The sequence below is a fragment of the Phaseolus vulgaris genome, chromosome 2 (genome assembly GCF_051622355.1).
Source record: "Phaseolus vulgaris cultivar YP4 chromosome 2, ASM5162235v1, whole genome shotgun sequence".
Classification (NCBI taxonomy): Eukaryota; Viridiplantae; Streptophyta; class Magnoliopsida; order Fabales; family Fabaceae; genus Phaseolus; species Phaseolus vulgaris.
The window spans coordinates 25,828,939-25,901,027 of NC_143499.1; the positions used below are offsets into that span (position 1 = coordinate 25,828,939).

Here is a 72,089-nt window from a genome sequence, read left to right on the forward strand (position 1 = left end):
TTGGATAGTAAATTTTCATCTTTTATATTATGATTTCTTTCATCTACTTATTTATACATCTATATGCTTCATAACTTTTTGTTATTTGTCCCCTTTTTTCTGCATATGAAGTTGAAGGACGATAGGATAATTCTTGACAAAACATTAGCTGATCAAGTGGAATCATGGAAAAGCAGCAGGGGCCTAAGTAATACAGTGGTGACTGATCATACTTGTACTGGGGAAACATGCTCTTACTACCAAATTGGAGATGTATTTATTTGTGAGAAGACTGGACAAGTTCATGGTGGGAGCATTATCTATGTCTGCCAATGCTTCTAAGTGCTTTAATTGACGTTTTTTTACATTAAACTTTGGTCTGAGTGGAACTTATAATTTGCGTTTATTTTCTTTTGTAGTTTGTGATGATACATGTAGAGAAGTAATTATGGATCCCACAAACGAGCTTTTGGTATGTACAATATCAGGGCACTGTTTTGATAGATTATTGTCACCTTCCGAAATGGAGCCTGATACTGTAAGTCTGAGTGTTCTTTAACATGGTATTTTATACTGTTTTACTGCATCTATAATATTTTATATTGATCTTTTAAAGCGCCCAGTATCTATAATAAATTTATACTGTTAACAGAGTTAATCATATTTATAATAAGTAAGTTGATGGTTACTTTTGTGAAACCTCCTATTGGTTTCTATTCTTTTAAAATTTCAGGAGCAGCTGCAAGGTGCTGCGACTGATGAGGCAGAACCGTTTATGGGATCTGGCCGTTTTGGTAAACTTATCTCTTTGGCTTCGTTCCTTTTATCTGGAGTTGTTAAAATCAGCCCTTGCGCATCATCGCATGCATCTTCATTATTCTGACGCATCTTTCCATTTTAACAGCACGAGCTTATTTGCTGGGGTACAATTGTGCTGATGAAAAGGAGCTTGAAGCTACTTTGAGGTTTTGCTGATCCCCATTTTGAGCTCTATATTGGATGATCCTAGGTTTCATCATTTACGTATTTGGCGTTTACATTAAATATGATGTAGTTTCTATTGGCAGAAGAATACTTGCTTAGGTTAAGATTAAAACTCTGCTTTTGTCTTGTCTTATATATTACTAGTTTCATCCTTTTAATGTATGTATAGTTGAACTTAAGTAGAAAAATTCCTTTTCTCTCGTTACTGCAATAGTTGGTTCGTTATGTTACAAAATTAATATTTAGTGACATTTTAAAGTTGTTATTTTCCAAAGTTATTGCCAAAATTAATTGCGTTCTATACCTATATTACATGGCTGATTTTTGTGCCTTTTGTTTTTTTGCTTAAATTAAGTTCTTGTTGTACTGTTTAAATTAATAAAATCTAATTAAATAATTAACACTCCATCTAATCTATTCTTATAAATTATAAAATACAATATGAAAATTGAAATCTTGCTCTGTTCGTTGTTCTTAACTAGACATTCTTGATACTTTCCTCTGTTTTTTTTTTAATCTTTTTTATTTATTTCTAAATTGAAAGAAAATTGACAATAGTTAAAACTAGTTTTATATTACAATTTAAATTGTGAATTTAAAATTCAAAATTATATATTAAAATTTTATTATTGTTAATTTTTTTTATCCAATTTATTATAAAGTGATTACTTACCTTTGTCTTCATTCTTCTCGTATGAATGTGGAGAGAACATAATGCAATTGAGAATTAATTTACTTTTGGTTCAGACTAGCTCTCTTTATTGTATTTTCCTTTTTCAGTCAGGTTGTCTTTTGATATTGCAGGTGTTTAGGGTTATTGGCTTCTTTTGGAACTTCTTTGATTTTCTTTAGACTCTTCCATAAACTAAATAAACACATGCATACCAAAAACTGTCGTGTACTGTACTTATATATCATCTTAAGAGAATGACTCATTCTCTATTTGCTAGTAGATATGTCTAGTCTTTTTAAGTATACACTTTATTTCTTTTATTTGTTTAAATCAAAACACGAGGATGCCATAAAACATTTTTTAACCTTACAACTATTATTGAATTTATCTTTAAAATGATTGAATTAGAGCGTATACGAAAACAATTCATATTTTTATTATGAAATTAATCAAATATTTTGTTTTTTGAATTAAAATTGCAATTAAGATTTTGTTTGATTTTAAAAATAAATTTAATTATTTGGATAAAATCATATCCCCCCTCCACACTTTCTCATAAGTTGACTTAAAAATCCCTTGTACCAATGTCTTTTATAGTATTTCCTTAAATTATTTCCTCTTAATTTTACTTTCTATTCCAGGCAAGTGAAATTGGCTTCTACCTTGTCCTAGGTTTTAAAAACTAAACTATCTATTAATTGTTGTTAAAGTATTATTGATTTGAAAATTATAAAGATCTTATTTAAGCAATTGAAAACTCCAAAAACAAAAATACTGATTTCCGAAAGTTAAATAACTAAAATATATGATCACTAATAAAAAAAACAAACCACTTATTTCTCACTTTAAACCAATTTAAGTATGCATATTTTCATCAATAACCCTGCATCTTAACCAAAGGAGGAAACAGTACACTTGTGGCCAATGAGATAGTTAAGTAGAAAACAAAAACAAAAAACTATGCAAAACATCAAATACGCAGAATAAAACGGCGAATAATAAAACTCGAAAGTTAAAAAACTATGTAAATATTGTGAGCCCCTCGTATATTATATGAATGAATCAGATCCTCTTTTTTTTTTTTTTTTAAGAATAGAATAGGATGCGTTAAATCAACCAAAATTTGTGAATATAAAAAGGTCATGACATTTTTTTTTTATTTCCTTTACAATGGTAGTGATGAAATTAGAATCTACAACCTCACTAGAATGACCTAGTGGATTGAGTACAATTCCTTTTAAATAGAAGAAAAAATAACTTCCTTTATAGTTAGTGACATATATTTTAGTATTATTGTTTTGGGCATAAGCTTTATATTTTTATATTAAGTCAAATATATTTTCCCTTTTAGTACTAAAACTATAAATATTCCCATTTTTTTCTTGTTAACTTACTCATTTATGTTAAACAACTAACTCAATTGGGATAACAGATAAAATAGTAATATGTCTTAAACGTTTTCAAAATAAATAAATAAATCATAGAACAACAAATTACATATTTTAATACTAAAAATAATGAATTATTTAAAGCACAAACAAAATTCACGGTCAAAGAATGTATCTTTAGTCATTGTTGAAAGAATGATTTGTAAATTAATATAGTAACTTTTTATATGTTCAAAGGAAAAGTTTAATTTTTTATTTTTATGTATTGATATATATTAATGATAATTTATCATATTCCCAAATTTATTTGTTGTTTTGTACATAAATGGAAACTTTGGAATGGTCCCTACCAAAAAAGAAAGGTTTAAGCAAAAGCAGAAGCGTGACATTTATGCGCATACGATAGTTAAAGAAAGTGGGAAATTCCACGTGTCTCTCTGCTAGGGGCTTGATTGCATGCTACGCGTCCCTGACGCGTTATCCACCCTTCTTTTGACCATCTATAAGATACATTCTCTTCTTTCTATTCACAATAATAATAATACTTATTATTATAAATACCTATTTCTCACCCTCTTTCTTCCTTTCCAATTTCTCAATTTCTTTCTCGCCTTTCTGCAAAATCTAAATCTGTGAGTTCTTTCTTTCTCTTTATGCTTTCCCAATTATTAGTAACTCTCCACTACCAATTTTCATTGAATTCTGTGTTTTTACCTTCTTCATCTGCATAATAATCTTCCCTTTTTCTTTGTATTTCTGATGCTATATTTCTTTCAATTCATGATGTATACATGGCTGCTGCTTCAATGTTGTTGTGCTAGTTCATAATTCAGTGATGCTTAGGCTAATGTTATTTTATAATGGTTTCTCCTAAAATACCGCACCTTCTCATGTTCTTGTGTTCACAATGGTTTAATCAATATCGAAAATGAAAGTTCTGATTTGCATGCAAGATCTGTACGGCTTGATTCATTTTTGTGTTGGGTTGGATTGGAGAATGCCCATTTTATTTAATTTGTAAAGCTGTGTGTTTTCTTGTTTTCTTTATAGCTATGTAACTAATGTGTTATTTTTTTGAATTTATAGATTCCTGATAGTGAATCATCAGCTTTTTCCCTTGAAAGATGGGAGGTGGTAAGGACAAACATGGTGAAGAAGAAAAAGGAATGTTCTCAAATCTGGCTCATGGGGTAGCTAGTGCTTATGGTCACGGTGGCTACCCTCCACAAGGGGGATATCCTCCTGGCTCCTACCCTCCTCCAGGGGGATACCCATCTGGTCATGGCTACCCTCCACAAGGTGGTTATCCTCCACAAGGCGGTTATCCTCCACAAGGTGGTTATCCTCCACAAGGTTATCCTCCTGCTGGTTATCCCCCTGCTGGTTATCCCCCTGCTGGGGGTTACCCTCCCGCAGGTTACTCTTCACAAGGCTATCATGCTCCACATGGTATTATTCTTTCATTTTTATTTATCTTTATTAAATCTTTTAATCAACAAAATGATTGTAACATGGGGCTCATGGTTTAAAATGATCTTTTTGACATACTGGTGTCTTTTAAACCAATCTATATGCTGTATGATTTACATTACAAGTTCCATCAACATAAACTTGTTTAGCTAATAAACAGTTCATAAAGGAGATATGTTAACTTGGACCCGTGGTAATGGTTGTTAATGCTTTATGGCCACATTCTTGCTCTCAATTGTAGATTAATACTGTCTACACTGATGTTTTCATAATTTCAGTATGTATCATGACTGTCCTCTACTATGTTTGAAATTCGCTATCTGTTTTGTTGTGTTTGTTTAAACTCAGTTGACTTATGCATTGCGCATTTAAAAGGATTTTCCCCGCAGTTGGAAATTTTAATAATATACTTGAAGGAATCTAACTTCCATGCTTTGTCATTAGGATCTCATGGGTCTAGTGGACACAGCGGTATGGGGGCAGGGGCAGGGGCATTGCTCGCAGGTGGTGCTGCTGCAGCAGCTGCTGCCTATGGGGCTCATCATTTGTCCCACAGTCACCATGGACATGGTGGATATGGTGGTGGATATGGTGGTGGATATGGACACATGCCCCACGGCAAATTCAAAAATCATGGCAAGTTCAAACATGGGAAGTTCGGCAAGCATGGGAAATTTAAGCACGGGGGGAAGTTTGGCAAGGGTATGTTCAAGAAGTGGAAATGATGATAGTTTGTGTATATGCAACCGCAATTCTAGATGCTGGTGCGGATTGCTTTTATAAATAAACTCTACTTTGTTTGATGTCCATCTATACTTTGGTGGAACTCTAGTGTTTTTTATTTCTTTGACATAGACAAAGATGCATCATCAATTCCTTATGAACTGCAAATAGATCCCTGGATAATATCTGCGAGCTTGCAGTTCCTTTAGCAAAGGATTGATTCATGTAGCCTGGGTTTATTTTACTGAAATGAGAATGGATTCATCAATCTTTATATGAAGAATCTTAAACAGAATATCTTGTATGTATAGTGTATATGTTGTATTGTGTACTGGTGAAAATACTTCAAGGTTGGTTCATATATAACATATAGTATTCTGGTGACTGCTGTCTGAATGGGACAAAGTCAAAAGGGTTGTATTGACACTATCTTTTCATCACCATTGTGTTCTCCTTTTCTCCATGTAGAGGTTTAGGCTTGACCCATGACGGGTTTCATCTGCGCATCCAATTTTCTATTTATTTTTAAAATAATATGACATTTATGGTTAATGTTCATTTTAAAGTTAAATTTTTTTATATATTGAGTTTTGTTTATACTTTTATTATTTGCTTATTGTTACATATGATCTACTTTATTCTATTTCTATTTACTGTAGAGTAAGAAATGCTATCTTTTAGTATGAATGACAACTTTTATATATTATGTTCTCCTTTTTTCATGCTTTTGTTTCAAATTACTTTCAATCAACTTTGCATCAAAGCCTCAATATACCTCAAATCAACGAAAAGCTCAAATTAATATTCCCACACTTACATTTTTTATCAATTTCCAAAACAAGTTCAAAGCTACTTTAATCCCTAAGGTTGGACATATCATTGGATTTCCACTTTCAAAACTTGTAATGAGCTGCAAAATCATCAAGAAAAATGTTAATAAGGCTCAAAATAATATACTCAAAACACTTTCAAAACTTGTAATGAGCTACAATATCATCAAGAATTTTTTTAATAAAGCTCAAAATAATATACTATAAACACTTTCAAAGCTTGTAAAATCATCAAGAAAAATGTTATAAGGCTCAAAACAATATACAAGTGGAATTAGTGCAAAATATGTTAATTAGGCTAAATAGTACAAATGAAAGAAGGTTTAAATAATATCAAAATCAATAATTCATGTCTGAACAAGTAGTATAAAAAAAAGAATCAATTCAATTTCACCACGGTATGTTCTACTAGAAAAATCTATAGCCTAATTATCATGTAAAATTTATTACACTGGGAGTGTAAGAAACAAATTATATTTTAAACCTCTAATTAAAAATGGAGAAAAGTAGATTGTTCATCAAAGTTTTAAAACTTAGTGTTCATTGATAACTATGTGAAACTATGCGAAACTAAACTAGTAATACACTCCATCAAATCAAACATTGTCTTCAATGCGAGAATATACTGCAGAAAGAATATCAAAACCAAACAAATAAAACAAGAAAAAATCAAAACAATGCACAATTTTTTTGTTAATACTTAAAACCTGCAACATGTTCAATGAAAGTTATTAAAGGAAAGAAAATAAAAAGAAAAAAGCATGGCAAGTAACCCAATATGACAACTTGTCAAAGTATATTTTCTTTAAATTTATGCAATATTGTTTACCTTTTAAACTATTCACAATTATATTATATATACAATTTTGAATTTTACTAACAAAAATATATATTTTGAAAAATACATTAAAATTCTAGTCTATTATTACCAAATTGTTTTGGAAGTAAATATGGAAACACATTCATTGGATATGGAATTAGGGAGCTTGTAATTTGTATACAAAGTACACCACTTCAAATATAAAGAAGGTGGTTGTTGAATGTGTGATAATGAAAGTGTTCTAACATAATTAATCGCATCGTGTGAAAAAAAAAATTGACACCTATAAGTATAATAGAAACTAGATGTATGACATAATTAATCTCATCACATGTAATATATATGTCATACACATATCAGAATCATAAGTACAACTTGTATGAGTTTTTAAAAATTGTGATAAATTAAAATCTAAGTGATGGCAGAGGCTCAAGCCCAAGTTCAAATACAAGTTCAAGCTTAAGCTCAAGTCCAACACATAGAAGATATGGGTCAACTACAAGAGCTATGGCTAGAAGAATTCAAGAGGATTGGAATACTGCTACTGATGGCAGAGAAACGTTCCTCTATATATTCAAAATGCCATAAGCTTAGTGTAGAGTATTATTTATTTTCTGTCAAAATTAGAATAGGAAATTACTGTAACTTTTCTTAGAATTTAATTTTGGCACATAAAATCAACCTAGGTTAATTTAGAGTTTCTAAAACCTCTAAATTTACCTAGACCAGTTTAAGCAAGGTAAAAGAGTACACAATTAACACATGCTCCATGTGTAAAATGTGCTGCAAGGCTACCTCCACATGATCCATATGAAACATGTGCTAAAAAGCTTTTCAACACATGTGCTAAAAAAGCTTTTCAACACATGTTAAATATGCTTCATGAGCTCCATGTGCCAAGATGCATTAGGCAGACATTCCAAAACTATTTCACTTGCATTTGAATTTCATTTGACCAGTTCTCCATTGCTATAAAAAGAGGAGTCTACCTCATGTAAAAAGGGAGATTAATCATAGAGTGAAATTGCTGCCAACTTTTTGTGCCAATTCTTCACTCTTGTCTACTTCCTCTCTAGGATAGGCAAGTTTAGTCTTCAACCTTCATCTTCCAAGTGAGTTGGTTGAACCACTCACCTTCATACTTTACCTACACCTCCAAGGCAACCATGATCTCCATGTGAGAGCCTTGTTCGTGAGCAATCCATGAAAGCTTCCGCAACTCCACCAAAGTTAATCAATCGGATGAAAGCATGCACCTATCAAGTGGTATTTAGAGTCATGGTCTTCAAGAGATAAATGCTTTCATCTTGTTTCTCTTTTTAATTTTGTTCTTCATATTGTTCCATGTTGTTCTTCCATTGTTCTTGCTTGTCTTGTTGTATTGAACCTTGTTTTTTATTTTGATTGTTGTTTGGATCAATCCAATCGGTGCAAACATGTTCAAATTGATCTTGAGCTTCTATATTGCAATTTTATGTAGGATTCTTTTGTATTTTGGTATACTGTTTTGATTTTGTTAGATTTTGAGTATTTCTTGATGATTCAATCGGTGCAAACTGTTTAGTTTCCGAGTCTTTTGATTTAATGAATCTATACATGTTATGTCAAAGTCATGTGCTTCCAAGAATTGTCATCAGATCTTAGTAGTACTTTTCTTGATTTGATCTTGAGTCCAGTTTATAATATGAATTGTTTGATCCTTTGGTGCATTTTTCTTTTAGATTTCAGATCATATTTGTGTGATAGGTCCATACAAATTCTTATACAATCCTTTTATCGTGTCTTTGCAAGTTCTCAAAACTATTTTAATTCCATATTAGGATTTCTGGAAAAAGTTTGCAGACTGTTTTTTATCTAAGAATTTGATACTGATGTTAAAAAATTGTGAAATTCTGGATTTGGAAAGGTTAAAAAAAAGAGAAAGAAAGAAGTGACTCAAAATTCGTAGTAGAAAAAAATGATAAATCAAATGCTATTAGTGTTCAAAACTAACACTGGAAAAACAGTGTTTTGGCAATAGATTTGGAAATTTTATTGCAATTAATTGGAAAATGTTTTTAATATGATTTCAGTGCCAAAATTCAGTTAATATATTGAAATGACTGTGGTTAAAATTTCAAAGTCAGATTTAGGTAATTTACCCCTCCTATAATTCCGGAAACAGCTCTACGACCCAGAGGTTAGCGACTGCAACTAGCGTTGGTACGAGGGGAGAGGGAATACTACTGGAACTGCTGCTGAGAGCGATATACTTTCCAACTGAGATGGAGAGGATGCGCTCCTACTCTCTTTCAATCGCCGATGCTAAAACAAAGAGGGCGTAGACCCTATGAAGAGGGGAGGTTGAGTCAGCAGCTAGTTTTGCCGGAAGGAATAGGAATAAACGATGCAATTCAATCTGTTGGAGGAAGGTAGAGCAATAGACGGAACAGTTCAACATAATTGTTTTAAGTCATATCTTTTGACACTTAAAATTTTGTAGTTCAATTTTGGTTTTTCTAATCCAATTCTAGTACCTTTCCCTAGGTTCACTTTGTGTGCTAGCCTTGTTGATTACCTTAGTTTTCTTGCTTGTCAATTTGTTCAATTACTCTTTCAAGTTGTCACATAATTATTCCCTTTGTTGTAGTCCAATTCCAAATTGAAATCTTTTTGTTGCTTTGAAATTTGTTGACCTTTATCTTTGGTGGAAGTTTTCAAAAGTGGTGCTTGGTTAAGTTTGGAGCTAACCTCTATGGTGAGTCCATTATTACTTAGTAGGTGTTGTTTTGAAGACTTAACTTGAATACACTTGGGAGGTTGAACAAGAGTGCAACAACTAGTGAGTTTACAAAATACACAAAGAGTGGGTGCCAATAGCAAGAGTAACAACAAGAAGTACCAACAAGCAAAAGAAGTGCATAGAATAGGATTTCTAAATTTTCTTTTGTAATCCAATTTCCATTGTATTTCTTTTGAGTTGTAAGTTGTTAAACATTCAATAATTAGTGGAATTAATCATGCCAATTAGACGGTCAATGTGTCTTTGAGGTTCTAAGTGCTAAAAAGCCTCACCATTAGGAATTCGACTAGTTTAAAGCTTTCTAGTTATAGTTAATCTTCAATTTTTGATTAATTGCGCATTAGACAGTGATTGTGTCTTCAAGGTTCAAAGTGCCAAGAAGCCTTACCTTAGGAAACGCCTAGTTTACAAGCTTTCTTAGATAGCAATTTTCTAGTAAGTATTTTATAGTTTTGCATTGTTTTTCTTGCATAAAATTGGGTATTCATTCTTGATTGTGCTCTAAGTGAATTACTTAGAAAAAAGTTTGTGAAAGTCTTGAACGATAGAATCTGGCTAGGAAAGGTTTGGTACTTAAGTGATCCAAGTGATTCACCTCCCTTTCCTGGGAATCTACCTACATTACTACATTTATCTTTCTTGTGGTAAATTACTTTTAACACAACTTTAATCATGTCAGCTCATTCTTCCAATTCAAGTGAAAGTGATAGAAAGTCAATTAAAGCTCTTTTAAAACAACTATCAAGAGGCTTTCAATCACTCTCATATAGACAACTAGAACATAAGGCCCAACTCAAAGAGAGGGATGCTATCAACCACGCCCTAGGAGAACTAGAAGAGAAAGAAAAGAAAACGAAAGTGTTAAGGAGGTTAGGGTAGATCTACCTTATTTCCATGGGAAAAATAATGTATAAGCTTATCTAAATTGGGAAATGAAGGTAGAACAATTGTTTGCTTGCCATAGGGTAAGTGAGGAAAGAAAGGTACCCTTAGCCACCCTAAGCTTTCAAGGAAATGCTATGTATTGGTGGACTGCCTTTGAAAGAGACAGGCGCCTTCATAAGGATCCTCCCATAGAATATTGGAATGACCTTAGGGGAGCCTTAAGACGCCGACATATACATTCATATTATAATAGGGAGTTAATGGACAAGCTCCAAAGACTCCAACAGAAATCTATGAGTGTGGAGGAGTATAGGCAAACTATGAGTGTGGAGGAGTATAGGCAGAAGATGGAATTATATAAGATGGGAGCTTTCATTAGGGAATATGAAACCACCACCATAGCTAGATTCTTGAGTGGACTCTTTCTTGAGATTAGAGATAGGGTTTTTACTGTATACTAATATATCCACCCCCACGTGCTTCCCTCCCAACTTGCCTCCATTCCCTCACCTTTGTCAATAGCCTTTGCAACATCTTCGTCTTTTCCCTTTCCCACCTTAGGAACCTCACCCTCTTCAACTTCACCATCAAAGCCTTTGCTCCCTACGTTCTCCTCTCTCACATCTCCAACCTTCAAACTCTCACCATTTCACATGCCCACCTTGTCGGCTTTTTCCCTAAACACATCCACTCTCCCAACCTCACCTACATCGATCTTTCTTCCATCAATCTCTGAGTAAACGTACCCTCCTCCATCACCATGTTGGACGTCTTCTAAGTTTTTATCCTTTCTTATAATGAACTCAAGGGTGAGATACCCTTTTCCATTGGGGACCACATTTTTCTGAAAAACTTCTCCTTAAATTCTAACTCCTTCTCAGGCTTTGTTCCTGACTCCTTGTTTTTCATACCCGGTTTGGTTCACTATGATAAGTTTGAAAGATTTGTGTCTCCTCCATTGTCCAAGCATTCTTCTGCGGATGACAACAACAATGATGGAAATTATGATGAGGGTGATTATGATGATGGTGGTGCCATTGCACTTTCTGCCATGTGTACAACAAATCAGAGTCCACATTTACAGTTGTATATGACACATCAGAAACACTTAATGTTGTCAATCCAAAGTTAATAGGAAGGACCAACTTAAAGTATATTTTAAAAAATGATAAGACCAAATTGATTTTTTTAATAACCATAATAGTAAATTGAATACTGACCTCTAAATGTTAGGACAAAAAAGATAATTATACTTATATATATATTTATATTTTTGATACGTTCCATATAATCTTACATCGCTTAAAAATTAAGATTAAAAATAAGATTGTGATGAAATTCCGATCTCTATAATATCTCAAATACAATAATATTCACTTTATGATAACATCTCAATAAACTTGAAATTGATATATATATATAATGAGTTTACATATGTATGTTATTCAATGAATCTAACAAGATAAACTAGTATAATTTCAATTTATTTATTTAACAAATTCAATTTTGACTAATGTTTGAAGTATTAACTATTAAATCAATCTCAAAATTAATCATTGAATCGAATATCAAATTAGTTTGGAGTCAATGTGGTCAATATTAAGTTTAACAGTGATATATAAAAAAATCAAGGAGATAATATAATATAATTTATACCATTAAATAAAAATAAACATTTGATAGTTTTTGTAGAGTTATCTTTAGTTAAATATTATCTTTTATTAAATGTACTAGTACGACCGGACGACTCACTGAGTTGGCCAACACTCGGATCGAATCACCGCCTAAGCCATCGCGAGAAGGTCACGTGATGACACGTGACCGACCGACCCTTAACGTTGAGTCAGGGGTTGGTCAAGTCAGCAAAGTTAATCTGTGGTTAATGGTTGTTTACCGCAACCCTAAACACGAATCAATTCCCTAATCCGACCCACCAATGAAGGCCCATTAAGGTAATATAAATAGCACGCATTCCAAGGATAAATGTACGTCATTATCTATAGTACTCTGACATTTGAGTGTTAACACCCCGACTGACTTGAGCGTTGGAGTGCCTTCTGCAAGTACCATCCCCGCCTGTGGAGCCAGACGACCGAGAGGAGGAAGGTGTACCATAACTTGGAGTATTGTAGACCAACCGAAAGTGGAAGTTGAGAACCCGTTCAAGAACAATTGGCGCCCACCGTGGGGCCGAGAGAAGAGTGTGAAGAAACAACAGTAGATGGTATCGACCCACAGTATGGCAAGTGAGAGGATGTCCGAAGCAAATCAAGCAGCAATGATGTTGGCTCTTCAGAGGGAATTGAAAGAGATGAAGAAGGCCCATGAAGAGGCAACCAGGAAGAATGAAGAAGGGATCTAGAACCTCTGAGAGGAGAACAAAGAGATGAAGAAGTTGGTGGATGGGGGACCGTCCCTTGTTCCAACCAACCAAGTTGGCAGGTCCTTTGCCACAGCTGTCGGCCTCCAGACCGAGAGGGAGTCGAAGAACAAGAACCTCACCTTGGAGATGGATGGTGAGTCCCACCCTAATAAAACAGTGAACACAACCTGTACTGTCGCGACTGACCGTCGTCACCCTTTCACTATTTTTGCACGAACACTTCCCTACCGGACAAGTAGAAGGGATTTAACAGAGATCGGTACGATGGGACGACCGATCCCGATGAGCACATGGACGCATACACCACTCACATGAGTCTATATACGACCGATGATGCGGTCCTATGCCGAGTCTTCCCAACTTCCTTGAAGGGAGGAGCTTTAAGCTGGTTCACAAAGCTCCCCCCGAACTCAGTGGATTGTTTTGAAACGCTGGTGGCTAAGTTCGATGTCCAGTTTGCAACGAGTCAACCCCACCACCTAACGTCCACTGCCCTGGTCAGCATTCGCCAGGAAAAAGGAGAGTCTCTGAGAAAGTTCATCGATTAGTTCGGGAAAGTCGCTATGAGCATTCGAAACCTCAGTCCTGAGGTGGCAATGCATCATATGCTGATTGCCCTCCGACCGGGCCCTTTCGCAGACAACTTATGTATACAGCCCGCGACGAGCTTAGACGAACTTAGGCGCCAAGCTCGGGCAGAGGCGAGTGGCGAGAAAAAAGATGAGAAAGAACGACAGGGAAGGTCCGGGTCTGGACGAGGTGATCCCAAATGAGACAATTGTGGGCCTCGGTTCTCATGGTACACACCCCTCAACGCCGACAAAGGGAAAATATTATAGGAAGCCCTTAGCGCGGAGTTGATCCTACCACCCCAAAGGGCTCTTACTCCCGACAACGCTGACCGTAGCAAGAAGTGTCGATATCATAAAAATACTGGTCATTCGATCGAAGAATGTCAGGCCTTGAAAGACAAAATAGAGGAGTTGATTCAAGTAGGGCACTTGTGTCGCTTCGTGCAAGGCGGTCGCACCACCAGACGCTCCCCCTATAGGGAGGAAGCACCAAGGAAGAGATATTGCACCCTTCTAGGGCCCAAGGACAACGACCGTCGTCAAGAACACCATCGAAGGAGGGACGATCCTTCCAAGGATGACCGCAGAAGAGGCCGCGAGGTCATAAATACCATCGTCGGAGGGTTCGCCAAAGGAGGGAGTTCTAACAGCGCGAGGAAGAAGCACCTGCGTGTTATCCATCAGGCAAACTCCGTGGCCATCCAGCTGAGGATGCCACCCATAATGTTCACAGACGATGACTATAAAGGGGTAGACCCCTCCCAAGATGACCCAATGGTGATATCGATCGACATCGATAACTTCACCATCATGAAGACCCTGATAGATTAGGGAAGTTTGGTCGACATCCTTTACTGGATGACCTTCAAAGCAATGAGGATCCCAATAGAGGAGATGATGCTCTACGATGACCATGTGGTCGGTTTCTCTGGAGAGCGAGTTGGGACGAAGGGGTACATCGAGTTGTACACCACCTTTGGCCTTTACAAGGCCAGCAAAACCCTAAAGATAAGGTACTTGGTTATCGATGCCAACACCTCATACAATATCCTTCTTGGACGATCATCCCTCAACAAGCTCGGGGCAATCGTCTCCACCCCTCACCTCACAATGAAGTTCCCCTCCCTGTCGGGCGACATATTGACCATTCACGTGGATTAGATGATAGCAAGAGAATGCTACACAGAAAGCCTGCGAGTGGAACCCACTCGATAGAAGGTCACAAATAGTTACTCACCCAGGCGCAAAATGCCTGGACGAGGGAGGTCCCCTTGAAGGAATGCACTACCGGCTGAACACGTGGTCGCCATGGTCGATCTCGACCCAAGAGAAGTTAAACTGAGACTCAAAGCGAAGGATGAGCTATGCTGCGTCCCCCTCATCGATGAGGAACGGTACACGAGCATCAGAACGTCAATGGCAGCCGCTGACTTCGAGCTCATCCATCGGACCCTAAAAAGAAACGTAGATCTCTTCGCATGGACGACAACTAACGTCCCAGGCGTAAATCCTGAGATCATTACTCACCGTCTCTCGGTGTACAAGGAAGCGCACTCGGTCCCGCAAAAGAAAAGAAACCACGGCGAAGATAAGAGACTTGCAGCCAGAGCTGATGCCGAGAAGTTCCTCAAGGTCGGGTTCATCCGAGAAGCCCGATACTCTACCTGGTTAGCCAATGTGGTGATGGTGACCAACTCAAACGACAAATGGTGAATGTACGTTGACTACAAAGAATTAAATAAGGCATGTCCCAAAGACTCATACCCTTTGCCTAACATCGACCGAATCGTTGATAGAGCAGCAGGGCACAAGGTGTTGAGCTTCCTGGACTCCTACTCTACGATAAGCATGCACCCCAAAGATAAAGAGAAAATAGCATTCACAACCGACGGTGCAAACTACTTCTACGAGGTAATGTCGTTCGGCCTAAAGAACGCAAGGGCGACATACCAGAGGTTGATGGACAAGATCTTCAAGGGAATGATCGGCAAAAGCGTGGAGGTCTACGTGGACGATATCGTTGTCAAGTCCGACTCGTGCGACCAACACATCAAGGACTTACAGGAAGTCTTTGATGCCCTTTGGAAGACCAACATGCGCCTCAATCCCGAGAAGTGTGTGTTCGGGGTTGAGGGGGGCAAATTTTTGGGATTTATGCTGACTCACAGAGGGATCGAAGCCAACCCTGACAAATGCAAGGCAATAACTGAGATGAGGAGCCCGAAGAATTTGAAGGAAATCCAACAACTGCTCGACCGGTTAACGACGTTGTCTAGGTTCGTCCCTCGCCTAGCCGAACGCATGAGACCCATGGCGCAAATGCTTCACAAAACCGCAAAGTTTAGTTGGAATGAAGAATGTGAAAACATCTTCACCCAGCTCAAAGAATTCATGTCATCACCGACCATCATTCTAAAGCCACGACCCGATCTACCTGGCCATGTCAGAGGAGGCGGTCAGTGTCGCCCTCGTACAAGACATCAACAATGAAGAGCATCAAGTGTACTTTTTCAGTCGCAGGCTCCACACGACCGAAACAAGGTACCAAATGATAGAGAATGTGGCATTAGCATTGGTTCTGACAACGAGGAGGATGCGACCATACTTTCAAAATCACGCCATGACGGTTAGGACTAACTATCCCATATCTAAAATACTGTCTAAACCTGATCTTGCAGACCGAATAATAGGATGGTCGGTCGAACTCTAAAAATTTGACATTCGTTACGAACTAAGAGGTGCCATCAAATCCCAGTGTTTGACGGACTTCTCAACAGAGCTGCCACCACAACCTGACACCTCCACGACATGGACACTATATGTCGATGGGTCGTCCAACAAACCTCGTGCAGTGCAAGTGTCGTCCTCGAAGGACCAGGCGACCTACTGATTGAACAAGCGCTACAGTTTGCCTTTAAAGCAACAAATAACCAGGTCGAATACGAAAACATCCTGGCTGGCCTCAGTTTAGCCCACGACCTCGGGGCACACGTGGTGACATGCAAAAGCGACTCCCAATTGGTAGTCGGTTAAATGAATAACGAATTTGAGGTGAGAGAGCCCCTCCTCCAACGATACTACCACATGGTCAACAACTCCATAGCCAAATTCGATAAAGTCATTATCGAGCATATACCTCGGCAAGATAACGAACAAGCAGACACACTGTCCCGCCTCGCATCCACCAAAAAGCAAAGCCACCATCGATCAATCATTCAGGTCCACTTGAAGCAATCGAGCGTTGGAGAGGCTGAATGCTTGGCCATCAACGAAGTCGATACTTGGATGAGCCAAATCATCCAATATCTGGAACACGACACCTGCAAACCAGACACTGAAAAAGCAACTAGACTACAATGCGCCCGATACACCATGATCGGCCAAGATCTGTACCGAAGGGGGTATTCGACGTTACTCCTAAAGTGTCTCACCAAGGAGCAAACAGGCTATGTATTGCAAGAAATTCATGATGGAGCGTGCGGTAACCACTCTAGGGCATGAACAATAGCAGCCAAGGTTATCCAAGCAGGATACTATTGGCCGACCGTCTAAGAAGATTGTGCGGAGTATGTCAAGAAATGCCTGAAGTGCCAAGAGTTCGGCCCGCTTCATCACTCGAAACCAGATGAACTCCACAGCATGACGTCACCGTGGTCATTCGCCATATGGGGAATAAACATCATTGGTCCTTTCTCACCTAGCAAAGGCCAAACAAAACACCTGTTGGTCGTTGTGGACTACTTCACAAAATGGATAGAGGCCGAGCCCCTCGTCGCCATATCTGCCAAGAATGTCCAGAACTTCGTATGGAAAAACATTGTGTGTCGGTTCAGAGTGCCGAATACAATCGTATTCAACAGTGGCCGACAATTCATCGACCAAGGCCTCCAGAGCTTCTACGATGACCTCAACATCAAATCCGTAACTAGCTCGGTCGAACACCCGTAGACAAACGATCAAGCAGAAGCGGCCAACAAGGTCCTTCTAAAATGAGTTGAGAAAGAGGCTCGACACGGGGAAAGGGAGGTGGACCGAGGAATTATTCGAAGTCTTGTGGGCATACTGGTGCACCCCCCAAACCACGACACAAGAAACGCCATACATCCTCACGTGCGGCACCCAGGCGAGAACTATTCAATTTATCTCTCAACAAGGAAAGTTTGTCGGTCGGGCTCGACCTCATCAACGAACTCCGTGACAAGAGTAAAATCTGGGAGGCAGCGTGCAAGCTTCGAGCAGCAAGAAGAAACAACACGAAGGTTCATACAAGAAACTTCCACAAGGGTGACCTCGTATGGAGGATGCGAAGCAACGCCAGGAAGGCGGACGACAAGTTCTCGTCAAACTGGGAAGGACCATTCCGCACTCGAGAAGTAGGAGAAGAAGGAGCGTATCATCTTGAATGGCTATCGGGAAAAGTTGTACCGAGGACGTGGAATGTCACACACCTGAAGTTTTATTTCAGCTAAACAATGAATAAAAGTTATGCACTCTTTCCTCGCTCGATGGAACCAGCAGTCCGAGAGGTTTTAAAGAAACATTTTCATCAAACAACGTGCCAATCATAAAATCAACTTAAGAGACGCGGCTCGGTCAGGACGAAGCCTTAACCGGCATACCCTCCTAACGCTTCACACATGATTAATTTTTGTGGCAAGTGCACCGCGTTTGTCAGAAGTAATAATTGTCCCTAAGGACGGATATCGATCCCACAAGGAACAATAAATTATCAAGTACAATATTCGCTAAATATAACAACATAACAATAAAAAAAGTTTAGAAATGATTGTGTTGGCACTGATCAATAAGAAAACAAACAAAGAATTAGTTGCTTCAATTAGAAAAATAGGGATTAGGTTTCATCTCTCTCACTCTCATGTATTTTGATTAGCATGTTAATACTGAGTTCTTTGATTGAAATTGATGCACGTAGAAAATTCATTTATATCGATCTCTCGCATATAAATCCTTAAGAATGTTTCCTAAATATCGATCCCTCGCATATTTATAAAAACAACTTCACACTCAAACGTTAATGGCAATTAACATTTCAAGTCTATCCCTAGCACTCAAATATGCTAAGTATTGATGTTTAGGTCCAAACCCTAAAAATACCTCTCGGTCAGATTTAAGATTCTCAATTTGTCACGGAAAGTTAAAAGTAAAATAACAATACCAATAATCAATCAAGAACTGAATATTAATGTATAAGATATCACCTCAATACATAAGAGTTTGAGCAGATTACTCCCAATCCCAAAGGGTAGAATTAACTACGCATATTTCTAGCACCTTCCATTCTCCCAATTGGTTACAATTCACTCTATGGTGTTTTCCTCTCAATCTGGAACACTAGGGTTAAGCCTCTAGCCCTCTATTTATCCTAGTTTTCTAGGGTTAGGTAGCGTTGACAAACACCTTGTCACCTTTAGCCTCTGGCCAAGACGAAGCATCAATCGGCATTCCCTCCCAACACCTTGTCACCATAGTTCGGCTAGGACAAAGCCCTTACTGGCATACCCTCCCGAAACTTAAGTCCAGGTGTCGATCAGGACGAAGCCCTAACCGACATTCTCTCTCGACACTCATTTAAGCGTATCGGTCCATCTTGATATCGCTAACCATACCGACCATATATTTCAACTTGTCTAAATAAGACGTTCTTTAAACCTCTACATTTTAATGGTCGACCACCCTTAATTTGACAAACAATTCACTTGCAAACGACCGATCATTTCAACTTACACCAATTGAATTCATTTAGTTGGTTATTATTAACTCACGCTCACACCGACCGAAAGATAAGACTTGTACAAAAAGCCTGAATTTTAAGATGACCGATTATATTCAACAGGAAAAAGGTGGAGGCCACACCCCGACCTCAAGGGAACAAAACGAACAAAGAAAACCTAAAAGCCTAAGCTCCAGTGTCTTCGTTTGGGGCAGACTGATCGACGCCATGTGCAGTCTGAACCTTGAGAGCGGGGACCAGCTGGCCATCAGAGACCTCCATATCCATGCCAAATTGATCGGACGAACGAGGTCTGCCGTACAGCACCCCAGCTTGCCGAACGGCCAAGTCAAAGCTCGAGGCGATCAAAACCATGGTGTCTTCCATGGTCTTCAAAACCTCGGCCTCCGCCGCCTCCTTCCCTTGGCGCAAAGACACGACCTCCTCTTCCAGGGACGCACGTAGCTCGAGCTCGGCCGTCTAAGCACACAACTTCCTTTCATAAACTGTGTTGGCCTTGAAGACTTGATTCAGATTGTTGGATGCCTCTTCAAGTTGGTGTTCGAGGCGCGACATCTCCTCGATGTGCCGCCTACGAGCCCCGACCCCTCGCGGGTTAGTATCAGGTCCCGACATATCATCTCGACGCCACCGTCAAGAATGTCGTCCTTGTGAACGAACCCGATAAGCTTTACAAGGCGGGGGGAAAGTTGAAATTCATTGCCTGAGTGAAGCACTTGCCACCCCCAGCAAAGTCAGGGATGACTCTTCGGCGGCCACCACAGGCACGGTGACTACTATTTGTACGTCTTCGACGACACGAGCCACCTCGACCTCTACGGGCGCTCGCCTAGGAGTGGGAGTTGGCATTTCACCGACTGCCCGGTAGGTCCAGGCTATATTACTACCCTCCCTTGACCTTTTCTTGGGGTTCTTCGACGAAGAACCCACCCGAGCAATCTCAGTCAAAGGGGGTCTGGCCCCAGTGACCGCCCTTTTCTCCTCAAGCTTTTCTTTGAATGAAGATAACATTCTAACCGCTTGTTGGACTTCTTGCTTGGCTATAACTGCAAACAAAAGCAAAGCGTTAAACGCAAACATAAGACGAAAGATCCAAACACTATAAACATTATGCATACCCTCGAAGGCCGTCACGCGATCGATCTCTATGTACAACGACATCAGTGGCCGAGCGGGGAGCTTCTTCGAAAGGTTATCAAACAAAGCAAAAACCTTTCGCTCGCCTTCGTTTGGATTGACCGGACGTGGACAATCCTTTATCTTTGTTGGACTCCTCGTTCAAAATAAGGGAAACCTTGACTGGTCGGCCTCGTCGAAAAAATAGTGCGTACCTGCTAGCTTCACGAACATCTTTAAGAACTTTTCCTTGAAGTTCTTATAGGAGGTCGAGAAGGGCTTGAATAACATGCTACCTTCCCAACTGACCAACGAATGCCAGCCGAGCAGTTCGGAGGGATGGGAAGCATAAAAATGCAAAAAACGAGTAGAAAGGGGGCACACCCCAAACGTTCGGCACACAATGCGAAAAGCCTGCATGCATGCCCACGTATTAGGGTGCAATTGGCTCGGCGCCACGTTGAGCGACCGAAGGACACTCACCATGAACATGTCAAACGGAAGCGACACATGCAAATTTGCGAAAAGACAACTATACATGAAAAAGAAAGGGGGTTCGATAAAAGACTGTTCCCTATATACACGATCATCCAATGAATAAGGGCCGAATGATAACAGAGAATCCTCGGCCAAAGCCTTCAGGACCGCGACCTTGTTCAAAAACTCAGTCACTGAAGCGTCAGTGTGAAACATAGACACAATCTCACACACCTTGGGATCAACCCAAGCAGGGCCCACATGAGGGTGCGGTCACTCAGAGGAGCTCGACTGGTCTGACACATTTCTAGCATCATCACCCCTTACTACCTCCACTTGTGGGGCAATAGTTTGAATTGCCCCGACCAAAATCACTTGGTTGAAGGAGGAAGTAGAAGAAGAGGATGAAGATGAAGAGGACGAAGACGACGAGCAAGAGGGGGGATCCACATGGAGGAGACCGAGCGAGAGAAGAATGAGACGTAGGACGCGAACGGGAAGACATGACTAACCTTAGGACGAACAAGGAATGCAACAAGGATCGCTCGGAATTGTTCAGGTATCGGAACTCTAAGAAGTATCAGAACGCGTGAGAAACCACTGTTCCCAACCCCTATTTATAGCCCGAAAATATCAACCGTTGGATCTGTTGAATCCAACGATCCATACCTCTTGGCGCCCAAAAAACCACTCATAAATGCACGTCACGTCATCTGCTCAGGTTCCGTTTCCAGTTACTTCACCCATCATTACACCACCGACCGGATCCCAACTCTCAAACTCTTTGGCTCTACCAGCTCTCGAGCCTAGGGGGCAACTGTACTGATACGACTGGACGACTCACTGGGTCGGCTAGCAATCAAATTGAATCACTGCCTAAGCCATCTCGAGAAGGTCACGTGATGACACGTGGCCGACCGACCCTTAACGTTGAGTCAAGTCAGCAGGGTTAATCCGTGGTTAAGGGTTGTTTAGCGCAACCCTAAACACAAACCAATTCCCTAATCCAGCCCACCAATGAAGGCTCATTAAGGTAATATAAATAACACGCATTCTAAGGATAAAGGTACGTCATTATCTACAATACTCTGACACCTGAGTGCTAAAATCTCGACTGGCTTGAGCGTTGGAGTGCCTTCTGCAGGAACCATCCCCGCTTGTGGAGCTAGAAGACCGAGGGGAGGAAGTGTACCAAAACTTGGAGTATTGTAGACCGACTGAAAGTGGAAGTTGAGGTCGTTCTCTAGGCCCCAAACCCGTTTGAGAACATTAAACTTATAATATTATATAAAAAATATAATTTTATAATTAATTTTGATATATTTAAATTTATTCTTTTATCAAATTTAAATAATTTTATTATTTAATAAATACACAATTGTATAATATTGTAATAAAAAATAACTGTATAATCCACTAATCAAAAAATAAAATTATAATCTCATAATTTTTATTCTTACCCTCGAGGGAAGGCAACTTCATCTTCATGTGTCTCGTAGAGGCCACCGCTCCAATCATGTTCAGAGCAGGTCTACCCTAAAGTATATTGTAGGCTGATAGAGCGTTAACAACGAGGTACCTGATGTTTACAGTGCGTGAAGTTGTGCCATCTATGAAGGTCGTCCTCAGCTCTATGTGTCCACACACCTCCACCTGATCTCTAGCGAAACCATACAAGCAACCGATATAAGGTCTCAACTGGTCTGGAGACAACTGTAACTTGTTGAAGGTCGACCAAAACATCACATCGACTGAACTTCCCTGGTCCACGAGGACGCGATGCACCCTCCTTCCTGCTGTCACCACCAGAATCACCACCGGGTCATTGTCATGTGGAACAACGTCCTAGTGGTCGGCCTTGGTGAAGACGAGGTCGACATAGGGAGTCTGATCTGCCTCATGTACCTCTACTGCCATCACCTCTCGTGCATACTTCTTCCGCTGGGAGGCGGTTCTTGAGAACCCTCCAGAGATGGTATTGATCTCACCATGAATGGGCACCTCGCTCCCCTGATCTACTTCCATGGCTGCTAACACCTGATCCCCCTGCGGCTCTAGGAGGTACTCCTTCAAGAAGTCGTTTTTCACTAGCTTGTCCAACTGGTATCCCAGTGATAAGCAGTTGTGTATGGCGTGGTCATATGCTTGGTGGAATTCGCACCAAGCGTTCTTGCTGGGCCCCAACTTTTTTTCGGTCTTTGGGGGCGTATTCAGCCTTGTCGCTATGTTAGGAATAGCGATCAGGTCCTTGAGCTCTACACAAAAATTGTGCTTGGGGGGCGAGTCTTCCCGTGTGTGTGCCCTAGTATGGGGCTTCCCGATCTCGTAGGGTTGTTGCTTTCCCGAGTTTTTCTTCTTTGTTGTCGCCTCGTGCACCCTCATGGGTTGAGGTCGACCTGCTGCTCGAGGTCAGACAGAATCGACGCTGTCGCGTTTTTTTGTGACTCGATCTTTCGCGGTGATGTGCACCATAGCCCGACGCCTGATCTCGCAAAACGTCTTCGGGCAATATCTAAGTAGTGAGTCACTAAAGGGCCCTGGTAGCATTCTTTTGGTGAAGGCATGCACCATTATGGCTTCATCCTTGGGGTTTAGCCTCACCACTTGGATCCCAAACTTGTTCAATAACTCTTTCAAGGACTCTCCACTTGTGAAGGTGACTTTTGGGCCCATGGCCTGAGAGAACGGCATGGGGCGTGCCCTAGGTGGTATGGGTGGGTGATGCGGACATCCTCCAAGGTCTTTCTCAAGACGGAGGGAATGATGCGGACATCCAAGCCCAAGGGCCATGCACAACAAGATTGGAATATTAAAATAAAATAATATTATTATTTTATTAGGAGTTAGGATTTGAACTTAGGACCAAGTACAGAGTATCAACCTAACCACTGGACAAATGATCATTCTTGAAATATAAGGATTGTAGTATCGTCTTATTTTTTTACAAACAAGAAAAGACCTTTGTAATTTACACACTGGTTAAACTCAGAAGAGGGACGAATATTTTGACAATTTTTTAGAGTGTTTCTCTGCTAAGGTTTTTCCCTGTATCTTGCGATCTTATCAAGAATCCACCAATTCTTGTGGCGATCATCCTTAGGCTTATCAAACTTTGTTTGTGGCGCCTTCCTTTATCCAGGTTTTTTATTGTTACTATTTTGAATTTATTCTGTTCCGTAACCCTAAATTCCCAATTTTATTGTCATTCCTATTTGGATTCATATCAGTTGGTATTCAGAGCAAAGGTTTGAGTCATAATATAATTGTGCATCTTGTATTTTTTTCCCCTCGTTACTGTTCACGTACTGTTCATGACATTAGTCACGTTACTGTTCACGGGATACTGTTCATTTTTTTTTAATTTTTTTTTATAAAAAAAAGCAGAAACAGAAAAAAAAATAGAAAAAAGAAAAGAAAAGAAAAAAATAGGAAGAAGAAGAGGAAAACAGAAATAGAAAAAAAAAAGAACAAGAGGAATACAGAAAAAAAAATAGTTCTTATTCAGTGCATATGTGGTGTTTGTTAAAAGTTCTAAAAGTGTCCTGTCTACATATTTTATTTTCTCTATATATTGTTTTTGCTTGTTGTTTTTTTTAATTGTCTTGCTTGTTTGTTGATATTGAAATTGTTCTTCACTATTTTGTTCTTTACTATTATTTTTAATTGATTCTGATTGCTACTTTTGAAAGTGATTCTGGATTATTGATTGCTTGATTCTTGTAAGAACCTTAAGTAGAGAAAGAGTGGTAAAAGGCAGTGTGATCATTAGAAAAAAAGCCTTATTGTGTGAAACACGAGTGTTGAGTGTAAACACGTGAGAGAGTGGTGTGAGGCCCAAACTTATTGTTATTTGTAATCTGTTTACTTGAGCATGGCAGGGGAACCGTCAGATAGTGGACTGTCTCAACTACAGATGCAAGCCTTAACATAACACTTGGAAAGGATAATGAAACAACAAAGTGATGGACTCCATGAGAGGTTGGATCAAATGGAGCAAGCACAACAAGTAAATCCAGAAAATAGAGGGGGAGATAGGAGGAGGAGAAGAGAAAATGATGGAGAACAAAGAACTCTGAGAGTTGATGGAATAAAATTAAATATTCCCACATTCAATGGGAAAAGTGATCATGATGCTTACTTGGAGCGGGAAATTAAAGTGGAGCATGTGTTTGCTTGAAATGAGTACAATGAGGAGCAGAAGATGAAGTTGGCAGCAGCTGAATTTTCAGCTTATGCTTTAACTTGGTGGAATAAATACCAAAGGGACAGAACTAGATATGAAGAACCCATGGTAGAATCTTGGACAAAAATGAAAAGGATTACGAGGAAGAGATATATTCCAGCAAGGTACAATAGGGATTTGCAACTCAAACTCCAGAGAATGACTCAAGGAAATAAAAGTGTGGAAGTATTTTAAAGAGATGGAGGTAACCATGATTAGAGCTGGAATGAATAAAGAAAATGAAGCAATCATGGCTAGGTTTTTGAATGGACTGAACTACAATATTAGGGATGTTGTGGAGCTGCAAGAGTATGTTGACATTGAGGACTTGTTGCACAAGGCTAACCAAGTAGAACAACAACTCAGGAGGAAAGGAATCATGAGGAGGAGTTCTAACAATAATAATAATTCCAACTGGAAGGATAAGATGATGAAGGATAAAGGAGTTCCCTCAAGTTCAGCCATGTCTTCAAGTGGGAAGTCATCTAATAGATATAATAATTCACCACCTAAAAGGAAGACAAGTGATGTCAAATGTTTCAAATGCTTAGGAAGGGGACATTATGCTGCAGAATGTCCAACAAAAAAAACTATGTACATGTTATCAAATGGACAAATAGACAGTGAACCTTCAAGTGAAGAAGAGAAGGAGGATGTAGAGGTGGAGTTGGATGCATTGGAGGGTGATTTGTTGATGATTCGAAGGCTTTTAGGAAGCAAAATGCAAGCTTTGGACCAAACCCAAAGGGAAAATATTTTCCATACTAGATGTTCCATTCAAGGGAAAATATGTTCACTCATAGTTGATGGAGGAAGTTGCACCAATGTAGCTAGCTCAAGACTAGTTACCAAATTGAATTTGGAGACAAAACCGCACCCAAGGCCATACAAGCTTCAATGGCTTAGTGAAGATGGAGAGATGAGAGTAAGCAAGTGGAGGTGAACCTATCCATAGGACAATATAATGACAATGTCTTGTGTGATGTGGTTCCAATGGAGGCAACTCACATTTTGTTAGGGAGACCATGGCAGTTTGACACCAAGGCTATTCATGATGGTTTCACCAATAAAATCTCTTTCATGCAGAATAATAAGAAGATCATTCTCAAACCCTTATCTCCTAGAGAGGTGTGTGAGGATCAAATCAAATTGAGAGAAAAGAGAGTCCAAGAGAAAAGAGAGATGAGTGAAACACCTAAACAGAGCAAGAGTGAAACACTTAAAAAGAGAGAAACACATGAGAGAAAAATGAGTGGATTACTGAAAGTGAATGAAGTGAAGAAGTTGCTACTTTCTAACAAACCTCTTTATTTACCTTATTGCAAAAACAACACTTTGGTTGCTGACCATTCTAACCAAATTAATTTTCTTCCTAGTGTTGATTCTATTTTGCAGGAAATCCAAACTCAAGTTGAAGAATTGATGAACAAAGGATGGGTACAAGAGACCATGAGCCCATGTGTTGTTCCAGTAATTTTGGTGCCTAAAAATGATGGTTATTGGAGGATGTGCATAGATTGTAGAGCACTCAATAACATTACCATCAAGTACAGACACCCTATTCCCAGGTTAGATGATTTATTGGATGAACTGTACGGTGCTTGTATATTTTCAAAAATTGACTTAAGAAGTGGTTACCATCAACTTAGGATTAGGGAGGGGGATGAATGGAAAACTGCCTTTAAAATAAAATATGGATTGTATGAGTGGCGTGTGATGCCATTTGGGCTAACAAATGCCCCAAACACTTTTATAAGATTAATGAACCATGTTTTGAGAGAATTTTTGGGCAAATTTTTTGTGGTGTATTTTGATGACATCTTGATCTATAGCACTAGTTTGGAATTACATGAGGAACATTTGTGTGTTGTTTTAAATGTTCTTAGAACAAAAAAGTTGTATGCTAATTTTGAGAAATGCACATTTTGTACTGAACAAATTGCATTCTTGTGTTTGTTTACAATATGGTTGTTGACAGGTTATTCTAAACAAGTTAACAAGGAAGAAAGAAAGTAATCTTTGATCCAAGCCCAAGGGCCATGCACAACAAGATTGGAATATTAAAATAAAATAATATTATTATTTTATTTGGAGTTAGGATTTGAACTCAGGACCAAGTACAAAGTATCAACCTAACCATTAGGACAAATGATCATTCTTGAAATATAAGGATTGTAGTATCACTTTATTTTCTTACAAACAAGAAAATACCTTTGTAATTTATACACTGTTGAAACTCAGAAGAGGGACGAATATTTTGACAATTTTTTAGAGTGTTTCTCTGCTAGGGTTTTTCCCTGTATCTTGCGATCTTATAAAAAATCCACCAATTCTTGTGGCGATCATCCTTAGGCTTATTAAACTTTGTTTGTGGCGCCTTCCTTTATCCATGTTTTTTATTGTTACTGTTTTGAATTTATTCTGTTTCGTAACCCTAAATTCCCAATTTTATTGTCATTCCTATTTGGATTCATATAAGTGGGGCATGCTCATCCACTGCGCGCTCCCCTGCTTGTTGCAAACTTTTGCGCAGTTCCTCGTTGGTTCTGCGCAGCTCTTCGTTGTTTGCCTGTGACGCGACTATGTCAACCCTAGACGTCGCTACTGCCTCTTGGAGGGTGCGCATGGTCTCCATGATTTGTTGTATGGTGACGTTGTCCCCTCCAGAGGGCGCAACAAATCCTTGCCTCATACTCCTCATATTGCTGGTAAACTCTTAACATGATTGTGAGTGTGACCTTGTTTTATCGGACCCCACAGTGGACGCCAAAAGTTCTCGCCGGTTGAATCGTTTGTCGGTTGACTCGAACGTCAGTCTTTGACCCGCCTCTCTCCGCCTCAGAATCGAACTTCCTTGGTTGAAGAATCTCTCACCTGCAAAGACAAAGGGCGCCTTGGCGGCCGTTTGCACTCCGACGCTCAAGTCAATATTGGGCAAAGAAACAGTAAGTGTATAAAGTAGTTTCAGTCTTAGAAACGGTGTACCTTGTTAGGGTTCTTAGCACCCTTTATATAGGTTGTAACTAGGGTTTACTTCTGTTCTGTTACCCATGTTTAGGGTTCTTGGGGGAATGTCCTTGCGTCGCTATTACACAATCCTAGCGTAATCTGACACATAAACTTCTTCTTTTTGGAGTGCAACGACTAATAGAATGGTCGTCAAGGTACCAACTCATGCAGTAATGCTACAGGACCATCTGTTCTATGGGTGCCCTGAGTATTCACATGCCATGCATGCAATCTTCCCTTGGAAACCCTAACCCTAACGGGCCTTAGTGCCTCCAAGGGTTGTTTATTTGTGTCGCGCCCGAATTTGCTATACACACCACATGCAGGGATCCCTCGTGACTCAGATATTTTCTTAGTTTCTAGAAGTTGACTTCATGTTAACTCATATTGTTTGTGGGACCCAGTTTACGTGACCCATCTTTACTATCTGACACCGATGTCCAATGCCTGAGGTCTTCTCTAAAGTCGATGACCGAGGACTGGTCGGTACAAGTTTCACATTGATATATAAAAAAATCAAGGAGATAATATAATATAATTTATACCATTAAATAAAAAAATAAACATTTGATAGTTTTTGTAGTGTTATTTTAGTTAAATATTATCTTTTATTAAATTTATAATATTATATAAAAAATATAATTTTATAATTAATTTTGATATATTTAAACTTATTCTTTTATCGAATTTAAACAATTTTATTATTTAATAAATTCACAATTGTATAATATTGTAATAAAAAATAACTGTATAATCCACTAATAAAAAAATAAAATTATAATCTCATAATTTTTATTCTTATAAAATTATTTATATTTTAACATTTTAAAATTATAACTTTTATATATGAAACTATGATCATACGCGCACAAAAATCAATGAAATGAAATGAATTAATGTTAATTAAATTGTTTCCCAAACCACTAAGAAAGGTAATAGAATGATGACTATTATTATAACAACATATGACAACCCACATTACACTCTTAGTGTTATCATTTTATACCATACCAAAATAAATTACTATAAATTACAAAACTTATAAAATGACAGCTACAAACATTAAAAGTAAGATAATAAAAAAAATATGTAAATTTTTTTATTTATTAATTGTCATAACTATATATACAAATAAATAAATAGTTATTAAGATATTAAATGTAGAATTATAAGAAAGTAGGTGAAAAAAACAACTTAAAAATATATGACTGTAATCTATCATCTTGAATTCAAACTAACAAGGTGAAAAAATAAAAATAGAAGAGTGATAATCCCTGCAAGCAGAAGAATGATGTTATTGAAAAACACCTAAAAAAATAACTTATAATCATGAATTAAAATATATATTTGTCAGAGGTTATTTTTTACACACCGTGACTGTATTTTTTTTTAATTCTACCACAGAAATTTTGTTAGATATTTACACACTGTCATTATATTGTTACAAAATAAATTAATTGATTTTTAAAGTTTTAATATTACATTATTTCATATAATTTTGTTATGAAAGGAGTTCCTAATATTGAAAAAAAGAAAAACTTTTACCAATAATGCACTATATTTCATTTAGATTATTAAATATTATTATATGCTTTTATTTGGAAATATTTCATTTATTTTAATATTATTATATTGTTTAATGTAATTTATATTAATTTAATTTATTGTGACAAAAAAAATAACTAATCTGATTTTATTTGGAAAAAGTTATATACTTATATAATATGTTACCAAAATAGTGAGAAAAAAAGTAGAAGTGCAAAGACAAAATAAAAAATAATATAAAAATAAAAATATTTTTAAATATTAAATACTTTTTTCATATAATAAATATATAAAAATTAATGACTTAATTTCTCATATAACACTATTTACTCTTTTATTTTCTCCATCTAACATCTTTTTGTTTTTATTTCCCTATCTAGCACTATTTTATTTTTATTTTCCTATCTACCACCTTTTCAAAAGTAAAAAAAAAATTAAAAAAATTAATAATTTTAATTTTAAATGCATTAAAAAAATAAATATTTGTAATGTTAAAATAGTTATTATTGAATAAAGAAATGAGTTTTTATAAAATAAAAATAAAAGAAGTAATAAATTAAAAATGTGTAGTTTAATAAATGAAGAAAATAAAAAATTAAACCTTACAATAACATAAAAGTTGAATTTATAAACATAAATTAGTATTTATTTTTATTATTATTGATGATGTAATTATGTTATTTCAAGTAAAAGATATATTATATAATTATAAAAAAATCAAAATCAAATAGTGATAATATTAAAGGGTCTACCTTAAATGTAAAATTATGTGTGTCCATTATTAATTAATAATAATTAAATATATTTTTTTTTATAATTATATAATGTATTTTTTACTAAAAATTAAGATAATTACATCAATAATAATAATAAATAAAACAAAAGATGATAGATAGAAAATAAAAAGTGAAAAATGAGAATAAAACCGGATAAAATCCGTATAAAGCCGACCCGATATCCATAGACCCAGTTTGAGTTGCAGGGTGAAGCAAGTAACCCTAATGCTATATGCTTTTCTGAAACGTTCTCACCACACGCCTTTCTCTTCGAACCGCTTTGCTCTCTTCCTTCTGTCAGGGGAAAACGAATCTCATCCTTTTCAACTCTTCGAACCGCCATGGCCGATCGCTTGACGCGTATTGCCATAGTGAGCAACGACAGGTGCAAGCCCAAGAAGTGCCGCCAGGAGTGCAAAAAGAGTTGTCCAGTGGTCAGAACCGGTAAGATCTGATTCCTCCCCCTTTCGATTCCAAACCCTAATTTTCCTCACTCTCTCAATTCTAACGGCTTTATGGGAACTCGATGTCATTACAGGTAGATTATGTATTGAGGTTACTTCAGCCTCGAAGATTGCTTACATTTCTGAGGAATTGTGCATTGGATGCGGTATATGTGTTAAGGTATTGTTGGAGATGCTGTTACTGTGTTTCCAGGTGGATTTCTGTGTGTAATCAGATTGTTGTTTGTGTAGAAATGTCCTTTTGAAGCTATTCAGATTATCAACTTGCCAAAGGACTTGGATAAGGATACTACTCATAGATACGGTCCCAATACTTTTAAGCTGCATAGGTGAGTTCACTCTGTTGTTTTGTAGTAGAAATTTGAGGCTGTGGGTTTTGTTGTTTGTGATGAACTGTGTTGTGTTGTGGTGGCAGGTTGCCCGTGCCAAGGCCCGGCCAGGTGCTTGGGTTGGTTGGGACGAATGGGATTGGGAAGTCCACTGCCCTTAAAGTTTTGGCTGGGAAGTTGAAGCCGAATTTGGGTCGATTCACTGTAAGAACTGGGAATTTGCCCGTCTTCACTGCTTAATTGTTTGGGTTTTATGTTGACCCTGTTTGATTTTTGTTTTTGGTTGCAGAACCCCCCTGATTGGCAGGAAATTTTGACCTACTTTCGAGGATCTGAATTACAGAATTACTTTACTCGGATTCTCGAGGATGATTTGAAGGTGAAGTCCACTTTGTTGTTTAATATGTATGCAAGCGAGGATGTCTTAATGGCTTAGACTGGCAGTCTAATACTGATTAGATAAAATATTCTCATTGATTGCCGTGTGATTTTCTGATTTGGATATTTTTTCTTCTTAATATTCTACTTATTCTTGATAGTGTACTTACTGGACCAATTCCCAATCATGTGATGTTAGAGTCCATGGAACTAGTCTGTTATAATTGTTTCCAGTGAGAAGGGATACACTAATTTTGGGATTGGCAACCGAGTTGGGATATTGATAGCATTGTTTAGGAATGAAGTTAGGAGAGCTTATTATTATACTGCAACTTCATTTATGGTGGAGTGCAGCTCATAGTGGGAAGGCAACTATCCATCACAAAATTATGACCGATGGTGAAGCCTTACGGTGGGAGAACGGAGAAGCATGATACACACTCACACACAAAGTGCACTAAAAAACTGCAGGTACAATGAAAGAGAAGTTATAAGTTTATATATGAAGATCAATAAACTACAAACATATAAAATTAATATATAGCTATCCAAATTCTCAAACTCGAGGGGTAATATGATAAATCTCATATGAAAATGAAAACCTGAATTATTAGAGAACAAGTTGATTACTGTCAGCTCTGATTAATAATATTTGGTGCTTCAGTAATCCGTATCATTATTGATATGCTATAATTATTACTCTATTTCATTTGTTTTAAATAGTAATTCACCAATTTTCCATGAATGAGGCTGTGTCATACATTGATTGATACATTAAAATGGTGTATTTTCATAAATAAATTGTCTCACTAAATACCACAATGCATATTTTAAGGTAGAGCACATATATATGTTCGTTTATCAAATGTCACTAATTGATAGGGATATGGGCCCATTGTTAATCCAAGTTGATGTGACTAGTCATTGACTAGTATGTAGTAGGAGGAAAAAGGGGAGACATCGAGGGGAGAAGCTTAATAAGAGAATGTTATAAGCAAGTCAATTATTTGGGGACTAGAGATAGGAGGTGGCAGGAGGCAACTAGGAATGGATTCAGCCACTATGGCAGGTGTCTCAGTTCTTTTAGTGTTTCCTTCTTTTAATTTCCATGCATGTTCTTTCCAGAAATTCATTCATTGTTACTATTCTTTGAGAATTCACTTCCTGAAATTAAAGAAGTAATGTCCAGGAATGGGATGATGTGTGTTTTGTCCTACATAATTATTATGGTGATACAAAATTTAAAGGCCTTGTAATATATAAAGATCTGTACTTCAACTGAAGGCATTGTAATCCTTTGGTAGTTATCCTACATAATTTTTAATCTTTATGGAAATTTTGGTTTATCCTTACATGATGGCTTGCATTTGCCGTGCATACATTTTTTTTGAATATTCATTCATTAACATCAGTTACTTGAATTTTTGTCTTGATCATATTAAAATAGTATTCTGATTAAAAGATAGCTTTCTTCTTTCTAGTAATTTTATATATATGGTATCATCAATCTTGGTTTGTTGACCATATTTGCACAGCTATTTTTATTTTAATATATCTGTATATGATTTATGTAGGCTATCATCAAGCCTCAGTATGTTGACCATATTCCAAAGGCTGTGCAAGGAAATGTGGGGCAGGTGCTAGACCAGAAAGATGAGAGAGATATGAAGGCGGAGCTTTGTGCTGATCTTGAGCTTAATCAAGTTATAGATCGTAATGTTGGGGATCTGTCAGGTGGTGAGCTCCAAAGATTTGCCATTGCGGTTGTTGCAATCCAGAATGCTGAGATATACATGTTTGATGAACCGTCTAGTTATCTTGATGTGAAACAGAGGCTGAAAGCTGCACAAGTTGTTCGATCATTGCTTAGGCCTAATAGGTTTTTTGCCCTTTTCTCCATTACTATATGTTTAAAAATGTTGTCTGCATCATATGTTCTTCACCAAATTACTTCCAATATAAATACTGAATCTGTTTGCTTCTCCCTTTTTCCAGTTATGTAATTGTTGTAGAGCATGATCTCAGTGTCTTGGACTACTTATCAGACTTTATTTGCTGTCTATATGGCAAACCTGGTGCATATGGAGTTGTGACACTTCCTTTCTCGGTCAGAGAAGGAATTAACATTTTCTTGGCTGGCTTTGTACCAACAGAAAATCTTAGGTTTCGGGATGATTCACTTACCTTCAAGGTATATTATGCTTCATGCATCCCCTTCATCTCATGTGCTGATTCTAAACCATTCTGAGGAAAATGAAAAGATTTGGTACTTGAATTTAGTGGTGATGGTTTCAACAGGCAAAAAATAAATGATTGAAGAACTGAAAATATTCTGTATGTGGGAGTTCACTGAATATATTCAGCAAAAATTATTTCATGTAGTGTTTTATCATTTATATTATTAGAGGCTCATATTTTCTGCACCTTAAAGCGAAATATTTTTTTGAACATTATTAATCAGTGCTTATTTTTTCATTACTGTATATTTTAGTGCTGAGTTTTAAAATCCAAAATTTTCCAGTTTTATCAAACACACCCTGCTCTCTTTTGCTTTGTCTAGGTTGCTGAGACTCCACAGGAAAGTGCCGAGGAAGCTCAGACATATGCTCGATATAAATACCCAACCATGACCAAAACTCAAGGCAATTTTAAACTTCGTGTAGTTGAAGGAGAATTTACTGATTCTCAGATTATTGTGATGTTGGGTGAGAATGGGACAGGAAAGACAACATTTATTCGTATGCTGGTATTCTTTTAGTCATACTTGTTTCTTAATGAAACTGAGTAATTCTTCAACATATCTGTTCACCTTGTTCTGGTAATTATTCAGGCTGGTTTATTGAAACCTGACAGCATAGAAGGGGGATCTGAAGCGGAGATGCCTGAATTTAATGTTTCATACAAGCCTCAGAAGATTAGCCCGAAGTTCCAGTCAACTGTTAGGCACTTGCTACATCAAAAAATACGTGATGCATATACTCATCCCCAGTTTGTTTCAGATGTGATGAAGCCACTTCTTATCGAACAGTTAATGGACCAAGAAGTTGTGAATCTTTCTGGAGGAGAGTTGCAGAGAGTTGCTCTATGTCTCTGTCTTGGCAAGGTATCATAAGCTTCGTTCACGATAACTGTTTGAGATTATTTATTCCCCATAATCCTCAAGGCTCTTCCCCTATTTCTTTCCTCTTTACATTCATGAATGCTTCCTGTTTTCTATAGGCAACTAATGTCAAGTGTGGTGTCATTCCATGTAGTGAAAATGAGTTTGGTGCTAATCTGTTGTCAATTTTTGTGGGATTGCTTGGATTTGTTACATGCCTCCTGTCTCTTAAATCTAGATAGCAATAATGTTCCTGATGCCTTACTGTTCTGCTTTAGTGGCCTGTTGACATCTATCCATGCCAATTCTTTGGCCAGATTTTTTGAACTGTATCACTTGGTTTTGTTTTGTGCTTTGATCTCCCATAAGATGCATGCATGCCCCTTTTTTCTGATCTGTTGCAATCCTACCATAACAGCCTGCAGATATCTATCTGATAGACGAGCCAAGTGCATATCTAGATTCTGAACAGCGAATTCATGCTGCCAAAGTGATCAAGAGGTTTATTCTTCATGCAAAGAAAACGGCTTTTGTTGTTGAGCATGATTTCATCATGGCAACTTATCTTGCAGACAGAGTTATTGTATATGCGGGTCAACCATCAATTGATTGTATTGCAAATTCTCCACAATCATTGTTGTCTGGGATGAACCTTTTCTTATCGGTGAGTTTCATACCTTTCCACTACTTTTTTCCTTTCGATCTATTGGGCCTTTTGCTTATAAATGCATAATATATATTAATGTATTCCTTCATTTATGCAGCATCTTGATATCACATTTAGAAGGGACCCAACTAATTTTCGTCCAAGGATCAACAAACTCGATTCAACCAAGGACAGAGAACAAAAGTCTGCTGGGTCTTATTATTACCTTGATGACTGATTCCATACTCATACTCAGGTTGGTTCGTCCTTGTGCACTTTTTTTCCTTAGAATGCTTTACGTGGCAAATGGAAACTGACTATATTGTGGTGTTGCAGTTGTTCTTTCATCAATACAACATTGCATCAGTTTGAGCTTTCATGGGATCGCAGATTTAGTTAATTTGATGCCTTGAAATATAAGATTGCCGTTTTTACCGATGAAAGCATCTTTTTTCAATGAATAGAAGAGCCTGCATACATTCTTATGTTGGTTGGTGCATTTGTATATTTACCCTTAAGTTAATGCAGTTACTCATCACCAGTTTTGCTACGACTTGGGTGGGTGAATCTGAATATTACATGAGTTTAATTGGTCAAGGTTTTCATTGAATTTCCCAAATCCATTGGAACATGATGACGTCAGACTGGGTTTATCGCCACTTTTGGCACATAATTTAAGTTGAGTATGTAACGAAGTTTACTTTCATTTCCATGCTACTTGATTTAGTTAGATATGTCCTGTTTGGAATATATTGCGGTTGAGAAAGTTGTCAATCTCAATAAATATTGTTTTCCTTTTATTTGAAGGGTTATTAGAATTTGGAGAGTATTGTCGATTTAATTGTTCAACTGTTAGCTAGACAAAATACAAGAGAAGTATATTCATTTTGTGATTTTGTTCGAGATTTTAAAATAATGGGACAAAGCAGAAATTTTGAAATGGGCACACACTTACAATAAGAAATTAGCATCGATCTGTAACTATTTTAAATTAGTTTATTTTAAGATTATTTTAAGAGTTTTTAACTAGTAAGTTATAGTTAATTTATTAATTTTTAATTACTTGTTATATTTCAATGAATTTCTTTATAGTTCTTAAATTTCGTACAATATAATTCAATATTGTATTGTTTTTAGTAGTTGCTTGTTCTTTTCTATCTAGTTCAAATTTAAAATTTTAGTATTGTAAATTTAAATAATTAATGTTTCATTATACAAATAAGAAAAATAAAAATTAAATTTGATTAAATTGACTTGTCCAAATAAAAAGTAAATTATACTATTAAATTTGATATAAGAATTTAAATTTTTTAAAAACATAACATTGCAATATAATTATAGAATGATATAATTTTATTTAAAATGCATAAATTTCATTTATACAAAATTAATTTTATATAATTATATTTTTTTATGTAATTTTACATTTATCAACTAATTTATTAATAAGTTTTTAATCAAATAAATGGTCTTTTTAATTCAAAATTTGTTTAATTTAGCAGCTATTAATCTATCAACTATCATTTACTTTATTAAGATCTGCAAATTCAATATTATCAACAGAAAAAAATAAATTGTGAAAGTGATGGTATCATGAGTTTAAAATTTATACTCTGAAAATGTAATACATTTTTACTCAGTCTATCAAAACTGAGCATATTGTAAAATTAGTTGGGTAAACTGATTTGTCAATATGGTTTTGTATTTTTGTTTTTAAAATCTCTTCAGTTAAATCAATTGTTAGGTAATCTCGATTTCTCATTTAAAAAAGCTGTTTCTGTTTTAACTTTTCAAATTTAAAAAGGTTTCTTTTAATTTGTGTTGTAAAATTAAAACAACTTTATAAAATGTATGAAGATATGTTATAATAGTTGTGAATAATCTTAAAAGGTTTAAAATTAATTTAAACACATTAAATAACATTTAAAAAAATTGAGGCGTTGGTAAAAAAAAGATAATGATGTATATTTTAAAAATGATATTACTGTATTATGATTAAAATAAATAATTCCAAATATTTTAATTAATAAATAAATTATCAACATAAATATTAGAAGTTTTTAAAGAATGATAATCAATTTTGATTTTATAATACCAGCAATTTTAATTAATTATAAGAATTTTAAAAGTATATAATCTTATGCCCAAGTAAAAAAGGGCTTGTTCAGGAAAATTATTTGATGTGTTTTGTATTTGACACATTGCATGATATTTCATAAAAACATTTATTGAAGGCAGATAAAAAGAAGGAAATGATAAATAAGAATAATTATATCTTTCTCTCAATTTTTCAATTATTTACTGTGTTACTTATTTTATTCATTTTGCTTTCTCTTATCAGAAATGAACATCGACAAGACTATAACCTGCTGTTTTTCTTAAACCTAAATCCTGGATAGATTGTCTCAATTGGGTAGCATCTTTCCAGCTTCCTGCAGCTACATACATATTTGACAATGATATGTAATATCCAACATTGTGAGGTTCCAATTCAAAGAGACGTTGAGCAACTAGTTTTCCTAACTTGAGTTCTTCATGATAGTTGCATGCACTTAGGAGAGTTCCCCAAACACCTGACCTGTCACACCCTTTTGCAAACTCGTAAGCCTCATCCATTCTACCTGATCTGCCCAACATGTCAACCACATAAACTTGATGCTCAGTCTCAGGTTGTACTCCATATTTCTCCAACATACACTCATAGTACCAAATACCTTGTTTCACAAGACCTGAATGGCTGCATGCAGATAAAAGGCTAACGAAAGTACTTTTGCTCACCCTTTCTCCTGACTCACACATTTCATGGAAGAGTTTGACTGCTTTCTCACCATTTCCATGATATCCATATGCAGAAATCATTGAATTCCAAGTTGATTCTGACTTCTGCTTGGCATGCCTGAATACGTGGAGGGCAGTGTACAATCTTCCACAGTTGCTGTAGAAATCTATAAGAGCTGCTGATATGAAAGAATTATCTCGAATGCCAGCCCTGAACAGATGGGCATGGACTTGTTTTCCATGTCTTAGGACACCAATTTGAGTGCAAGCAGAGAGAACACTAACAATGGTGATCTCATTTGGTTCAAATTGAAGATGGCGAAATAGTTCCAATGCTTCTCTACTTTCTCCATTATGAGATAAAGCTGAGATTATGCAATTCCATGTGCAAAGATTGAGAATAGAACAGAATTTAAACACTACTTTGGCACTGTTGATGTCCATGCACCTGTCATACATAGTAATTAATGAGTTCTGGACCCGAGTATCTGATCCCAAAGGAGTCTTAAGTGCAAGACCTTGCAGAGACTTTCCTAGGCTGGATAGTTCCAGGTTTGCACAGGCAGACAAGATGTTTACAAGGGTTATGGAGTCATAGTTGAAAGGAGGTTCCTGTCTCATCAACTTGAAAATATCTAGAGCCTCTCTGAAATGGTCGCATCGCACACATCCCACAATTAGTGTGTTCCATGAAGCTATATCTGCTAAAGCAGAATTCTCATGCAAAATTGAAAAACTTGCAGCTAAGTCTCCACAATTGATATACATGTGCATGAGAAAATTTATTAAGAGAATGTGGTTCCAAAATCCAGATTTCAACTGCCAGCAGTGGACTGATTTTCCAAAATGGAGACTGTTAAGGGAGTCGCAAGAAGAAAGAATAGCAAAAACGGTTGATGAGCTGCAATTTAGGTCACAACGTAGCATCTCTCTGAACAATTTTTGAGCTTCATCAGAATACCTGTTATGGGAATAGCAAGATATCATTACATTCCATGAGACCGAGTCCTTCTCTGTGGTAGAATTGAACAAGTGCTCAGCTTTCTCTACCAGGTTGCATTTTGAATACATGTCTATCAGGCTGTTCAGTAACATAACATGATGAGATACCATCATCTGTCTTCTCATTGCAAATCCATGGATAGTTCTTCCTTCTCTGTAGAGCATCAGTTCCGCACAAAGTGGAAGTACAGTAGTTAATGTCACAATATCAGGTGGGAAAGACCCTACTATTTGCATTTCAACCAGAAGATCAAATACTTCAGTAATTTTTCCATTTGAAGCAAATCCTTCTATCATTGCATTCCAGGAAACAGTATCCTCGCGAGCTATTTCTCTGAACACTGTTTCAGCAGCTTTGATATCTTCACATTGTGAATACAATGAAATGAGAGAGTTGGCAACTGAAACGTGCGAGCTGTCCTTGTAACCTAGCTTGATTCCCATCCCGTGAATGGACTGGCCAAAAGCCAGCTCTCCCAAACTTGAAGATGCTGAAATGGCACAGGACAGAGTGACAGTGTCTGCTGCTGCTTCCGAAAAACTCACCCTTTTGAAGTAATACAATGCTTTCACTGGATCACCATTGTAAACACTGCCTCTCATTATTGAATTCAACGAAACAATATCTTTACTTTCCATCTCTTCGTATACACACTCGGAAGAGATTAGATCACCACACTTAGCATACATGTCAATAAGAGCATTACCTAAACTGATATCCGTTAGCATCCCAGATTTTATACTCACACAATGAATTACCCGTCCTTGATAAAAGTTTTTTATGAGTAAAGAAGCTGATACCATAAGCAATAGAGTAGTGGAATCAAACCCAGTTTTGGCCTTGATCATTTTCTGTAAGAAGTCCATTGCTGTTCTATAGCAGTTATTTTCAAGTGATGCTGCAACAATAGCATTCCAAGCAATCACGTCTCTATTATGAATCTCATCAAACAAACACTTTGAAGAGGCAAAATCTCCAGCCTTAGAATAAACAGTGAGTAGAGATGTTGAGTTGGGGAGGTGAGCTAGTGCACCTAACTTTAATGCTGCACAATGGGCAGCAGTGGCAGTCACAATTTTGGGTTTCCTGAGGGACAGTTTGATATATTCAACAAGCTGAAAATGAATATATCTCACATGTAGAGCTCTGTGTGGCATTTCCTCAAACAGCTGATCGACAGTGAAAAAACAATGACAATAACATGAGAATACGGGGCCCCTGTGTCGCTTAACAATGCTGAAGTTCCCAGTTTGGTACTTACGCGAAGAAATTGAATGCAATGATTGTAATATTCCAGGTCCAAGCAAGGTTAATTTTTCATTAACCCATTTTGTTATAAGACTGCCCATATTCTCATCTTAACTTCATTCTTGATTGCAGGTATTAAAAATCCCGTCTTGCGCTGAAGAACGTGAACTTGAGAGCTTAGCAATTTGGAAGGCTATGTATAGCAATAAATAGCTCCTACGTAGTAACTCTTCTATTCATAGAAAATATTGTAGCAGTGTTTTTACGTTGCCAAACTCTATTTTTTGTATTAATAAAATATTTTTCAACTAGGGAGTTCTAGGAATTTTACTCCCAAGGGCTAATGCCAATCAGTGAGCAAAATTTAAAAAGGCTACATCCACTTGCCTGATTTAATTTAAATAAGAGGGGTGGTACATTCAGATGTCTCCTGTTTTAATAATTACAAGCAATTCAACCTCAACTGAGACATCAGGGTTCAAAAACTGCAATGTTGGAAACTTGGTACGAAACATGCTCTTCCCATTGTTACACAAAAACGACATTTTCTCATCTCTCTAACAACTAGCATCAACAGTGTGGATACAGATTCTGAACTTCTGTGAGTATACATCTTGGTCTTGGCAATGAGTTGGAAACCAAATCACCTTTTAATGAAATCTCTTCCTTGTATCTCCTGTCCGTAGTGTTAAAACAAACATAAACCTGAAGTTGACCTCACCATGGTGGATGATCATCTGCGGAAGTTTGAGGAGGGAGAGGCTTCCATTCAGGTTTCTCATCCCAGTACATATCGTAATAAATGTGGCCAGGAGTGTGATCAAGCACGCAGCACCATATACCCACATACCGTTTAACTCGTTTTCTAAATTTGTCCTCCCTTTCCTGATAAAAATAGCATGGCTCAGGACATGATAAACATGAATTTCTTAGCATTTTTTTGTGATAAATACAAATGTGAAACTTCAAAAGAAATGAGTAAAGTGGTCCTCGCCTTGTCGCTGAAACCTGTGAAAGCGTCTTGCATTGAAGAGAACTGGATGACTTTTATATCCTTGAATGATGAAAATATTTTCATGTACTGCAAATTCAAGGTAAAAACAACCGGGATCAACATATTTATATAGAACCCTGAAAATTGTGCATAGCCAATTTGTACTTTTGTCAACACCTCATCCATCTCAACCAAGAATATATTTATAAAGCACCATGAAATTATATGACCAGAAAATGAGAAAAAATAACTGAAATTATGAATTATTTGATAAACCAAAGGGATCAATTTTGATGGCATGAGGCTGCGGTGAGGGTGGTCACTACCTACATGAAAAGACCCTCCAATTATGCAATTCTTAGAACAATGTCCTTCATCTTCCAGGCAAAAGAGGGTAGAAAGCCGCCTACAGAAGAGACCAGTGATCTTGGTAACTGGAGTAGAAAGTCTTCACTTGAAGATATTTTGGAGGAATTACTTTTGAAGGAAGAAAATTGAGTTTTATGTTTTGGGTGATTGGTAAGGATTCCAGCATAATTTCTTCTGGGACCCAGAATTAGCTTTCACGTTGGCAGTCATACATTACAAGTTGGAAACCAAAATTACTTCTTTTGAGATTCAGATTTAATTTTCATACTCCAAACATATCTAACTAAAACTTCTCACACCATACTCTAAGTAAGCTTTCCGAATCAGCTGCTTATACTTAATGCAAATTCATATGCTTGGTATACCAAAAAAAGAGCTGGCACACAAAAATGTACTTTAATTTATAGGGTTGACTTGGAAGTACATAAAACAACCCTTAAATGGATCAAAATTTTATGTACCGTTTCTTCATTGCTATGCCTTGGAAATTTGAGTACTCCCCCAATAGAGGTATTATTTGATGCAACACAATCTTGGGTTCCTTCCTTACAGAGATGAACATCAAGCCATGACTTCTTCACCTGAATTTGAGAAACCCGGAATAAGTTTCCAGAGTAAGATACAAGAAGAAAGGAAAAATCACAATTTAAAATGGAAATGGCATTTAATTCACCTCTGAGGGGAGGGAGGGATTATCAAGTAACGAGTACTCTCTAATATCTATTCCGGGGCCAAACTCTTCCTCTGGAAGTTCTTTCAACATGGCATTTACCTGCAATAGAGTACATTTCCACAGCAGTGCATAGACAGTGAGAGAAAATGTTTGATTGTGCAAAGAGAAGAGAGGCAAGAGGTTATATTAAATGTTGAAAACTCATGCGTGCAGGTAATTAAAAAGGGTTTATATTCTGCAGTATTAATTTGCAGAGCTCTTCTCTCTGTATCCTACTTAAAGACTACATCTAATTCATGAAAACATAAGATCTAAATTCGTGAAAGTCAAAAAATTTTAAACCATTCAAAAAATTAATTAAATAAAATAAAGCATAGAATTTCCCTGTTAGTTTTATGCATCGCAGGGACAACATATTTAACCTGAATCGAGTGCCCAAAATAATTAGACAAGCTTTCTTAAAAAATAAATAATCATGTAGATTATGGACTACAAGTGCTGAGCAATGTAGTCAAAATGAAAACCCATTTCCACTCTCTTCAAGTTGACTCCAGTTCCCTTGAGCTTCTTCTAAATTACGAGGGTATATATGATCACAATTACATCAAAGGGTATGCCTTGTCAAATAGCAGTAACTGATATTTCTACAATCATTAGCACATAACCAAACTTGGTGTTTATGTTTCTCCATGTGTAGAACTAATAAATTATAATTGCTTTAACCAATGAGGTTTCTAAGAAAAAATTGAAATTGTGATATATGTAGTGATAAACTATAAAATACTACTATAATAAATCAAAAGAACTTTTGAAATCTCAATAATGTTTGGTGGACGAGTACCAACTTAGTTTGAGAGACATGTAGCCGTTACTCAGTGAAAAGTGCTTACTATAGTAATGTTTAAGTATCTGACCAATTCTATGGAAGCAGGTTTTCAAATTTAATAGTGATTTTATAGGTTGCTGCTGTTAGAAGCATGTTGGCATATGGTTTTCCAAACACCAAAAGCTACATTTTATTTTTTAAAATTATTAAATACAAATAGTACCATTAAAATACATTTGATTGATTCTTAGATTTTCCCATGTTTGTGCAATATATTTTTCATCACTAATTTAATGCCTACAATTATAACAAACACTTTGATTTACATATATATGAACTTATTTTTCTCTTATGATCCATCCCACATATTGAAATCCAAAAGATTCACATTCAATTTGATTGGAGGAACAGGAAGGGAAAGGGAGAAATTTTGATGAAAAAACCCTTTCTTGGTTCAGAAGTTTGAAGGCGCACGGAAGATAAATCACAGGGATAAAGTCCATTTCCTCCAACTTTTGCCTCCTGTAGAAGCTCTGTCATTAAGTTTTTCTAAATTTTTATTTTTTAACATTCATAAGCTGATTTTAACTTATGAAGAAACTCATTCTATTTTTTCTTCTTACTTTTCTCTTCTAGAAATCCTTATGTGGAAGTTTGTCCAAACAAACCCTAAGTACTTGTCACCAAAATTTCTAAGGTTGTTATTCATCGATCCGGACAGTATAAAGATAAGTGAACATAGACAACAATAATTTAGGAGACACTTGATCAAACTGGAAATACCTCAAATACATGATCCAGTGGACAGAGAAAAGGTTGTCTAGTCATCGACCCCTCCAAAACACCAGGATGGGGAAACCATAGCCTATCAACCCTGCACCATAATGGAGGCACAACCTAAACATATACATAAAGAACCCAGTTAAGATCAAATTATATAATTTCTGATGTGAAAATACACTGCACAAGAGAAACCATTAATCATAATCACCAAGAAACCCCAAATCAGCTGTATCAAATGCTCCAGGCATAAAAGTTGATCAGATATATCAACCATGGCAACATGTTATGCCATAAAAAATTATTACATTTTCTATTTTGGATGGTAGGACTGCTTAAGAACTTTAATCATGAGAAAGACAACTCCACGCACCCCTTGTTTACACCTATAAATAACCTTTAGGCATCAAATCTTATTTATTAAAAGGAGATATTAGGGGCGAGGGTGAAGAACTCAACGGTGGAAATATGCTAGTTCTTTCAATTGAATTGACTAATAAGAAACCAATTACATTACATCAATAAGAAAGTGGAGAGAAAATCATGAAGACATCATGAAGTAGAAGATATTACTACTGTCCTAAATGATTTTATCTTAGAAAAAAAACTAAAATTGGTCTAGAGTTATGAGCATCATCACTTCACCAGTTCTTCATAACAAAAGTAGTCTCTCAAAAAATTACTGTCACCAAATTAGTCCCTTTAAGATCTAAATGTCACCATAACATAACTGTCCTTCAGAAGAACTGTAGTAGTGATAAAAGAAATCTTAAAGGGACTAATGTCTTACAAATTAAATCTGAGGGATTTGGTCACAAAAACCTTTGGGGACTTGAGTGGCGACAGAAGAAATCTTCCAGGGGTTAATTTGGTCATCAAAATTTTTGGAAGACTTACGTGGTGATGAATATAATTTAGAGGACTAGATTGAGGGTTTTCTCTTGTATTTCAAGAGCTATTCTACCAACAGTGGTGCTAAGAATACAGGAAGATGCAACAAAAAATAAACCTTAATTTTATGACACTAAATCATGTATTGGCATTGATCAATACATGTCAAGATATTTGGTAGATAAGGCTTCTATATCAAAAGGAATAATGAGAAACAAAACTTATTATAGGATTAAAGGAACAGTTAGGAAACTTTATCTATGCAAAACTAGGTGCCAAATGGCAATAACAATAATTACTGCATATATGATCTCATGATTTCAATAAGTGACAACTGAAATTCTGTTGAGGGAGCACACGATTTTTTTTCTACCACAAAATAAATGTAACATGCATTGATTTGGTTTGTGTTAAGAGGACGATGAAATAGGAATACACAATTATAGAATTAAAATAAGTAACAAGCTAATTCAAAAAAATTGATGAAAATGTTTGTCTCGTGTCAGTTGGGAAAACTTATTCGTCAATCTTTACCAGTTAGTCTTAATAGACAAGTTTTGTCTTTTTCTTAGTTCACTATGATATTTGGGGTCTTTACTAGATAATCTTAATAAACCTCTTTTGGTTTTAAATATGTTGTTATCTTTATTAATGATTATTCATAGTTTATTGAATTTCCAATTTAGGCCCATCTTCAACGACTAATAATATAGTGGAGGTCACGCCTGACCTTTCCCCGACACTATCTCTCGTACAAGATTCGATATCCTTTAAAAATGATTGGCCTATTACTATTCGAAAAGGTACATACTCTATTTGTAACCGTTCTCTCCATTATACTAACCTCGCTTATCATTGGTTTTCCACCACAAATTATACTTGTTTCTCCTCATTATTTTTTGTTCCTATTCCCAAGACTCTGGGTGAAGCTTTATCTCATCCAGAGTGAAGACAAACAAGGATGTTAAATGCTAAGCATGTGGACACACCAATGGATCTAAGTGTTAAACTTGTAGAACAAAAAGAACCATATGTTGATCCTGGGAGATACAAAAGTTTTGTTGGTAAGCTAAGTTACTTTATTGCGACTTATCTTGACATCACCTTTGTAGTGAGTGTAGTAAGTCAACTTTTAAACTCTCCTTGTCCAGACCATTGGAATGCACTAGTATGGATCCTAAAGAATACCAGGAATGCTCCTAGAAAAGGCCTCAATTATGAAGATAAGAGAAATATTCAAATTGTTGGATTTACTGGCGTTGTTGATTAGGAAGGGTCACCAAGCGATAGACGTACCACTTCAAGATATAGTGTTATCGTTGGAGGTAATTTAACATTGTAGAGAAGTAAGAAATAAAATGTTTAGGCTATATGAAATACAGAAACAAAATACATGGCAATAACATTAGTCACTTATGACAACCAAACAACATCACATTGTCTATAATCCTGTCTTTCATGAGAGGACCAAACATATTGAGGTAGATTGTCATTTCATAAGAGAAAAACTAGAGTCTAGAGACATCACCACTAGGTTTGTCAACTCTAGTGAACAATAGACCGACATTCACCAAGTCTCTAAGAGGACTAAGGACCAATCATATTTGCATCAAGTTGGGGCATACAACTTATATACTTTGACTTCATCACGAAAGTATTATAATTATAAAAATAAGGAGCATTTTCTATATTATCAAGAATATCTATGATTATATATATATATATATATATATATATATTGTGTTGTAAATAGCAAATTATTCGAATAAAAATATTCTCAATATCTCCATAGTAATTAGGAAAAAATATCTTCAGAATTTTTCTATTCATTTCAACATATTTTTATTTCCTTAATGCCAGTGTTAAACTAAAGAAGGAAGAAAAAAAATTGAGCCAAAAGTGTGTTTTTAAGACAACGCAAATGTTTTATTAATATTGAGAAAACGAAATCAATACAGTAATAAAGGACATTTGATATTCTCTAATAATAAAGATATTATATGAGAATAAATAAGAATGTTCCCGATAATAAGTTGAACCATGTAAGAAAATAAATATTTTATTAATATCTATCATACAAGCTTAATGAGTAAATATTGTGCCAAAAAAAATAGAAGTTTACAGCAACTGTCATGTAATTGCTAATGGTTGATAATTTACAGAAATTAGAAGTCAATTAACAGTGCTTATGAGACATTTGCAATTCAAAATGTAATAAAATAAGCATTTTATGATACCAGAAAATAGTTCTCACCAGTGTTCTGTTCAAAAGGGAAGCAATAGCAAGTGCTGCTCTGATCTGTTTTATCTGGACAAATTGACATACAACATAAATTAGGAGATGCAACATCAAAATTTCCATTGAAAATGCAGAAGTGAAAAGGATCAGGTCGATACATGCATACTTGGTAATTAACAAGTGTAAAATGTGATTCAATGGTATGGTTCCCACTTAGCAACAAGCTTTTTGGAATAGATGGCTTGAATGACAAGAACCCCCCTGCAAAGGTTGCTCATGCGGAGTCACTATATCAACCACATGCAGATAATGAAAATAATGCATTGAAACATTAAGTACCACTTTTGGGTTTTCAGCAAAAATATAAAGCAAAATATGTGCTAACCAAAATTGAGGGAGAAATAACTAATTACCGGAAGGATTATAGTATTCTGGTGGGTCATGGAAAAACATGGCTTCTCGAAGTCGGTGGCGCTTTCCTTCAGTGCCAGCATATTGAAATGTTGTGTGCACTGCATATGGCTCCAATCTGAGTTGCTGATACATAGCCTACAATCATGAATGCAAGTACATTCTTAGGAAAAACTGACACAGTTTGTTTATCTACATCACAGGGTCCAAGCAAGGTTCACTCAGACAGTTAAATATGTAAAAGAAAACAGAAAGTATATAACATATATAATTTGTAAAGAAGGTATTTGAAAATGAAATTAGATCCTACCTGGACAAAATATGTATGTCCACTACAAAAGATGCTTGAAGGCAAAATTCCTAGCTTTAGATTTCCATCATAAGCATAAACAAGTCCACTGTCCTCATCAACTGACGGTCCTAACTGTCTGTGAATAATTTCATTGAAACCATTCTGATCCCATATCTTATCATCAGCTAGGAGAAGTTCTTTCCATTCCTTTGCTAACTTCTTTGCAGACTCGGTAGGTCTCCAATGGAAAATTCCTATGTTGTAGGCAGCACCAACTACACAAGGTGATAGACACAATCATCGATATAGTATCTGTTCCATTAAAGCTAATAAAGAGTGATAACAAATGTAATAGAATGAGAGACCGAGAGGTTAAAAAAGTGAAAAAGAGCATTGAGATTCAAAGCAAAAATCAGGAAGAAAACAACTTCAATGTGTGGTATTTTAATTTGATATGCCAAACAATGTTCAATAACTTCAATAGGATTATCTTTTGTTCCTAAGTAGTGACAAGACAGATAATATAATAAAATTTTCAGAGACTTAGACAAAGTTTGCATATTGGATAGTATTTTTTGCTGGCTTCTAATCTAAAGCCATAGCAAACAAGTGATAGGAAACTCAAAAATAATGCCAGAAATGGAATTTGTATAAAAGGTTCTCTATCATTCATATAAAGAACATTTTCAAACCGCATATGTTGTTTGGTTTTGACTTGCAAAAAAGTTCAATATAACTCAAAATTGACGGAAGTGAAGGCTTACTACTAAAACCAATATGGGAACAGTAAAAATCAAAGCAGTAAGTTCTGCTCATTATATTATACAAAAATATTCACCTTCTTGCCAAATTTCCAGACTATCATCAACCACTGTTGGAACAACTTGATCACTGGATGTTAAAACATCTGCTCCAGGATAACGAGCTAGATATGGAAGTGGGTTCTGCTCCACAATCACATAATTGCATATAAGTTTTAAGGATAAAATATATCTCAGAAGAACAATTACATAATGGGGTTGGCGATTTCCTTAAAAGATAATTATGCACATTGAATATAACATGTATAAAGTCCCACAATAATTGCTCATAAAGAAGTATGAAGAAGATAAATAACGGACACCGGACAGGAACAGAGAATTAACAAGCTGGAAAAGAAACTAATAATACATGATAAAAGAAACAAATAAAAAAGGAAATGCTCTAATCGTACACATTTTGGAGCTACTATTAAAATTTAGATGATTCATAAAAAAACACAGCTAGCATATGAATCACCCTTAAAAGTTAAAATTAAACATGTATTAAGAAATGGAGAAAAGCACCTTCAACCAAACCATGTCAGTGTCACACATCAACAGCTCGTAACCGAAAGGCAGTATCAAGTTGATCAGAATAACTTTTTCTCTCCCCATTTTATGAAATTTTGGAGACCCCCAGCCAACATCTTCTGTACTCATATGGCTACCCATATCAAAAACTGGTATCCCTTTCCAATAAAGCGCTTCCAACAACTTGGTGTCCATTGCACCTAAAAGGTAAATTTCAAACCCTTTTCACAAACTCTGGTCAACTGTATACACAATAGCGGATATGCATCTCTATCAAGGGCAATAACAAAACACATGATAGTGAAAGTTAGAAGCCTTAAATTGAAACACTCACCAACAAGAAAATTAGAAACTTCCAGATTATTCAACTGTTGAACCCACGTCAGAATAAAGTCCATGAAGGCATAGTTACCAAAGGTCACTATTATAACATTATCTTTCACCCTTTTCTGAATCAATTCTTTGGTCAATCCGAAAGCCTCCAAAGGTGGCATCTCTTTATTGCGTGGAGGAACATCCAAAATAGGTCTTGTCCTCACATCTCGTGCCTCAGGAGGAACAGAAGGCACATCAACTGTTGCAAACCGAGAACCGTTGAGCGTTTGTTCTGTAAGACGAACATCCTCATCTGAAAAACATGAACAGTTCAAGGTTTGAATTTGAAATCACACCCACATGTGATTTAACAAAGGGTCAAAAGGGAAAACACAAAAGAAGCTCAATGTATTGAAAAGTGCCACATACAAAAGGCACCCTTAACAAATAACAGGGCATTAAAGGACACAAAAGTGGAACCAATGTCAATTGCTCAAACATTATCTATCTCCAACTAAGGAAGGTTAACAACACATTTAAATTTGACAAAAGGGTATGTCACATTGACAAGAAGTAAGATAAAAGGTGTGAAATTTACGAAAAAAAAATGAGTACGAATGAGAGTGTGAAAAAGGGTAGAGTTAAGTAAAGGGTGGTACTTGAAAGGGACCAAGAAGAGGGGTTGGTGGAGGGATAGCGAATGGCGGAGAAGACGTAGAATGAGGAAAAAACGATGCCAATGATGACAACAGTGTAGATCGTGAGGAACAGAGGCCTCGAATGAAGCACTTCCTCACACGCCATCAATGGAAAGAAGAAATCACAGAGAGAGTCAGATTTGCATCTTCCAATTTGAGTGTCTTATTATGGCAATGGAAGGTCAACTCTTAATTCATCCCTCCCTGTTGAGTTGAAGATGAAACTCTGTCTGAACAACGAATCTTTTAACTACTCTGCTTCTGTTCATTTGGGATTCCATGCCTCAACACACTCACTCATTCACCCTAATTTTCATAATCTGCAACTGTAAAATAAAATTACCTTCTCAGCATAATAACTCTTAGCAATAATTTTAAAGTTACTTATTACAAAATTAAAGTCTATTTTGGGATATTGAAAATAATTTCCTACAGAAAAATATTTATCATATATGTTATTTTTTTAATAATTTAAAATATTTCAAATGATGCTAGTAAACATGGATTAACAACATGAAGTAGTTTTAATAAATTTAAAATAACATTTTTTAATAGAAAACTATTTATCACATAAATGCACAGGTTACTTATAAATAATTCTAAGTGTTGTAGGTTAAACTCCAACAACAAATTTTTTAAATAATATTTTTTCTTGTAATAACATGATTTTGTTACTTGAAATATGCGATGACAAATGATTCTATTACTTGAAGTGTTAAGTGTTATGAGATGTAGTTGCATAATGATGTTAAAATAAAAGCATTTTCAATCCTATGTTTTTACATATATATAAAAATCAACATAACAAAATAATTAAAAAAAACTATTATAGTCTTAGATAGATGTATCTATAGTACTTTGTCTATTTTATTATTATTAAAATCACTTTTAGATTTTTTTTAACTTATAAAGCGAACAATAAAATACAAAATCGAATAGAACAAATGTTAGTCAATTGCAATATTTTTAGAATAAATATTTTATAATTTACATTTTTATTATAATTGAAGGTAGTTCTTTTATTATTTATTAGCTTACTTTCTCTTATAAAATTATTACTACTTACATTATTATTATTATTATTTATTTTTACTATTATATTTATATTTATTTAAATGAAATATCGATGTATGTATATCCGTATGTATGAGAGATACAAAGGACATGAGAGAAGGAGAGAGCATGAGACGCGTGTTATTGGATTTTAAGAGATTTGACAAAGAGCGAAGAGAGATAAAGTGAGAAAGAGCGAAGATAGATAATCCTAAAAATTAAAAAATTCAAATTAGAAAGCAGCAACCGTGCATGAAAAAATGGAAGAAATGGAGATATATTTCAGAAAATTAAATTAAAAAAATTCTCTATATTTAAAATTGCTTATGATAACTGTTTTAATATGTTTTTAAAAAAATAGGAAAAGACGCAATGTCCATAATACAGTAATAAAAATAAATATTAATATAAGGATAAAATAGAAAATAAAAATTAGACCAGTTAAAAAAAAATCTATTTATATATAGATATAGATTATTATTATATCATATATCAAAATATGTTCTATACTATAATAAAATATACATTACATTACAAGAAATTTTTTATTTAATATTGATTTTTAGTTACGGATTTGTATCCGTATATAAATTGAGAGTTACATATGGATATTTACATACAGATTTAATTTAGTATGTAAATACATATTATATACCGATTTTTCCGTATATAAACCAAAACTAATTACATATGGAGATAATTTGTATGTAATTTTAGTGACATGAAATGAAAATAATTACATATGGGTCATATCCGTATATACATGATTACATTTTTAATTAAAAATATATAAATGTTTACATGTGGAGTTTATCCGTATATAACGTATTACATATTTAATTAAAAAAAAGATAAATAGTTACATACGATTTTATCCGTATATAAGGTTTTACATAAAAAATTGAAATATTTACATAGAAATTATATCCGTATATAATTTGTTACATACAGATTTAAAAAAAAAAGAAAATAACTAATACAGATTATATTTGTATATACAACATTACATTTTTAATTAAAAAAAGTGGAAATTGTTACATATGAATTCTATTAGTATATAACGTATTAATACTTAATAAAAAAAACAAAAATAACTACATACGAATTCTATCAGTATATAAAATATTACATATTTAATTAAAAAAAATTGAAATATTTACATACAGATTATATTTGTATCTAATGTGTTACATACGAAATTTAGAAAAGCAAAAATAGCTACATACGGATTATATTCGCATGTAAAGTTTTACATTAAAAAAAAGAGTGTTTTTTGAAAGTATGACATGTTTTGTTAGACATGAACCTTTCTCTCTCTCTGAAATTCACGAACTCTACTCTCTCAAATTCACCAAATTCACTGTGAAATCGAAACCCAAATTGAAAGCCACAAATCGAAACTCCATTTGCAATGCTAATTCTGTGGGGCATAATGTATTCAACTCCATTCGTCACTCACATACTAGAGAACTCCACAACTCGTTCTCGTGCTTGTCCTCTCCAACTCGTGCTCCTCCCTCAATATCCCTAACCTTCTTCCCAAAATCCCCTTCCTAAATCCCTCATCGTTGCACACAAAGAAACCCATTTCGTGGATGGTTGTGTGCAAGACACGTGTACAAACAAGGTGTTTTGAATACACCTGACACACTCACATACCTTCTTCATAACTGAGTGGAAAGCAGTTGGCAAAGTCAGTAGGGGATTAGGGTTCTACTTTTTCACTCACGAAACCTTCAAGCTTTCCTTAATAAAGGAAATTAGGATTTCCGTTCTCACAAACCTAATTTGGTGTTCTTTGCCTGCTGCAAATTGAACAAAGAAAAATCTGCTTACATGAATGAGGTAATTGTTTTTTAATTTCAAATTTAATGAAGTTTGGAGCATTTTTTTTTTCATTATTTATACATTCACTTCTCACAAAACCCTTAAGCGGTTCTAAATAAAAGAAATTAGGTTTTCCATTCTCGCAAGTCTAAATTGGGGTTCTTGGTCTACTGCAAATTAAAAAGAGAAAAGTCAGCTTACATGAATGAGGTAATCGTTTTTTAGTTTCAAATTTGGTGAAGTTTGGAGCCTTTTTTTTAATTATTTATACGTTCTCTTCTCACAAAACTCTCAAGTTGTTCTAAACAAAGGAAATTAGAGTTTACGTTATTGCAAGTCTAAATTGGAGTTCTTTGCCTGTTGCAAATTGAATAGAGAAAAGACAGTTTACATGAAGGAGATAATCATTTTTTAATTTCAAATCTGATGAAGTTTATAGCCTTTTCTTCATTATTTATACGGTCTCTTCTCATTGGATTATGCATTTCATATTGATGTTAATCCGTTTGAATTTTTTACTATTGCTTTTGTATTTTTTTTATGCAAAGCATTTGTTTTGTTCTTTTGTTTCGTCATGCAATGAATTTCTCAATCACATCGTTCTCAAATCCTTATATCTTGAATTTACTACATTTCATATTGATGTTCATCCTGTTTAAATTTGTTGCTTTTGTTATCTGCAGAATTTTTTTTATCCAAAACATTTGTTCTATGCAGACATGATTTTCTTTGAGAAGCATTTGTGTTGTGCAACAACAATACTTTCTCTGAGAAGCGCAAAGCTTTTTTTTTTTTATAGAGAAAATTGCAAGACAAGGTAATGGTATGAAAATATTCAAATTCAAAACTGATTTTTGATTTCATGTTCATCTGGTTTAAATGTTTCTTTTGATTTTGTGCAATATATTTTATATGAAACATTTGTTCTATTTTTTATTTATATTGATGCAATTTCAATATACAATTTCATGAGAAGCATTTATTTTATGCAGCAATAAAAAATTTGTTTTCTATTTTTTTTTCACAAAAATTGCAGGACAAGGTAATGGTATGGAAAATTCTAAATTCAAATCTAATTTTTGATTTCATATTGAAATTCATAATTTTTTTTTATCAATATGTAATCTGTATGGGATTATGTTTTTTATACATATTTATATTTTTACATATGAATTTATGTTGTATATAATACCAATTTTTTTTTAATAATTTGAATTAATCATTAATTCTTTAATGTAAGATATTTATAATAGAATCGAATTTATCAACCCAATCGTGAATTTTGAATTTTTTTAATTTGAAACAAAAATTACCCATTAAAAATATATTTTACAATTAAAAATAAAATTAATGCTTAATATGCAGAATTATAACTACATGATATTCAATATAATCCTAAAAATACTATCATTGTAAAATGAGTCTTAAAACCATTTTTCTTTGGAAATAATTATATTTAAAACTAATTCAAATAGATATTTCTTTTTCTGGTATAGATTATACTTTTCAATGTCAATTTATTTTCAATCACTCCTCTTATTCCATTTTTTTAACTAGTTATTATCTCATATTTATTTATTTATTTAACTGATGTTTCAAATTCCTTTAACCTTAACTTTAGATATATTAAATAATATCCCAAATTTAAAACAAGAAATATAAAGATAAATAAATTATGTTTACTATATATTAAAAAAAGATATTAAATTCAAAACTAATATAAATAGAACTTGTAAAATGACAAAAAATATCACAACAATTAAATATTGACTCAATAAAATAAAAATGTGATAAATATGTGAAAAAGCACACTGTGGTATGTTTTTGCTAATAATATATAATTGAGATTTTTATTTATTTAAAGTACACAAATTAATTTATTAAGAAAGCTTATTGAAACACGACTCTATTAGGTGATGTTGAAGAAGGGTTAAATTTGTAAAGTGGGTGAGATCCACCTATTTGTAATATATATTCTTTCACATTTATATTTTTAAAATGAAAAATTATTTTATTTAAATATATATAATATTAATATAAATATTAAGTTTTAATTTTACCTTTATTTCTACTATATTTTATAATATCTTACATTTTTTTTATACAGTTTTATGATGTAAATTTACATTAAATCTTCCATTTTCACCATGCTAACCAATACCTTTAAAAGCAACATAATAGTTTAATTTATTTCTTATTTTCTAGCAATTAAAAACATGCACTCAAACGTATTAACTATTTTTAATTAAAGTTTTACAGTATTCATTATTAAGATCCCTTCTCTCATTTTCAAAGTAATTCATATATTTTTTATTCAAGTATCAAAAAATTTCTTAAATAATTAAAAACACTTTAAAATATCAATACTTCAATCTTTACCATCTCGAGGTAATATATTTTTTTCTTAACAAAAATATTGAATTTTAGTTTTATTGATAGAAAATAATGATCTCATTGAAAAATCACATATATACTCTTCTTTATAGAAAATAACTATCTCTGAAAATTCTTCATTGTAGTATTTATTATGTAATTTTATATTAAATTTGTTCATGTCCATGTCAATCAATATATTTAAAAGTAAAAAGAATTATTTGTTTCTTTTTAAAACAATTTAAAACATATATTAATTAAAGCATATTAATTGCTTTTAATTAAGATTTAAAATATTCATTAATAAGTTTCTTTTCGTCAATTGATAAGGATTCATTCACATAACATAAATTCCTTAAACAATAAAATTACATCAAAACATATTTATTTTTTCTTAATGAAAAGTTTATAATTTTAGTTTTATTTATAGAAAATAACAATCTCATTGAAAAGTATAATTCTATTGCATGTTAATTATTTTAACCTTGGCATTGATAACTCTATGAAAGTGAACTTTGTGAGACTTTTCACTAAAAAAAAACCATTACAACTAAATTTAAGAAATAAAAATTAATTAATCACACTGTATTAACTAAATTATATATTATTTTAAATATTATAAAAATATTAATATTTAATCTATTTTTTTATTATTAATAAAAAATTATAAAATAGTTTCTAAATTCAAAATAGGAACTAGATAACAATTTAGAAACTCCTTTATAATTTTTTTATTAATACAATCTACTCTAAATATCAATAATTTTTTTAATTTATAAAATAATATTTAATTTAATTAATATAGTAACTAATTATTTTGGTCTTTGTAATTAATTTTTATTTATGATTTTTTAATTTATAAAATAATATTTAATTTATTCTATATAGTAACTAATTATGTTGATATCTAAAATTAGTTTTTATTTATGATTTTCTTCAACAGTTTTTTTTTTTTTTTGATTCAAGAGTGATTAAATATTAAATTTCTTTACGATTGAAAAATGACATGGTTAATTTAAAATAAAAATAAAAATTGTACCATGATGTTATAAATATATGTGGAAATGTTGTCTTACCATGTGTGTAATGTTTTAAATTTGAAAGTTCACACATTTTTTTAGTCTATTCCCTTTTTATTAGTCATTTTTTTATATATATAAATAGGTTTGTTTTGTATTAGTTTTTTAATTATTTTTTTCATGTTCTTTATAAATAGTTCTATATCTTTCTTTCTTTGTGTATGTTTATTTCGTTTGTGTCATTTGTTGATTGGTTTTCAAGATTGTTTCTTTTTTTATTCTTTTAGTGCTTGATTGATAACTACTGTGTTACTCTGGGAAGGGGTGTTGAATGTATTTTTTTTGCTACTTTGTCCATTTGTGTGATTTCTTGTTGGTTTGTACTCAAGATTCTTGGTTCTATACGTGTGTTTAGGAGTTGATGAATTTGAAGAAGGGTACACTACATTATGGGAATGAATTCGTGTTAATTAATGTTAGTGACTGGTCTAGTGCTAATTAAATGCTAATAGTGCTTAGGAGCCTAGTTAGGGTGACTTATAATAGGTTAGGTTATGGCTTTAATTTGTTTCATTATGGTAACTTTTTTTTTCTCATAAGAAGGATCGTTTTAAGTCAACTACAAATTCATAACCACATTCGATCTAATTTTTTTAAAATAAATTTTATTTCTTCAAATCACATGCACTAATTTATTGAACAGTTAATGTTGATTAAGTTTTTATGTTATTGCTTTATCATTTATGACCACTCTTCATAGTTTTTTACGTTGAGATTTAATTATAGGTTATTTAACTCGTCATAGGGCAATGTTTATTAGGTTAGAAAAACTGAACTAGTTTATTTATATATTAAAGGATTAGGTTTGATTTTTTGGGGTAACTTCCAGTTAAAAGTTTGTTAGTTGCAACCTGCAATCAAAGGTTTCTTTTGATTAGTTCATTCCTTTGTTTTCGATGTAATATACACTTTTGTTACCAAAATAAATAAATAAATAATAAGGTGATCAAATTAAACTACATAAACAAACAAAGTATATATATTCATGAGTGAAAAAAAAATCTTACAATGAACTATCAGTTATCTATAATTTGCATAGGTATTTTACTAATACATAGCATACAAGGTTTTTATATTCTCAATCAATTACAAATATATATGATAAATTTGTTAATTTTTATGAAAAATATATTTAAATATTATGGTTTAGGGTTTATGCAAGAAGGATTTCTGATAACGTGTTTGTTATTCTTTCCACAAAATCAAACTCATATTTTATCATGAAACTGAGGTACACTGGTATGGTGAGAGGAAAGGAGGGATGGTGGAGGGGGAAGAGGGAAGAACACTGGAGAAGAGAGGCAGACCTCAAGGCAGCTTCGTCGGTGAATAAATCTGGAGAAGGGAACTCATCAATGTTCTTTTTCTCAAACTTCCCTGACAGTCATGGAGAGTATGATATGTTCAGGATCTTCAGAAAATGGGCTAGAGTGAAAGAGGTGTTCATCTCCAGGCGGCTAAATAGGTGGGAAGAAGATTTGGGTTTGTGAGATTTTATCCAGTTCCTAACGAGGACAAGTTGGAAAAGCAATTGGATCAATTTTACATTGGTAACCTCAAACTGTATGTTAACCTTCAAAAATATAGGAGAGCAAATGTCAAAGTTAAGAAGGGGAAGCCAAGCACATCTAGAAACGATATCATTCGAGCTAGGAGCCCTCGAGGTAAGCTGAAGGAGAAGGAGGTTTGGCGTGAACATAGAATGGTTCGAAAGGGCGATTCCTAGAAACCTAAGCAGTTCTACGCTGAGGTTGTACGTAAGTCTTCAAAAGGTAGCTGGACTGACCCTGCTTTTGAAATAATGTCAAATACCCCGTCTTGGCTGGCTTCGAGTGCAATTGGATGGATGTCTCCTGATATCTCTTTTGATACCTTGAGCGAAGAGTTTGTCAAGGGGGGAATGAGCAGAATCAAGCTTAGATTCATGGGTGATAACCTAGTGCTCTTAACACCCAAAGATGGTGATAGGATGGATAATATCATTAAGCTTAATAACGAATGGTTCGTCTCCCTTTTTGATTCTATTGAACCCTGGTCTGAATCCTACGAAGCAGGGCATAAAATAGTATGGGTAAGGTGTTATGGAATTCCCTTAACTTTGTGGAACAAACACTGTTTCTCGAAGGTGGTTGGAGAAGTAGCGCCCCTGGTTAAAATCGATGAGTCTACTCGGCTGTGGGAGAACTTGGAGTATGCTCGTCTGCAGGTTAGGCTACTCAAATCATGCAAAGCAGATATGGTGAAAGGGTTTAGGATTAACGGGCAGGTCTGTAATATTGTCATCACAGAAGAGGTACCCAGCCAAGAAAGAGGAGAATGTTCATGTCACGATTATCATTATGCCTCATCCGATAGTATCTCGTCTTCGGACACTGTAGTGGAGGAAACCTACCTTTCTGGAAGATCGACCGATGAAGGAGACAACCATGGCTGTGACGGTATGCGGTGGGACATGGTACCCAAGGCGGTGGGGCAGACCCAACCCTTGATACATACAAATTGGAAGTTTTTGGAGGATAAGGCTCTGAGCAATATGGGGTGTCAGTCTAAAGGTGGTTTTTCTTTCCTTAATGTGGCAAAACGTGTGCAAGGTGGGTCTAAAGGAGTGACAACTTTAGTTGTTGTTAATCAAGTCAACGAAGCATGTAAGGTGTTTCAGAAATTGTTGGCTAACCTAATGGAAGGGGCCCACGGGTGTAATTTCCTAGTTGCTGGGCTTAAGCAAGGTGAGGCCCAATCAGCCAAAAGTGGTACGGTTAGCAAAGAAGTTAACGTGAGGGGCCCAATGTCAGGAAGTAAAGGGGGAACAACGAACCTTCGCTGCGGTAAGGAAGGATCTGTTACCATGTCTTCGTCAACCTTTCAACAACCAAGAAAAGACGGGGATGGCGACCACCGTGACGTGTTGAAACCACATGAGTGCGATTCCGATGCAAACCCCTGCCATGCAATTCGTCATTGCAGCGAGGGAGAGGGATCTTCTTCGGGTAGCTCGAATCCCCAATCCAGTGGAAGCGTCAAGCGGTGTAAGGCGATCAATGTTGAAGAGCCAAACACTGAAGACGAGGCTATATCTAGCGGAGATGTGGGTTGTAAATCATCACCGAAATTCCGAAAGCTAAGGTCCACGCGAGGGCACGACACGCAAACTGCCCAACCAAAGTGGAGGTCGAACGGGGGAGTAGGATCACTCTATCATGGGGTAAATTCTTCTTCAAGGCTTAGCCACTGTTCCTTTGCGGAATCGATTACCGATATTCATCATTGCAATAATCGGCTCAAGCTTGAAGTTAATGATACTGAATCCGTTAGAATTTGGGAGTTGGGACGTAATCTGGGAATGCAGTGTTCAGGGGATGAGGGGAGTTTCGTTGGAGAACTGGATCGCCTAGAGGTAAGGGACAAGGACGATAAAAAGGTCTATCAGGTGGGTAGTGTAAAGGAGTTACCATGATTATAGTCAATCTTAACATTAGAGGGTTGGGAGGGGGGACGAAAGCAAGGTATTTGAGTCACCTCGTGACTAAGAAGGGTGCTGAATTTCTTTGTCTGCAAGAAACGAAAACTTCCTCTTTTTGAGATGTCAAATGCTTTCTATTATGGGAAAGTTGTAACATTGGGTGGGTCCACCATGAAGCGATCAATGGGGCAGGAAGTATGATAACAATATGGAATAAAAAAGCCTTCGAATATGGAAGCCATGTAACAAGAACTGGCTTTATTGCTATTGTGGGTTATCATCTCGAAGCAAAACGTCATTGTGTGGTGGTGAATGTCTACGCAGCGTGTAATATACAGGACAAGATCCTTCTGTGGGAAGCTTTGACGATGTTCAAGCAATCTCACCAGAACTTGGCCTAGTGTTTATGTGGTGATTTCAATGCCGCAGGAGGTCCGAGGAAAGAAAAGGGATTAGAGGTCACTCAAGTCAAAAGAAGGAGATTGTTGATTTCAACAACTTTATTAAAACCAATGGTTGGATGGACATTCCATGTGTAGGGAAAAAGTTTACTTGGTTCAAAGCAAATGGCACAACAAAGAGCAGATTAGATAGATTTCTGGTCTTTGAAGAGTGGCTTCAGATTTGGCCGACATCCAAACAGTATGTGCAACAGAGAACAATCTCGGATCACTGCGCTTTAGTACTAAAATCGTGCACTAAAGATTAGGGGCCTAAACCTTTCAGAACCTTTGATGTGTGGTTAAAGGAATCGGGTTTTACGGTTATGATAAAGGAAAAATGGGAATCGTATCAGGTGGAAGGTAATAGTATATCCGTACTCAAAGAAAAGCAGAAACTTTTAAAGGCAAATCTTAAAGTTTGGAACATAAGTGTTTTTGGTTGTGTGGAATCTGATAGAAGACGTATTGAGATGGAAATTGAGGAGCTAGATGGTGAGGGTGACATTGATGCTCTAGAGGAAGAGGGGAGGATGAGAAGGATGGAATTGCTTAGTCAACTGGGGATGGTTAACAAAAAGTTAGACTCCATCTACAGGCAAAAAGCAAGAGTGAATTGGCTTAAACATGGGGACTTTAACTCTAAATTTTTCCATTCTGCGATTAGATGGAGAAGGCTAAAAAATGAGGTCAAAGGTGTTGAGGTTGACTCTCAATGGTGCGAGGAGCCGAAAGTTGTACGGAGGGAAGCAAAGTTACTCTTTGAAAAGAGGTTCATGGCTACGCAAGACTTTGGTGTACACTTGGGTTCGGTGGAGTTCAGGTCTTTACCCTTAGAGGTGAGTAGGAATATGGTTGTCAGTTTCTCTGAGGAAGAAGTGAAGAATGTTGTATGGGAATGTGGAGGATCAAAAAGTCTGGGCCCGGATGGGTTTAATTTCAACTTCATCAAGAGTTGTTGGGAAGTGATTAAGGTGGATGTTATGGCAGCAATGCAACTTTTTCATGCAACAGGGTCTCTCCCGAAAGGTTGCAACGCTTCGTTCATTGCTCTCATTCCTAAAGTAAGAGACCCGTCTTCGCTTGATCAATTAAGACCCATATCCCTTGTTGGAGTTATCTACAAGATCATCACAAAAGTCTTGTCAAGCCACATGAAGAAAATTATGTCGTTAATCATTGACGACTGCCAATCAGCCTTCCTTTGTGACAGAGGATTATTAGACAGTGTCGTTATGGTTAATGAAGTCTTTGAGGAGATCAATAGGAACAAGAAGAGTGGGGTATGTTTCAAGGTGGACTTTGAAAAGGCATATGATTCAGTAAGATGGAGCTTTTTGTTTGATATGCTTCATAGGCTAGGTTTCCATGACAAGTGGATCTCGTGGGTTAAAGGGTGCTTGGTCTCATCATCAGTATCTGTGTTGGTTAATGGGAGCCCTACGGAGGAATTCAAACCTTCTAGGGGGTTGAGGTAAGGTGACCCAATGGCTCCTTTTCTTTTCTTAGTGGTTGCCGAAGGTCTAGTAGGGTTGGTTTGACAAGCGGTGAGAACAAATGTACTTAGGGGAGTTAAAGTGGGAAGAAATAACATTGAGTGTTGTTTGCTACAGTTCGTAGATGACACACTCTTTATGTGTGAGGACTCCTTTGATAGCATTTTTTCAATCAAGGCTATCCTTCGCTGCTATGAAATTGTATCGGGTCTGAAAGTCAACTTCCACAAGTCTAAATTGACAGGTATTAGTGTGGATAGTTTTGCTATGAGTACATATGCTAAAACCCTGAATTGCAATACGATGAAGCTCCCTTTCCAATATTTGGGGGTTGAGTTGGGTGGAAATCCGAGGAAGAAACAATTCTGGGATCCAGTAGTTAAAAAGGTCGAAGCTAAACTTAGCTCTTGGAAAGGGAGATTTTTATCAATGGCTTGACGAATTTGTCTGTTAAAATCGGTGTTCACTGCCATACCATTGTTCTACCTCTCAATCTTCAAAGCCTCTGCAGCTGTGTGTAATAAAATCAGTAGTATACAGAGGAAGTTCCTTTGGGCTAGGGAAAAACAAAATAAATCGATATCATGGGTTAGCTGGGATAATGTGTGTAAGCCTTTAGAGGAAGGAGGCTTGGTGGTGAAGGAAGTGAAGAATTTTAATGTGGCCCTCCTGGCGAAATGGAGATGGAGGATCATGAGTAATGAAGGAGGGAAATGGAAAGAAATTATTTTATCCAAATATGGTACAGAAGCAGAAAATATACAGCTTAGGTCGAAACACCAATCATGGTGGTGGAAGGATTTGACCAAAATATGTGGTGAAGGTGCAGAAGACGGTTGGTTCCAAAAGGCTAATGCGTGGAAAGTAGGCAACAGAGCCATAGTGAGATTGTGGGAGGATTATTATTCTTGTCACTTGACCAAGGCAAAAAGGTGGGGGAGGTAGGAGGATGGAAAGAGAATAGGTGGCGGTGGAATTTGAATTGGAGGAGGGACAAGTTTGACTGGGAGACAGATCTAGAGGTAGATATGCTTTCCAGATTGAGTATGGGAGCAATGTGAAAGGACTCCCTTAATCAACTTCTGTGGAAGGGGGATCAAAAGGGTATATTTTTTTGTAAAGTCAGCATATTCTATGTTGGCTAATCACCAAATCCCTGCCTCAAGGGAAGGTGTGTTTAGCTTCCTATGGCAAGCAAAAGCCATGCCCAAAGTACTCACAACTGCTTGGAGAATCCTTATTGATAGAATTCCTAATAGAGTAAATTTGTTAAGAAGAGGCGTTCCTGTGATTTCACCCCTATGTGCACTTTGTAATCTGTCAGAGGAATCTTCTCAACACCTATTCCTAGATTGTGGTTATGCACAACAAGTGTGGTCCCGGTGTTATCGATGGATTGTATTTTGGGAGCCCAAAATAAGGATCTCATGAACCACTTTATGGATTTCCATCTAACACATCTCTCTAATAAACAAAATCAGATGTGGTTAGGTTTTTAGGTGGCTATCGTTAGCTCTATTTGGGAGCACAGGAACTTAGTGGTTTTCAAAGAAGGGGTGCCTGACTCTGATGAGATTTTCCAGAATGCTCAGCTGTAGTCTTGGTTATGGTTAAAACACAAGACAGTTGGCTTCTCGTATGCGTTCTCTGACTGGCTCTTGAATCCGAACCAGTGCCTTCTCTTGGTTCCCTGAATGATCGGTGTTCGAGCTGGAACAAGTATGGAATAACAGGGAAGAGAGGTTGTTTCTTAGCAATTATAAGGTGGAGAACTATCTGTCTCTAGTGGTGAGGCAACACGGGGCAGTAGTTCTGTTGGGGAGGTCTATTTCCGGAAGTGGAGCTAAGGCAGGTTTGAGTGTTTTTTATGTAACTGTAGGCTGCCTAAAGTGGTTAGTTGATTTACTCTTAGGGAGGAGAAGTATAATCCAGCTTCGTTATGTAGTTTGAAGTAGACCATGGATGAATGATTGAGGCTTTTCTTTTCTATTCCCATGATTGTGGTTTCTTAGATGAGGTTGTTGCAAATCACGTGTATAGCCAAAGCCTATGGATGCGGTTTCTTCTTGGGTCAGACCCTGTGTTTTTTTGGAGAAGCAAAGGGGAATCTGGTGCTGAATTGCTTCCTACCCAGGTAGCGGTTGGACACATAAATTGATTCACAAAATGATTCAGACCTGTACATAACAGTGAAGAAGAAATTTTCTGAAGCTGGTTTTAGTCTTTGGTTCAGAGTTTCTTATAAGACAACATGAGGTGCTGGTTTTTTGGCTGGTCTCTAGGTCCACGATTATGTAGTAAGGGACGGGCAATTGGGCCAACAATTGTGGAACATGTTTTGGTCTGCTTTTTCAAAATCAAAGAAAACTAGTTGCTTGGACAAATCACGACATGCAGGTTTGGCAAGGGCGTGGTAGGTGTGTGATGATGGAAAACATTCTTGGTGGGCATGATCATCTTCAAACCAGGTACATAACAGTGAAGAAGAAATTTTCTGAAGCTGGTTTTAGTCTTTGGTTCAGAGTTTCTTATAAGACAACATGAGGTGCTGGTTTTTTGGCTGGTCTCTAGGTCCACGATTATGTAGTAAGGGACGGGCAATTGGGCCAACAATTGTGGAACATGTTTTGGTCTGCTTTTTCAAAATCAAAGAAAACTAGTTGCTTGGACAAATCACGACATGCAGGTTTGGCAAGGGCGTGGTAGGTGTGTGATGATGGAAAACATTCTTGGTGGGCATGATCATCTTCAAACCAGGTCCACCTTTGATCATATAGGGCGGGAGATTTCATCATATGACCTGGAGGATGCAGTTTGTTGCGACTGATGCCTCTCATTCTGTCTTGGTTTGGAAAAACTAAGCATATCATAAACTACCCTGTCTAGGCCGTAGCAGCTACTTTTTGGGGGTTCTGGAGGAACATTTTTGAAGGAGTTAGTTTCGTAGATGTAGGGACAAGTTCTTTAACCAGGAATTGATGAGGGTAGATTAAGATGTTATGCTATTTTTTGAAGAATGGATGTTCTTTCAGCACCTGTAAGATTAGCGTGGTCAACAAGCACTACCGGGGGAAATTTATCCCCATTCAACTTTGAAGCAACCACTTTGTTTCTTTCCGAGTTTGCTTCAGTCATACCCAACCAAGAGGTTTCTCTGTGCCATGTGCCAAAGATGGAAAGACCCTAATTTGCTATGTATGCAAAGCAAACTACCTCTGTTGGTGAGGTGTAAATCCTTCTTATGGAGCTGTTGGAACTCTTATTGTGCTTTACTTCGAAAGGAAACAGGATGTCGAAATATGCCAATGTTGCTTCGTTGGTGGTGTTGATGTCAAGGCATATATATCTCTTTTCGGGGTTGTTCTGTAAGATCAGCTAGTGTTGGACCAAGTATAAAGACAATATGCAATAAAGACATCATGCACCAGATACTAGAAGTCCTTAGCTAACGATTATTTTGTAGTTTTTGTAGGTACAATGCTGCTCAAACACATGGTTGAAGGACTGGTACTCCACTGGTGTCCATATGCTGAACCACTGGTGCTCCAAGTAATTCAGTGGCTGATGCTAGTACTTTTGTTCAGGCATTGGTCTGGTTTTTTCTCCTGGTTTTCTGGTGTCCGTAGCAGGATTTGCTAACCCTGGAGATGGTTCTTTGGGTCCAACCTGTGTGTTGATGAAGTTCTGCAGTGCTCATAGCTGAACAACAGAAGCAGGGAGCTGGTTGGTGCAGACTCTATTCAAATTGCTTTCGAATAGTGGATGTTGTATCAACACAATTGTTTTCCGAGTAAATTTTCTGGATTTATGTGTTATTGTAGCTGTCACAATATGCTCTGATGTGTGAAGTCTTGGAATTGGCTGTGAAGATCTGCCCAGTTGCCTACATCCTGTTTTGAGGCCACCTTATTTGTCTTGTTGAAAAGAATGTCTGCAAGACCATATAGGGTGAAACCAATGTTCAACATGGAGTAACTGGAAGACGCTGATGAAGATTAATAAGGTGATGGAGGTATCTATTCTTCTCGGGGAGCTCTGGAGGTTTTGATGCTGCAATTTCCTTTTCTTTTAGCATTTTAATAGAGGCAGGAATGGTGTTTACTGGTGTAAGGTTTTTAGTTTTATGCAGTAAACAACATGTATCTTCTTCTTTATTGGGTGCTCTTTCTTTATTTGGTTATCTCTTAATGTGGTCTGGTTAGTGTAAAAGGGTTGGGATACCCCTTTTGTATCCCTCTTAATTTAATTTCATTCTTTGCTGATAAAAAAAAAAATTCTTTCATCAAATAATGTTGTATTATAATATCTCATCTCATTTCATATCATATCTTATATCTCATCTAATATCACATCTCATATCATATCTCAACTCATTTCTCATCTCATCTCATATATCTCATATCTCATATTTGGACAACATAAATGACCTTCCGTATATCAAGATCCGTAAGCAAACATAAATGAGTTTCGGATCTCAATCCTCAACACCATTTACAGTACACCATTTCGGATACAAAAATCCGGAACTCATAACTCACTTCCAGATATGACCATCCGGAAGCTTAAATGAAATATGAAAATAACCTTCCGGATTTTGAAATCCGGAATGTATAAAAATGACTTCCAGATATTAAAATCCGTAAGCAAATGTGTGAAAAAGGGTAGAATGGGATTTTAAAATTTTTGTTCGGGTGCGAGTCAAAATTGATTGGGTGCAGGAAGCAATTGCCTTCTGTCGATTAAACTTAAGACAAGGAAGCTAGTGTTTTTTCCTCCAATAAACCCAACACATTGGAAAAGTTGTGCTATTTTTTTTTTTAAATTTTAACAATAGAAACTCTTTTTCATTCAATTATTTTTCTCTGAAAATATATATATATATATATATATATATATAAATTAACACGATGAAAAGAATTTATGACTGTGTTATTTTAAAAATATAAATTATAATTTTTTTTGTTATGTTATTTAAATTCTTTTATATAAATAAATTATTTTTCATAAAAAATAAAATTAAAATTGATTTTGTCTTGAATCCTCATCATATTGATATGGATAATAACTCATAGCTTATACTTTATGATTCGTTTATCATGTTAAAAAAAATAAATAAGACAGTTTGACCAATTTCAATAATTTTCATATTATCAGAATCCATAAAATCCAAAATTTATTTATGAAAAAAAATCAATTTTATGTAATAAAACATGTTTATCCAAACAAAATTAACAGAAATAAATTTTCACAATATATATATATATATATATATATATATATATATATATATGTTTTTTTTTTATAGGTAATACAACCAAACTCTTTTTCGTTGTGAATTCATACTTCTTATCGATATAATAGAAGCTAATTTTGGTTGTTATTTGTTTAAAATAACACTGCAGAAACTTATTTAAAAATAACACGATGAAATTTGTTTTTGTTGAATAAAAGTTAGATGGACAAAATCTTGTAGTGGGGTTTGAACAACAATGACGGGGTGCAAATAAGAATGGACAAAGTGCAAAACGCCCAAACCCAATATCTTCTGGGCTCATCAACAATCAAAATCAGGCAATTTCTTCCTCCACAATATCAATTTCAACATGCACCCAATCAACTCTAGAAAATGACAAAAATACCCCTCCTAAATAACGAAAATAACCTTATATAAAAATGGGAAAAATTATTTTTGAAACTTTTATCTGAAATATTTTGGATTTCAATTTTCGGAACATATTTTTAATTCTGAAATTTAGTTGTGTTCAGAATTTTTTTTCCAGCATGTATTTTTTTATTTCTCAATTATAATTATTATTTTGGATTTTTTAATTTGGAATAAGGGTAGTTTTAGAAATTTAAAAAATTGATATGGTGGAAGTTAAAATTGATATGGTGCAGGAAGAATTTGCCTCAAAATCAATATATTGTTCACACAAAAAAATTATAAGTTGGTTAATATCTTACCATCCAACTTGTCTCATACTATCACATGTTATTCAATAGATTAAATTAAAAAAAAAAATACTCTATGACATTATACATAATGTGTAAAACAAAGAATTACTAAGAACACAATCAAGAGATTGTTAATTGATTGAAAATGTTCTTTGGAAATTTCAAAGAAAAATTTACTCAAAATTATTGATAATAAAAGAACTAAGTGTAGTGATTTATGAATACCAAGAACACCATAAATTAAAATAATAAACAAAAATAAAAACTCAAGAACACAATAGTTTTTATACTGTTTCGATTATTTATGAATCTACATTTAGTTAATTCAAACAATTTGAGTTTTTTTTTATTACAATATTAAAATATCTAATTATAAGAAATACATATGTAACTAGATAAGACAACACAATCACTCCTTTAAACACTATTTAAATAGATTTTGAAACATGTAATGAAAACACTTAATTACGTATGCACTAAACACTAGTGCACAAATTAAAATTCAAAATTATAAGAAAAAATAAAAAAGAATATCACAGATTGTAAAAAAAAAAACCTATAATATTATCAAACTTTATTTTTAAAGAAGTTTCGAAGTAATTGAATATTATAATCGATTATTATTAAAGATAATCTATTAATTGGTTTGTTCCTCAATCTATAAAACATTTTAGGATAATTTTAATTAATTCTATTTCAACTTAATCGATTATTTGCAAAATGTTAAATTTTTCTAAAAAGTTAGATATAATAAATTATTTACTGTTCATAATCAATATTATTCACTATTCATAGTTGATTTTTTTGTAAAAACAAACATTTACATTTAGATGGCATAATCAATTATTTGTAAAATTGGATAAAATATAGATTTGGTATAATTTGAGATAACCGATTATAAACTCAACATAATCAATTATTATGTTCAAAAATATAAAAAATAGTTTTTAAATATATAAATGCTCAAGATTATTTTAAAGATTAATCCATGCTTACATTTTCATCATACTAAATAATAAAACATAAACTTTTGCTATAATAAAATGAGATAGAGTAATTATCAACACATCATCAAAATCACCAACAAATTAATACATCATGCTTTACAACATAAAATTAAAATAATATATACATATATTTTCATTGGATAAATTATTCTTACAATGGTGTTTAAACTATATACGAAATGTATAAGTTTATGAATGTCTCATTTTGTAATTTTTGTTAAGTTATCATGTTTTGAACAAGTAATAAATGGAGATAGTATTATTAATTAAAATATTAAATTGAATCAAATATTTGTTTGTTATATGTTTATAATTAAGAAAATTGTATTTAAGTAAAATATAGATTAATAAATATGAAGATCTAAACCTAAAAAAATATAAAAAATCAACAAATTACTATCAGTGAATGAAAGTTGAAGAAGACTGAAACTATATTGGTGTTCTTGACTGTTTTTTGTTTAGACATTGGATAATGGTTGTGATTAAAATAATCATAGTCAATGAACAAATATTTTAAAAATACAAATAGAAATATAAAAATAAATATTATAATATGATATGCCCAAATATTATGGGCAATTTGCAGCAAATTGAGGTGAGTGTAAGAGAAAAAAAAAGGGGAAGTCACAGTCACAGATCCAAAGCTCATGATGGTTATGATTTGATCACACACTCACATTAGTGTTACTGAATTGGTGGCATAGACGTGGCTTTGAAGCAATACTAGGGAGAATCTATGCGCACTCACATTTTTTAAGTTTATTAATAATTTCCTTTGTTTCTTTCGCAACTGCTTTATTCTTAAACCCTCCTCTACTCACCAACTAATCCTATTTCCCATTTTTATTAAGTGGTTGACTATTCTTAATCCATACTAAATTGACTGTATTAATTATTATTATTATTATTTTATTTTTATGTTATGTTTAATAGTATGATGTTATCTAACTGTTTTTTATTAGTAATAAAAAATAAATAAAATAAAATAAATGTGAATCATTTTAAGGGTAGTTCAACTCTTATACAGAAAAAAAAAATTTAACCTTAAAAAAAAAGTACTCCTAAAAAAACTCCAACAAACAACCGAACGAACCACTACTGGATCTCATATAAGTCAAAGAGTCAAAATACCAGTCAAAATAAGAAAAAATAGTAGATTTTAACTTGAAAGTTAGCCAAGACCATACTTTTGAAAGTTAGCAAACATTTTTACAATATCAACCATACCCCTTTAAAAATAACATTATTTAGATAATAATTGAAATTAAAAATAATTTAAATATATATTTTTCTCATATTTTTTAAAAATAAAATCCTGATAAATTTTGAATTCCAAAATAATTAATACATTGATGGATTTAGTAATGTTATTTGAACCCACTTCAAATTGAAATAATTATATTATTATTATTATTATATTCAAAATTTAAAAAATGTTGAATTGTGCATGCATGGTGATTAATTAATCAGAACCTAGAAAAAAAAACTGATTGATTGAGACCCTTAATTATTTGTTGTGGGAAAAGCAACTACTGGCATTTGTTATTGTTAGCATAATTCTGTGAAGCATTAAATGCAGCTGGGTTTTTTGTCTATTTGACCAAATGGCATTTTTGAATTGAATAAAAAATTGACATAGCCTCTAACAAGGATGCTTCCCCTTCCACTCTTTTCATACATTTGTCTCTTTTCTGTATCTATACTTTTGTACAAACTCTGTACTTCATTGTGTACTCACATTAAATCAAACTATAACTCTGACAATTACATTTCAATTCTTTTACTCAAACTCAACAAACACCTTCTTAACTAACTCTATTATAGTAACTAAGAACATGCCAAATTCACTTGCAATGTGTTTAAATTCTACACAAATTATTGAATAATCAAAGTGATACACCAAGCACATGCATATTCAACAGTCCACATTAACATATTTTGACAAAAAAATAAAATCAGAAAACAACTCTAGCAAATGGTTTTAGTTTCATTAATGGTTCAAAATGCATTAAACACGACACAATTCTCTGTAATAAAAAAATATAAGAAAAATCTCTTACTTCTTTAATCAAGAAATATTTGTATTTCCTTGATTAACGGGTAGGTAGTTTATATAATTATTCTTAAATAATTATCACCTATTAATCATTATGCTAAAGAAAATGGTTGATCTCAGTCATTAATTATATCACTTTGTTTTTTCGTGCATTCATTATTATTTGATTCTTCCTCCAAACATTTCATGTTATTCACATAATCAAATTCATGCTTGTTTTTATCGAGTTGGGGTATGCTATTTCAAATTTTTTCATCGTTGACTTTCAAAAACTAGCTCAAAGTTGGATTATTTTCCCTTTTTGAGTTTTTTTAAGTATTACGAAATTCACATTATTAAGAAAAATGTATTTGTATTCTAAATTTTTATCACATACAATTTAATTCATTAATTAATTTGACTAGGGATATTTTAGTTTGGTCAATTAAGAATAACTAGTTATTGATGTTTTTGGAAGTTATGCACATTCATAATATGTTTTTAATACATTGAATACCTCTAAAATATGTCACAACTTACAATTTAATTCAATTGTTAATTAAAATTAACAAAATATTTTGTATTCTTAAAAACTAGAATCTTAAATTTAATATTCCTTCCATACTATGTTAACATGTTTAATTAGAATTTCTTATAATGAATATATTTTAAACTTAAGAATCTAATATAACACGTGCATTATCAGACTTGGCTTAGAAAGAATTTTTGGCAGACACTAACATACTTTCTAGTGTTTCTTAAAAGAATAATGTTAAAAAAATGGATAATAGTGTGTATAAAAGACATTTAAAAGAATATATATATATATATATATATATATATATATATATATATAATACGGGTTGGGCAATGTGATCAAACCAAAACTGAATGAAATTAGATATTAAGAAAAAATACAATCCCAATCTCAAATTAGGCATGAAATTTAGGTCGGGTGATATATAACCTTGCTTATGTTTAAGTTTATGAAAATGGGTTAGTTTAAAGTTAAACCGAATTTAGTTGAATGATTTTGATTTATTTTTTAAATATTAATTTTAATTTTGATTCACTAATTATATATATATACATATATATATATATATACATATATATATACATATATATATATACATATATATACATATATATATATACATATATATAGATATATATATACATATATATATATATATATATATATTTAAGATAT

At 34.9% G+C, this 72,089-nt stretch overlaps 5 protein-coding genes, 1 long non-coding RNA gene and 1 pseudogene across 10 annotated transcripts in view; 5 read left to right on the forward strand and 2 right to left on the reverse strand.

The window, feature by feature from the left end:
• Positions 1–1,250, forward strand: part of LOC137811088 (F-box family protein) — a 3,245-nt gene extending 1,995 nt beyond the window's left edge. Inside the window, exons 6-9 of the mRNA XM_068612676.2 lie at positions 112–286; positions 399–517; positions 713–773; positions 884–1,250. Of these exons, the coding sequence (XP_068468777.1) occupies positions 112–286; positions 399–517; positions 713–773; positions 884–954 (426 nt within the window). The 3' untranslated portion in view covers positions 955–1,250. The remainder of the gene's footprint in view (positions 1–111; positions 287–398; positions 518–712; positions 774–883) is intronic.
• A 2,283-nt stretch (positions 1,251–3,533) lies between these two features.
• Positions 3,534–5,491, forward strand: LOC137811089 (uncharacterized). Its single transcript, XM_068612677.2, has 3 exons — positions 3,534–3,656; positions 4,111–4,473; positions 4,939–5,491. Exons 2-3 carry the CDS (start codon positions 4,149–4,151, stop codon positions 5,217–5,219), a joined length of 606 nt encoding a protein of 201 aa, XP_068468778.1. The 5' UTR covers positions 3,534–3,656; positions 4,111–4,148; the 3' UTR covers positions 5,220–5,491.
• Positions 5,492–25,128: 19,637 nt separating this feature from the next.
• On the forward strand, positions 25,129–27,072 carry LOC150029076 (uncharacterized; annotated as a pseudogene).
• Positions 27,073–30,558: 3,486 nt separating this feature from the next.
• Positions 30,559–36,103, forward strand: ABCE2 (RNAse l inhibitor protein 2). Of its 2 annotated transcripts, XM_068612678.1 has the most exons (12): positions 30,559–30,830; positions 30,925–31,010; positions 31,082–31,179; positions 31,266–31,383; positions 31,469–31,558; positions 33,132–33,436; positions 33,553–33,748; positions 34,118–34,303; positions 34,388–34,660; positions 35,076–35,321; positions 35,422–35,559; positions 35,640–36,103. In XM_068612678.1, exons 1-11 carry the CDS (start codon positions 30,728–30,730, stop codon positions 35,539–35,541), a joined length of 1,821 nt encoding a protein of 606 aa, XP_068468779.1. In that variant the 5' UTR covers positions 30,559–30,727; the 3' UTR covers positions 35,542–35,559; positions 35,640–36,103. The 2 variants fall into 2 exon arrangements, with proteins under 2 accessions (XP_068468779.1, XP_090154560.1); XM_090298434.1 differs by lacking the exons at positions 30,559–30,830; positions 30,925–31,010; positions 31,082–31,179; positions 31,266–31,383; positions 31,469–31,558 and adding an exon at positions 31,912–32,028 and having other exon boundaries at positions 32,479–33,436.
• A 1,481-nt stretch (positions 36,104–37,584) lies between these two features.
• On the reverse strand, positions 37,585–40,548 carry LOC137811091 (Tetratricopeptide repeat (TPR)-like superfamily protein). Its single transcript, XM_068612680.2, has one exon. The coding sequence runs from the start codon at positions 40,431–40,433 to the stop codon at positions 37,641–37,643; it is 2,793 nt and encodes a 930-aa protein (XP_068468781.1). The 5' UTR covers positions 40,434–40,548; the 3' UTR covers positions 37,585–37,640.
• Positions 40,549–40,695: 147 nt separating this feature from the next.
• LOC137811092 (arabinosyltransferase XEG113) lies at positions 40,696–50,481 on the reverse strand. 4 transcript variants are annotated; one of them, XR_016518560.1, is made up of 13 exons: positions 50,113–50,481; positions 49,473–49,766; positions 49,133–49,338; positions 48,646–48,751; positions 47,826–48,082; positions 47,518–47,653; positions 47,263–47,365; positions 47,120–47,173; positions 43,978–44,091; positions 42,369–42,467; positions 42,157–42,276; positions 41,327–41,413; positions 40,696–41,217 (listed from the first exon to the last, which is right to left on the reverse strand). XR_016518560.1 is itself a non-coding variant. In XM_068612681.2 (13 exons), exons 1-13 carry the CDS (start codon positions 50,255–50,257, stop codon positions 41,050–41,052), a joined length of 1,881 nt encoding a protein of 626 aa, XP_068468782.2. In that variant the 5' UTR covers positions 50,258–50,481; the 3' UTR covers positions 40,696–41,049. The 4 variants fall into 4 exon arrangements, 1 of the variants encoding a protein (XP_068468782.2); XR_016518561.1 differs by having other exon boundaries at positions 47,271–47,391; positions 50,113–50,437; XR_016518562.1 differs by having other exon boundaries at positions 47,263–47,391; positions 50,113–50,437.
• Positions 50,482–52,451: 1,970 nt separating this feature from the next.
• Positions 52,452–54,003, forward strand: LOC137811094 (uncharacterized). Its single transcript, XR_011081028.2, has 2 exons — positions 52,452–53,241; positions 53,749–54,003. It is a non-coding gene; the product is annotated as an uncharacterized LOC137811094 (long non-coding RNA).
• The last annotated feature ends 18,086 nt before the right edge of the window (positions 54,004–72,089 follow it).

Bases quoted from the DNA above. Each gene is read 5' to 3' on its own strand.
- LOC137811091 (XM_068612680.2), bottom strand. From the start codon at position 40,433: ATGGGCAGTCTTATAACAAAATGGGTTAATGAAAAATTAACCTTGCTT.
- LOC137811089 (XM_068612677.2), top strand. From the start codon at position 4,149: ATGGGAGGTGGTAAGGACAAACATGGTGAAGAAGAAAAAGGAATGTTC. The intron at 4,474-4,938 runs GTATTATTCTTT...CTTTGTCATTAG, and splicing joins AGGCTATCATGCTCCACATG to GATCTCATGGGTCTAGTGGA.
- ABCE2 (XM_068612678.1), top strand. From the start codon at position 30,728: ATGGCCGATCGCTTGACGCGTATTGCCATAGTGAGCAACGACAGGTGC. The intron at 30,831-30,924 runs GTAAGATCTGAT...ATGTCATTACAG, and splicing joins TTGTCCAGTGGTCAGAACCG to GTAGATTATGTATTGAGGTT. The intron at 34,304-34,387 runs GTATTCTTTTAG...GTAATTATTCAG, and splicing joins CAACATTTATTCGTATGCTG to GCTGGTTTATTGAAACCTGA.
- LOC137811092 (XM_068612681.2), bottom strand. From the start codon at position 50,257: ATGGCGTGTGAGGAAGTGCTTCATTCGAGGCCTCTGTTCCTCACGATC. The intron at 48,752-49,132 runs GTGCTTTTCTCC...ATTGTGGAGCAG, and splicing joins CTGACATGGTTTGGTTGAAG to AACCCACTTCCATATCTAGC. The intron at 47,366-47,517 runs GTAATTAGTTAT...CAACCTTTGCAG, and splicing joins AGAATACTATAATCCTTCCG to GGGGGTTCTTGTCATTCAAG.